The 72089-nt window shown below is 34.0% G+C and overlaps 6 protein-coding genes and 1 non-coding gene across 9 annotated transcripts in view; 2 read left to right on the plus strand and 5 right to left on the minus strand.

The window, feature by feature from the left end:
* Positions 1–1007: 1007 nt before the first annotated feature.
* LOC113769233 (SNAP25 homologous protein SNAP33) lies at positions 1008–4871 on the plus strand. The gene is made up of 5 exons (XM_027313697.1): positions 1008–1589; positions 3165–3258; positions 3434–3564; positions 4284–4381; positions 4495–4871. Exons 1-5 carry the CDS (start codon positions 1104–1106, stop codon positions 4592–4594), a joined length of 909 nt encoding a protein of 302 aa, XP_027169498.1. The 5' UTR covers positions 1008–1103; the 3' UTR covers positions 4595–4871.
* Positions 4872–6024: 1153 nt separating this feature from the next.
* Positions 6025–9952, minus strand: LOC113767902 (LYR motif-containing protein 4). Its single transcript, XM_027312105.1, has 2 exons — positions 9590–9952; positions 6025–6373 (listed from the first exon to the last, which is right to left on the minus strand). Coding segments are annotated over exons 1-2 (306 nt in total). The 5' UTR covers positions 9895–9952; the 3' UTR covers positions 6025–6372.
* Positions 9953–11538: 1586 nt separating this feature from the next.
* On the minus strand, positions 11539–15289 carry LOC113768304 (pentatricopeptide repeat-containing protein At3g56030, mitochondrial-like). 3 transcript variants are annotated; one of them, XM_027312598.1, is made up of 3 exons: positions 15178–15289; positions 13854–13954; positions 11539–12898 (listed from the first exon to the last, which is right to left on the minus strand). In XM_027312598.1, exon 3 carries the CDS (start codon positions 12834–12836, stop codon positions 11868–11870), a length of 969 nt encoding a protein of 322 aa, XP_027168399.1. In that variant the 5' UTR covers positions 12837–12898; positions 13854–13954; positions 15178–15289; the 3' UTR covers positions 11539–11867. The 3 variants fall into 3 exon arrangements, with proteins under 3 accessions (XP_027168399.1, XP_027168398.1, XP_027168397.1); XM_027312597.1 differs by having other exon boundaries at positions 13818–13954; XM_027312596.1 differs by lacking the exon at positions 13854–13954.
* Positions 15290–22314: 7025 nt separating this feature from the next.
* On the minus strand, positions 22315–25531 carry LOC113769286 (cation/H(+) antiporter 4-like). Its single transcript, XM_027313748.1, has 4 exons — positions 25449–25531; positions 24833–24854; positions 23748–24776; positions 22315–23421 (listed from the first exon to the last, which is right to left on the minus strand). The coding sequence occupies exons 1-4, from the start codon at positions 25529–25531 to the stop codon at positions 22315–22317; spliced, it is 2241 nt and encodes a 746-aa protein (XP_027169549.1).
* Positions 25532–26167: 636 nt separating this feature from the next.
* Positions 26168–26268, minus strand: LOC113769734. Its single transcript, XR_003468280.1, has one exon. It is a non-coding gene; the product is annotated as a small nucleolar RNA Z122 (small nucleolar RNA).
* A 3432-nt stretch (positions 26269–29700) lies between these two features.
* LOC113769455 (heparanase-like protein 2) lies at positions 29701–35513 on the minus strand. The gene is made up of 10 exons (XM_027313901.1): positions 35225–35513; positions 34093–34324; positions 33932–33968; positions 33316–33493; positions 33043–33191; positions 32698–32931; positions 31893–32082; positions 31624–31749; positions 31278–31374; positions 29701–30401 (listed from the first exon to the last, which is right to left on the minus strand). Exons 2-10 carry the CDS (start codon positions 34300–34302, stop codon positions 30015–30017), a joined length of 1608 nt encoding a protein of 535 aa, XP_027169702.1. The 5' UTR covers positions 34303–34324; positions 35225–35513; the 3' UTR covers positions 29701–30014.
* A 36131-nt stretch (positions 35514–71644) lies between these two features.
* Positions 71645–72089, plus strand: part of LOC113767863 — an 11973-nt gene continuing 11528 nt past the window's right edge. The window contains exon 1 of the mRNA XM_027312067.1: positions 71645–72089. This exon is cut by the window's right edge and continues 69 nt beyond it. The gene's annotated coding sequence lies outside the window, so the exon portion shown is untranslated.

A 72089-nucleotide genomic window follows, 5' to 3' on the forward strand; every position in this document is an offset into this window, starting at 1 on the left:
TTCTTGTTCTAGGTTTGCCTTTTTCCGTGATACCCTTAAACCTCTTTACTTGACTTTGTCTACATTTCTGATGTTTGTGTTGGTTTATTCAAGTCTGTTCTTGTTTTCGTAACTCTTTTTTTCATGGTTTTATTGGTTCATGTACTTGTATAGGTTGATTTCTGTGTAGCCCACGTGCTAAATTTTCTTGATTTCTTCTTCTTCATGAATTAGGAGTATAAATGTATATGGTGGTTCTACTTTGTTTGTTATTTTGTTTGGACGGGGGTACTTTTTTTTAAAAAATTTTTTGAAGTGCAGAGGGTAGTGGGGTTGGGGCGGAGAGGAGGTTAGGACGGTTTTTGTTGTTGGGGGGGGGGGGGGGGGGGGGCTGATTCAGTGGTTTAACTTCGTGTTTGATTGCTTTGACTTATGGAATGTGTGGTTGCTGCGAGAAACCGGAAAGAAAGTTGGGAAAGAGATCAAGGCTTATTTTTCATACCCTGCTGTTATAGAAGGAATGAATGGTTGAGAATGTTTTGAGAACTCTATAGACGGTGTTTTTCTTTTTATCTGTATGTAGAAATTTCATTGTCAAGATCCCATTATTCACTTAATTGACATACAAGCTTAAAGGATCAGGATTTATTTATTTTTCCAAATCATTAATTATCTCTGTAGACATGGCTCGCGCTGCTTTTTGATGAGTGATTTCTGCATATTTGATGTTTTTTTATTGGGTTTTGTTATGAAAGATTTTATAAAGGATGCTACTCTTGAGTGTTGCTGATAAAGGGAAGTAGTTCCTCGATTCAAGGAACTTTTCCGTCGTTTAAGTTAATTATCTGCTTAGCTTCTTCCTTGCTCTTTTCTGTTATCTATTCTTGATGCTTTTTCTATCATTTGTGTTTAGTTTCCATCTTGATGATTGAAATGTTTTTCTAAACTTTGTTGGTTTAATTTCTAGTTGCCCAGGTTAACTCCTACATTGGTGTTGCCAGCTCTAACAAGTTTATCTTCTTTTCACGCTCACTTTGCATTTTGCAAATATTGTTCAGTGATACTGCTTCAGAATCTAACTCTCTGTATTGCCGTATCTGAATTTGCATAGCTAGTTTTTCAAGATGTTTGGTCACAAGAAATCTCCACTGCATAGGAACGCTAGACATACCTCAGTTGACTCTAGAATTTCTGGCTCAAATCCTTTTGATTCTGATGGTGAGTCAGATAACAAGCAAGCCCTAACAACCTCCAGGAGGACTTCTTCAGAGCCTTCACTAGTTACCCAAAACACGAGTACCAACCCATTTGATGATGAAGAGGTCAAAGGGACTTCATCGTCATCATACACCTCCAATCATTCTGCTAGAAATAAATACAAAAATGATTTCCGTGACTCAGGAGGATTAGAGAACCAAACTGTTCAAGAGTTGGAGAACTATTCTGTTTATAGAGCTGAAGAGACAACAAAGGCAGTGAATGGTTGCCTGAAGATTGCTGAGGAAATGAGAGAGGATGCTACTAAAACACTGGTGACCTTGCATCAGCAGGGTGAACAAATAACAAGGACGCATCATGCTGCTGCAGACATTGACCATGATCTTAGTAGGGTATGGTTTACTGAATTAACAAATTTCTAACCCCAAGCTTCATGGTTTATTTGTCTGATTTTAGAAGAAAGTTTTGTTTATGCATCCTGTTGGCCACCTTCATGACTCTTCATGGCTGATTAATTTCAAATGTTCAAGCTCTGATTATGTATATGGAGATCAGAAATCTGAACCTTTCCCTCTTGCATTCCCTTTAGGAAATTGATGAGGATGCTAGATTAAAAAAGAAGTAGCTGACTTTATTGAAGAATGGTGTCAGTAGATTAGGACCACTGATTAGTAATTCATTGTTCATGAGCATTTTGTTACCGATGGTGCTTATCAGTGCAATGTCTTGAAGTTGATTAATTAGGGTTTACTTTTGACTTTGTTCAAAGTCTTGGTGTAGATAGGGCTTCCACTGCAGTACGTATAAGTTTTCCTTCTTTTTTCAGCTAATATTTTAGATTGGCCTTCTTTTTGTCTTCCTTGCCCCCTTTTAAGATTAGGTATATAGGAGAGACCAGTGGAAATTTTACAGTTTTTCTCATGATTGCAATAGTTAAATAAATATCATTACCTTTAACTACGAAGAATGGTCCGATAACATATAACTAGCGTTTCAAGAGCTAAGACTATTTCTATGCTTTGCTAATTGATGGATAGATTACAATGTTTGTCATTTGATCTTTCACTCACTACCATTTGATGTAATGAACTAGATGCAATGAGTGCTATTCTGAAGGACAATTTCTATTAGATGTTTAAAGTATGTAGAAGAACTGAGACTTATCATGGAATATTTATCACACTTTATTTAGGCACTGTTTCAAGATAGATTGTATTGTAACGTTGATTTAAACATAATTTATCAACATTTTTATTGTTCTTTTACCATGCCTTTTGCTTTACGGTGGGATGTTGCTCTCCTATTGCATTGAATTCCACTGAGTGTTTCACTATTTTTATTATTTATTTATTTATTATTATTGTTATTTTATTTTTTTGCTTGTTGCATAATACATATGAAGCTGCTATTTTCAATGGAAAGTTTCGGTCTTATGGACTTAAGTTGGAAGCATGCCTAAACTTTTTTTGACATATTACCATTTTTATCCACTTTAAGTTTGATACAATCTTGTTCAATGCCAAGTGACATTCCTTTTGTCTTGTAAATTATTCTTTCGAGTTCCAATTCTCAAGGAATGTAGGGGATTTTATGAACATCCTGTTTATTTTGTAGAAGGTTTCCAACTTAATCCATTATGTTAGATTGCCTTGTCTTTTTTTCACATAATGCTGCAAATCTTCCATTTCCAGTATTGCCCACAATACTCTTTTCCAATTGCAAATATGTGTGAGCAGGAATTTATCAGCTAAGAAAAAACTATAGAACACTGCAAGCATAGTTGAGATTTGTGTTGATCATTTGCTGTGGAATCCCTGTGTCCATTTTATTGGCCCCTAAGTCATGCTTATCTCCTCATTTGGTTTCCATTTTTTGTTTTTATTGCCTGTTTTTGTCTCGTGGTTCCATATCCTGGTGTATATGCATGATTATCCTAGAGGCTGAAGTTGTTTGATGTACAATCTCAGGGTGAAAAGCTTTTGGGAAGTCTAGGAGGCATGTTTTCAAAGACTTGGAAGCCTAAAAAGAATCGTCCGATAGCAGGGCCCATAATAACAAGAGGTTAATTATCCTATGTTTTCTTTTTCATCATTGTCTCATTTTCATTTTGCATGCTCAAAAACTTAATTGTTGAAGGGAAGATGATGGCTTTTGTAAGTACATTGATAAACAGAGTAGGAGGTGAGGTCAGGTGGTTGAACATGTCTGTTATATTAATTTTCTGTTTATTTTGCAGATGATGCAGTTTATAGAAAGGGTAGCCATCTAGAGCAGAGGGAGAAATTAGGATTGACTTCAGCACCGCAAGGAAGGTCAAATTCACGAGCTCCACCTGCTGAACCAACAACTACATTGCAGAAAGTTGAGGTATGCTACTACCTGATCGAGGATACCATTAAATGAGTGCCAAACTAGAGGTTGATTTTCAAAGAATCAGTGTTCAAGAAATGTTTGATTGAATGACCACAAATGCTGAGTCACAGGAAGTAGCAATAGTAGTTTGCACAGAAAATTCGTTATTGTTATTTGCGCCACATCTTTAGAGCTGTGATCTAAGTTAAAAAACTAGTTAGTTGTTTATGATAATGACAGGATTAAAAGATGGTCTTTTCTTCTTGTCAGTGACTGCAAGGTCTGGTATAGGTTACAGTGCTGCCATACTTGTTTGCTTATAAGGGTCTTTTCTTGGTAAATTTGCTTCTGCATTTATGATTTGATTCACACTGCCAGCACATATATAGTGTGATGAGAGATTTAGATAAAGTTTATGTTGTATGTGTTGATATTTATTACTCGAGCACTTTGATGGTTGATATTGTTTTTATTCAAACGCTTGCACTCTTGGATTCTCTCTCAAGTAATAAGTTCACAAGCATTCTCTGTTCACCGTCTTACTCCTTAAAGCACCTGTCTTTTGGTGGTTGTTTTGTATGATTTGATTTCAATTGCCCTGTGTTAATTCAATTGTATGATATAGATTGCTTGTTTCTTTTTTTTTTTCATTTATCTAATTGATGACTGCCATACATTTTGGAAAGGAGCTATGTTACCAATATTAAACTGATTTCGCATGTTATATATCTCAGGTAGAAAAGGTCAAGCAAGATGATGCGCTGTCAGACTTGAGTAATATCTTAGGGGAACTAAAGGAAATGGCTGTTGACATGGGATCAGAGATTGAAAGGTTACACACACACACACTCTCTCTCTCTCTCTTAGTTGCTAATATGCTGCCGACTTGCTAATGCAGTCTCTAATCATCTTTTGATTTGCCATTCTCTATATTGAACATTGCAGGCAGAACAAGGGCTTGGATAATCTTGAGACTGATGTGGAGGAGCTTAACTTCAGAGTCAAGGGTGCCGCTCAGCGCGGTCGCCGGTTGCTGGGAAAGTAGGAAACAGAGCCCACAGGACATGCAGTCAACATTGGCATGAAGCCTGAACTGTCCATTTTAATCGACACTTTTGGACCAATTGCAAATTATACCTGCACTTCTACTCATTCATTGAATTCTGTCTAATACCATGCATTTCCCTTTGCAACCTGTAACAGATATAGCAAAAAAAATTGATTGATCGTTCCTGAATCTCTTAACCTGCTGCGAATGAACCAGGACATGTTTCTTTTCTGTGCTGATCCAATATAAATTTCTCAGACCCGTTATATTTTGCTTGTTTGTTAACAATTTCTCTGAGGTTAAATTCCAAATTCAATGCGTAATGTTTACCTCCTAGCAAAGCACTTTTACTGTTCCAAAAAGGAAAAACAACACCAATAGTTCCTCGTATTTAATTAATGTTAAATTTTATCCCTTACAAACAAACAAAATGAAGCATTTTAGTCCTTTACCAATTCAAAAGTTGCATTTTTTGTGGGTCATTGAACACATTTACAACCATATTTTCAATAGAAAAAGTCACGGACGCATCACCTGTTCTAAATCTAAACGGAAATTTTGATAGGCTGTATAATTTTAATCCATGTTTGCGCAAGTAACTATGCAAATATCAATTTTCAGTTTGATAAAAAAAAAAAAAGAATACTAAAGGATCCTATAGAACTTCTTCCAATTCCCCCGATTCAGAAACCCGCAACCACCAATTCCACTTCCTCAACCAAGCCTACACTTCTCTCCGATCCCCTTTCTCCAACTTCCTCCACCATTGTACCCTCCATTTCCCCTCTCTACTGCCACCAACCCTTCCCCAAAACCTCTCCTCCTCCTCTTCCTTTTGAGATTTTGGGGAAGAAGATAAGAATAGAAGATTTTGGGTAGAAAATGAGAAAAGATGAAAAAGATTTGTAAATGTGGGGAGTTTTCCATTTCCCAAACTTGTCATTTCTATCCATTTTGAATTTTTGATCACTAAATTGTATCTCTCCAAAATGGGTTTGTTTAGGTTAAGAAAATTCATAGGCACATTATAAATTCCATGAGATTTTTTGGGATCAGGGTTAGTTTTTTTTTTTTTCCCATTAGGTTTTGTTTGGCAAATTTTTGAACCATACAGGTGTTTTTAAACTTCTCGAGTATTTCTGTCATTTTATGAAGAAAAAAAATAGTTGTAGAATAGTTGGAAGGAGTTGGAGACTAATATAGAGAAAGAGAAAAATCAATTTATAAATTTGCCCCTTAATTTCAGAAATTTTGTCTGGACGTGATTATTTCCAAAGAAAATATGGCTAAAATTACATTTACTGATAGAAAAAAGGTCCACTTTGAATTTGTGAGGAACTAAAATATTTTATTTTGTATATGAAGGATTAAAAGTTAACATCGATAAATGTCAAGTAATGTGAGGGACGATTAGTGTCGTTTTTTCCTTCCAAAAATTTGAAGCGTGTGATAATGATAAACTCATTAGTAACAGTGACGCCACAATTGAACTACAGAAAAAGTACGCAGTACCTGCCAAAGTACCAAAACAACCTTAACAGAGCTAAAAAGCCCGCACTACACCCGGGAAGACAATCGAAGGCATCTTTTGATGATACAACAGATGCTAAATGTCTTGCTCTGTTTATCTACTAGAGCGAACGAGCTCTTGTTCTTCTTCTAGGACCATAAAACAGAAGAAAAAATGGTGGAATACATCAAGTGTTTACTCAGATACACATATCTTCAATAATTTCCATTTTTCCTTCTTTCATTGGCTTCTTCGTCACAAGAATCCTGCAACATCATTTCAAAGGCAGGTTAATACAGTGTTCACCAAGCACAAATAATAAACAAAGGGAAAGAAACTACAAAATCCATCAAACAAGTAGGCCACTGGATCTTTCAGCCCCTTGCAGAACTACCATATCACACCCAATCCTCCCCCTCACTTGTAAATTTGGAGTTAAAGGAACCGTTACTTCTGTTAGAATTGAGGGTGAACATTAAAAACTCAAAAAACATAAATGAAAAACACACCCTTTGCGACATGATCTTCCTTCTTCATTTTCCCATTGTTCCTCTCTTCTTATTCATTGTTTTCTTTTACAAGAAGCAAGAATTAGGGCTGAAACCTCATTTAATACTAGGAAGAAGCCACTCTGAATATTACAAATTCAAAATCAATAAGTGAAAAATCCAGATGAAACAGGTGAAGTATCGGATCTGCATCAGTGAACAAAGATGAAGATCGTCGTTGGCATCAGTAAGTTCAACTAGCACTGTCATGGGGATAAACTATCGAAATCAGCTTGTTTCAACAATTTGATGGACGAGAGAATGTGAAACAGGATTAAAAGGAAGGATCATCAATGAACATTAAAAGATAGGAGTTCCTTACTCTTTTAATTATTGCAGCTCAATCTTTCAGCTGCATGCTTTTATATGATGAAACACCCAACCAAGCAATTGGATTACCCACAACCACTGCCTCCCCCTTCCCCTTTTCTAGATTAAATCAAGCACAGACACAAATAGAGGAACCAATTGCCACAATCACAACTAATTGGTGCACATAGCAGACTAATCTCAACAGGCGCATGAGGTCTAAGATTCTATTCACACTAAAACTTCTTGCAGCCACCGGCAAAGCGTATGTTGGGCTACCTAGAGATTGGGCCTTGCAGAGTGGTCCATGCACCCAATGGCCGTCAATCAACATAGGATCATGCCCCTCCATTAACAAAAAAGAAAAAGAACACATAACAGACTCAGAAATTTAACAAGCCAAAGAAATTTGAGATTCTCATTAAAATCTAGGCTTGAGGGGCTCACCAGCGTAGGAGGGCGAAGAGCGACGAAGTGACAGATGATTGGTTATAGGGATTGAAAAGAGATAGAGGCACATCTGTGCCTTTTTTTTTTTTGGTTTTTTTTTGGGGGAGGGGGAGGGGGTGGGCGTGGGGGAGAGAGAGAGGGAGAGCAGGCCATGTGATGTGTGGTCATTGCAACTATTATAAAGGGAGTTGTGTTTCTGCATGAAGAAAGGAGGAAGACGGAGAAGAAAAAGAAAAAAAAATTAAAAGTAACAGGTAAAGAGAGTGGTTCAGGTATCTTGATGGCCAAAGTTGCGATATGTTATTCCTAAAATTTATAAAACAATGACATCCAAATTCTGACTTCTAAAACTCAACCAAAAAGCTTTGAAACCTTTGCATCAAAATGGTTGAAAGTTACATGCCCTTGTCTAGACACCAACAACTAAAGCTGGATCTACTACTACCTCAAATGACCGGTTCAAATTTAGTTAGGTCAATTACTACTATATCTCAAGCTTAACAGCCTTTAGAGGTCTTCCTAAAGTAGCTCTGAAGTCATCAATCACCTCTATTATGTCCAATTAGCATTGCCACAAGACAACATAAAGATGTAACACTCAAGTGGATTAGGCAAAACTGCACTAACCATCAAATGTGTCTGTGATTTACTGTACAACACTAGCTCTTTGATCTGCATCTTCTTAAGACAAATTCCACCCTACTTTTCTAAAAGCTAACCTGAAGAACATTTCACAAATGACAGAACAGCATGCAATACAAACCCTGACCTCAAGCTCTTCTACTGCGCTCCCCTCTCCCTCGGTAGAGGTCCCTCTGTCAACCTAGCCATTTGACATCCCATTAGGATCAAGATCTTCCATACTGCAATTACCTAGACATTCGTCCTCTATTCTTCTTCAATAAGAAAGTTCTTAGATGCCACAATACAGATAGCAAAAGCATGCCACGAGCCAAATCTAACATGAAGAAAATCTAAAGGTCACCAATACATTAGCAAACAAAGATATTTGCCTTAAAAAATTAAAAGCAAAAAAGAAAATGAAGAGAACAGAATACCATTAACACATTCTAGCTCTTAGCAGCCGCTTTTTCTACAGCTAGCTCTATTCTTTCTTTTTAACTTTTCCTGCATCAAAGTCTTTGTACATCACTAGTTTGCAATTAGTGTTTTAACTGACCAAGTATGGTAGATAGTTGCAACAAATTCTTCATCATGAAGTACACTGTAAATTTGACTACTCTCAGGTGCTAGTTAATTCACTATACAACAAAACTCTAGTGAACAAAGATGGCCATTCTGTTCAAAAAAGAAAAGAAAAATGAACAATAAAGAAAGATAGACATTTCAGAAAAATGAGATTTGCCAAATCATGCAAGTTCTACAAGAGAACTTCCTTACACAGAATTCGTCCTGCTCTTCCTCAAGCAAGAGGTGGTAAAATATGTAAAGACTATGAATAGGTAATCTAGCCGCTACAAGTGAAAATCACTATTTCACATTTTACTAGGGTTTATAATCATCAAAAACTAGACAAAATGCAAAATCTTTACCTTTTTAGCAGATTGGTTGGAGAAATAGTGTAACAGCCCTTACTAAAATGGATAAATAATGAACTTAACACACTAGCCCACAATTCTATTAGTAAGCCAATGTACATCTATGTCGTAGGACAAAACCAGAATACTTTTCTCCAAATAATAACAGCTCATAACTAGCTAATATAGAACATAACAGAAGGAAACAATTTCCCCATTTTGTCGATCACTTAACATAAGAACACAGCAATGATTTTGCTCAAAACTAAATCTAAAAACAACTTTGATCGGCTTAATGCTTATTCAAAAACATGTATATTGCTGAACTAAATGCAAGCCGAAACAATAGATTGTCCCAACTCCCAAGGCGTATATCTGACTTGAAAAATACCTATCAAAACGTACTCAAATCCGCAATTCACCAGAAATTAATCCTTAATCAACAACTACAAAGCAAACTTAATCCCTAAACTATTATCAAGTTTTTTCATTTCCCCAACAAAAAAGGGGGAAAGGAAGAACACAAAATTCCGAATTAATGGAACACTAAACCGAAGACCCAATTCAAATTATTCAACGAAAACTTAAAACTGTCATAAAATAAAGAAAAGAAAAAGCTGAACAATTCTGGACTTACTATGACAAAATTTGAGGCAATTTTTCTGGTAAAGCAGAGTGGTTGAGTTCCATGATGCTTTTAAGTTTAGGGGCGTAGAGGGAATAGACTACGGCCTGTCTTTTGGCGACTTCTAGCTGGGACTTGCCGTCGGCGAAGGCCGCGCAGATTGACGATGGGTCGGAGATGTCCTTGTTGTGGCGAAAACCGTCGACGGTTCGGCGCTTGGTGTACTCTCGGATGTTGTAGTCGGAAAAGCCACGCGCCGTCCGAAACAGTGACCGGAAAAGCGAAAGCACCTCGCCTCTTGAAGGCGTCGCCGCCATTTTCTACGAACCGAAATTCCAAAAGATAGAGAGAAAGAGAGAGAGAGAGAGAGAGAGCTGTGATTAATGGTCTGGAAAATTTTTTTTATTATTATTTACTTAATTATATGTGTCTGGAATTTTTTTTTTTCTCTTTTTAATTTTCCAACTAAGAAAATCCGTTTTTTTTTTGGTTTTTTGTTTTGGACTTTGTTTTATCAAGGGGAAAAAAATGGGTGATTCAACTCTAGGCATAAGAATCATTTTTAAATTTGATTACAATCTTGACTTCCCAATTATTACTAAATGGTGTCAAAAAAAAGAAAAAAGATTTTGCACATCATCTCGTGTGGAGACACTCGAGAGACTTCAAATTTTTTTTGCGTAGAAGAATTAAAAGAAATTAATTGAATATTTACATTTATTTCATTTTATTCTATAAACATAATTTAAAAGTTTACTCCACCAAATGAATAGTTTAAAAGGTTTACCATTTTCCAAATCTTTTTTTTTGGGGTGAAGTAATGATTTGCATTAAATTAAACAGAGTTTGTTACAAACTATCTTTTGGTAAAGAGTTATTTTGTTTGAAGTTAAATAACTAATTTAAAGAGAGAGAGAGGGAGAGAGAATTGTTTAAAATGTTTCTTACATCTCGCTAAATAATTTTTTTCATTATTCACTTTTAAAATGTTAATTTTACGTCCTTTATAAATTCAAGTGAGTAAAATTTGATTCTAACGTAATTTTTTGACCACATTTTAACCTGAAATCACTATATAACTCACATATAGTCATTTTTTTATATACAAAAAGTTGCACTCAACTTGTTTAGCGCAAAATTAAATATAAATTGGGAAAGATCCCACTTTTTTAGGGAAAAAATGAATATGATGTCAATCAAATTCTATTTTTTTTAGGGATAAAAATGAATACATGTATCATGTCATTTATTTAACTATAAATGGAATCTAACTTTTTTGTCCCAAAAAATGATCATGTGTGGGTTATATGAGGGGTAAAAAAGTAGTTGAAAATTTAAATTGTGATCAAATTTTACCAACTTAATTTTGTAAGGGAAGTAAAATTACTATTTTAAAAGTGAAAGATACAAAAAATTCATTTGATGAAATGAAATATAAGGAATGTTTTAGTTGAAAATTTAAATTGTGATCAAATTTTACCAACTTAATTTTGTAAGGGAAGTAAAATTACTATTTTAAAAGTAAAAGATACAAAAAATTCATTTGATGAAATGAAATATAAGGAATGTTTTGAACGATTTTTCCTTAAAAAAAATGCTTCCAAACATAATTTGATTTTTTTTTTCGTACCCTATACCCGACACCAGGCACTTTGGAGGTTTATAGCAAGTTTTCTCATTCTTTGCTTTTTCAATGGTGGTTTCAGATTTACTTTGAATCTTATGATATTTTTTGTTTGTTTAACTGTCTAGCTAGAGTAATTGTACTTGTCAAATGCTCCAAGTAGGCAAAGATCATTGTTGAATTTAAGCAAATAAGCACTCCTGCACAATTCTCGAAATAAACGAAAGGTCAGCCATATGTATTTTGGAAATGAAATAATTACATGACCTTTTGCCTTTTTTTTTTAATTAAAAGGCCATAAATGTTGTTACCTATAATAGAAAAAGATTTGAACATCTACGAGGAAATTAATCTACCATGGTGTTAAAAATATGATTTCCACATTCGTGTACACAATTTTAGGGTATTGTGATACCCAACCTAATGCTCAAGACTGCTTCATTTTTCCCTATCCCTGAGATTGAGAATGAGCTCCTATGTCCACTTTATAAGCAGACTTTGAGTATGAGATCCTATGCTAGTCCTGTAATAACAATATTGCACTTCACAAGTAGTGCAAAACAGGCATAAAAAAAAAATTGTTGTGACTGTTTGAGGATCAAATGTGCCTTCATGATGCTCTATTTGATTTCCAGTGCAACTATAAAGGAACTTTGTATTGCTATTCTAGTTACAGCAAAGACAAAAATCCTTCAATTTCTCCCCCATATTTATACCCCTTCTCTTCATCTCCTTGAGAACAAACTTAGCCTCGTCCAATCTATCCAACTTAATCAAACGGCTAGCCAGAATTCCAAAATTCTCATAATCCAACCCCTGATCTTTGCCAGCATAGCTCATTACAAACTCCACTGTCTGTGCATAATAGCCATTCCTAAGCATTGCATTGATAACGTGAGCATGCGTGCTGTATAATGCTGGCACTCCATCATCCAGCATCCTCCTCAACACCATCAAAGCCCCATCTATTCTCCCAGCTCTACATGCTCCCAATACAAGTGCATCATAAGTTCTACTATCTGCTCCCATTTTATCCTCCTCCATTTTTGTCAGCAGGTAAGCAGCAGAAGTCAGATCCCCACCATAACAATGAGCAGTCAGCAAATAATTATAAGCAGTCAGATCAGGCTTAATTCCATACTCTCTCATCACCTGCATCACACGCCATGCTTCATCCATATTCTTTTTCTTGGTCAGTTCATTCAGTATGGGATGAAATGTACAGGCATTTGCACCATAGTTGTTCTGTACCATAATCTCTGCCACGTGCAGTGCTTCGGTTGTGCGATGCAACTTTGAGAGTTGGTTAACGAGGCAGTCATGTGCACTCTTCTTGGGGAACCCATGGCTAAGACCAGCCAGGATTTTTAACAGGTCATCAAGCACAGAGAGGTCTGTGGATATGAACTTGAAAGTGTTGTTGGTATAGAAGCAACCATCCCTGGTGCGCTTCATTAGGAGATGTTGCACAGTACCAAAGTCTCGGTCACGTCCTGCCTTGTTGATGAGGTAGTCATAGTTGGCAGAGCTGGGTGAATCTGTAACTAAGTTTTGGGTGCTGACATAACGAGTAGTGTTGCAAACAATTGGTGTTAATATAAGTGATTTCAGGCCGAGTTTGTGAACAACTTGCATGTTTTGGGGAGTAACAGAAGTTTTTCAAGTGCTAGAAGTGAAAGGGATCAGCCATTGGATTCCTGTGAGGAAGAGAACAAGCAAAAACCCCAAGACATGAAAAGGTTAGAAGTAAGTCATTATGCTAAACAATGTACACGATAACGACAGTAGAATATAACATAGAAGTACTAATGATCATCACAGAGCAAGAATTTAGAAATCAACTCATTCTGCAATTGTGTTAAAGCTTAAAAAAAAAAACTATATATATTTGAGACAGTTATGCTTCAACAGGGCTACCATGGCAACATACTAGGCCAAAAACAAAAACTAACAATGGATCCATGGTAAGAGGTATCAGTCAAGCAGCATAGACTAATAAAAGAAATTAATAATCTAACCCTTAATAGAGGCATAGCACATTGATGCGGTAATGCATATCCAGAAGCATAAATGAGGGTTACGTGAATACTTTCTAGAAGTGTGTACACCAAATAGAAGAACAAACAGCAAAAGAGGATCAATAGGTCCGAGCTCCCCCCCACCCCCCACCCCAAAAGAAAAGTGAAAAAAAAAGAGCAAATGGCGCCTCCAAGTGATAGCGATCACAGCCAAAACAGAAGATTGGAAAGGGAAGAAGAATACCAAATAAAGCAGGCACAAACAGTACCAAGTAAAAGGAACATTATAACCAATATTAAGACATTAATCAGTATGTAATATGCAAAAGTTGAAGTACTCACGAATCAACCAGATTACAACACATGTATATAACAAACAAGAAGAAAATAACACCATTAGAACTAATAACAAGAAACGACACAGCTTTCATGTCTTTGCATTGCCAAGCAATTTGACAGAAAACAAATTAATAAAGTATGATAACAATCAAACTAGACCATTCAACCAGAAAGGGTAAAAAAATATGTGTTGTCATGTCCCCTCTCTACACCTCAACCACAAACAATTCAAGAAACCTCTGAGAGAACCTCACTTAACTAAGTCAAAGATATGCGACGATAAAGAGGTTTCCACCAAGAATCACATTCACTGAACAAGTGTAGCCGTATCATATGTCCTCCTTTACACCCATTCTTTTAGCTGTCTTGTGTTCAAGATTACAAGATTAATTATGCCTACAACAAAGAGAACAACAGAATTGTCACCCTGAAAAATTTACAGAGGAATCAGCTACTGGAGGACTCCAAAAACACAGGGCAACTAACAAAACCAACATCAAGTTTAGGACAATATGCCTATCATGCAGAGAACCAAAACTGATAGCAATCACACCTAAAGCAGAATATGAAAAGAAGAAGTATGCCAAATGAAATATGCATAACCAGTATCAAGTGGAAAGAATATTATAGATCATCAGTGATCCTGAATCGCAAGACAAGACACATAATTCAAATCTTTGCATTCATCAGTAATCTGACTGAAACCTTAGAGTCGAACTACAGCATTCAACACGATCAAATCACATGTTCAGTCATCTCCTTGGTCTACATCTCAACCATATGGGATTCAAGAAAACCTCCATAGAACAAAACTTAAGTGAGTGAAGAGAGACACAAAAGACAAAAAAGATCTCAAGAATCAGATTCACTATACAAGTAAGTTTTCCAGTAATAGCTGGTGCGAAGTTTGAAAGTAAAATCAATTTGTGCCTAAAAAGTCACATGCTTATGTGGATGAGAAGTAGGGAATGCCTACAGCCCAGAGAACTATCTGCATTTCACCCAAAACATTTCGGATATCAATCAGCTAAAAACCACAAGAAAACTGAAAAAAATCCGAGTTCAAGTTTAGGACGAAATGTCTGTCACTAAGAGGAAGAAGTTCAAATTGATTTTCTCAACTCAAATATTTCATTCAACGAAATAACAACTGTGACATTTGAGGAAAAAAAAACATCCAAAAAAAAAAATCTTCCCAACCCAAAAACTACTTTCGATGAAATTGTTCGTCAGATAGATTAAAAAACAGGCCTTCCAGACTCAGAAAAGGCCTTTTGCCTATGCTCTGCAAATTAGCTTCTCCAAAACCTTTGTTATATATATATATATATATATATATTCTTTTGTTGCTAAATCTGATAAGTAATTCACGTGGCTTCAATAGTAACGATTCATCAGCATTTAAGACAATTGACAAGAATCGACCTTGAATTGTAGAAAATGCAACGAAATTTGAACCATAAATTCTCATAACTAAAACTCATACAAGCTGTTCTTAATTGACGATTAAAAAAAATCCCAAACAATAAAAACAAAGAAAATGCCTTAACACTGAATAATATGAAATGAAATTTAAACAGAACCCAAATACAAAAAGGATTCAACAGCATGGAACTTACCCTGCAAGGTTTTCCTATATTCTTTCCATTTTTTTCTTCTATTTTTGGCGAATAAAAATTGAAGGGATTTTTAGGGTTTTAGAAATTAGGACTTCGGGTTTGAAAAAATGAACCCAAATGCCCCATTTGATTTGGGGCTATAATTGAGGACTTGAGCTCCAATTCTAAGTCGGAGACTTAGGGTCTGTTTGATAACATAAAAAAATGCTGAATCTGAATTTTGTCAGACATTCAGATGTTTTGAGTGTTTGATAAATGAAAATCTATTTGCTGAACTTGTTAAGCAGTGCTGAACCTGTGTGTATTTTTTTCAGCACAAGAATCCTAACTGAATGCTTAATTCTGATAAGAATCAATAGAATTACTTCAACTACTTTATCTTATCTACCATTGTTTGTTAATTATGTTCAAAATTCTTATCTAATTAAAAAACATAATATTCTCTATCTAACGATTTTTAGTTTCTCTTTTCTCCCTTTTTAATGACTTTCACATCTTCTCCATACTCCTCATATAATATATTTCATCTTTTATATTAATTTGATTTAAAAATAAATATTGTCATTTTCATACCTAACAATTTTAAACTAATTAAATCGTAGATTCTATTTCTTTTTTGAATGAAAGGATATAAGGGCAAAATTGTCAAATTAAACTTATTAAGCATTCAGCTATAAATATTTATCAAACAACATAAATAGGTTTAGCATTAAAATTCAGACATTCATATATTTTTTTCAGTGCTTAAAATTCAGCAAATTAATTGTTTCAGTATTCAGATTTCAGAATTCAGACTTCAGAATTCAGATTCAGCTTTATCAAACGGAACCTTAGCAGCTGTTGCTTGAAGGCGTGGTATTGCTGCGCCTCCCAGTCAACGCCTTTAGTGTGGGGCCATTTACAGGCTACAGCAGTGCTCTTGTCTTAAAAAATTGCATGCGTCTCGGAGTTCTAACCGAGGCACTGAAGACGTGCTTTTTTAATGGGATAGTTTCAGCTATGTTTTCAGAATCGGATCGGGTATCGACTCGGTCAAGCTCAGGAATCAGGGATCAATGGATTTAATCGGGTTCGATGGAGGTTGAACCGGATGATGTCATAAATAAAAATTATTTAAAAATTAAAATATTATATGTAAAATACCTAATAACATGTTAATATTAATAAAGGTATATTCATTTTATATTTGATGTTTCAAATATATTTAACAAGAAAATAAAAGGAAATTAGAACAATCAAGTAGCAATTTATATTATTTAATGAGCATTAACAAGTTTAGAATTAAAATTATGGACTTAATTGAAAAATAACACCAAACTTTAAGACAACATTTATAAAGTATGAAATATTTGAGGTATATTTAACAATCTAGGGGTCAAAACATAATATTGAAAAAGTTTGAATTTTTTTTTAAATGGTTGATTGAATTGGAAAATCCGATTTTTTTCCGGTCAAACCTGATTTTTGACCGGATTTGACCGGGTTTCTACTTACCCGGTTTTTTAACATAATTCGGACCGAACACTTGGATGGTTCTCGGTTCAATCGATCGAACCGGCAGGTCCAGTCCGAGTTTTAAAACACAGATTTTCAAAAAGCCTCCTCTAACATTTACCATAATATCACTTAGCACCCCTCAAAATTTTAAAATCTTACCTACCTCCCCTGAATTGATATTTTTTGTAACATTTTAGCTCCTTTGGAGGAAAAGCAAGAGCGATAAACTTTTTGTTACAATACTACCTTTATGTTATCCTACTTATGAAGTTGAAAAAATAACAATTAAAAATAAAATAAGATTAAAAATTAAAAAGATGAAATATAAGCCATTATAAATGCAATAACGAGTAATTTTGCAAATATACAACAACTATTACCTAGGGTAACAAATGATTTTTTAACAAAAAAAAAAGAAAAAACATAGGATATTCCTAGATATAATGGATCATTAGATCATTTTTTGATTAATTTTCTAATTCTAACTTATTTATAAAAATTTTTCCAATAAAGTAGGATTTAAATTAAAAATCACACGTATGAAGAGATTATTTGAATTTTCAATATAATTAAAATTACATAATGTATTAAAAGATATTTCCTAAAAAAATTCCTTGACTTCTTTATATATGTTCAACAAAACTTTTCAAGATGTTAATTACTTGCTAAAATCTTTCGAAGCAATTGACTTTAACTAGATTTAATTTATTCACGTCCTTTGCTGTCTCACCACCACCTCGATACAAAGAAATATAGATCAGTATTAGATAACAACTTAGTTATTTTTAATCTACAATTTTTGGTTTAAAAAGTCTTTTTTTGTTTTGGCTTGGTTAAATAGCTATTAAAAGTGCAAGGATAATATTGTCATTTTGTGACCTTTGATAGGGGCATTTGGTCTTGTTAAGTTGAAAGGGAAGTAAGTGTAATTTTAAAATTTTAGAAGAGTTGAGTGACATTATGAGAAATCTCAAGTTAGGTCTCCGAAATTATCCCTTTTCAATGCCTCTAATTGACGCCTGCATTTCGGGCACTCTAAAGTTTTAAAATTACTGGTACTTTTTTTTGGATACTTACTGATACTATATTCATATCAACTAATCATACAGATTCATTTCTCTTTCACATTATAACGAACAAGATAAATTCTGTCTAATTTGACCAAAAAATTACTGTTCTTAGTTTAATGTTTGATATCCATGAAAGTTAATAATAAAGTGAGAGTTTAGAGGGAAAAAAAGAAAATGTTCATGACCCTTAATTAGTCAACCAATGTACATTTTTTGAAACAAAATAGTCATAACAAAAAATTAATTAAAACCACACTGTACTTTATCATATTTATGTTTTTGGTTCAAGAAGGTACTGTTCATTTTATTTAAAACATACTTATATATCCATGCATAATCATAAATACATCAATTTATTAGTCTGGTAAACCACAAGATTTGCAAGAAAGTTGACAAAAAAAAACAATTATTTCAACTAATATATCCTATAAATTACAAGGATTCTGGATGAATAAAGAAAGAGTACTCATCCTTATATATATTCAAGAAGCTTACTCCGATTGAATAGAAGGAAAGTTGTTTGGGAAAGTGAAGTGAAAGAAATTGAGGTAAAGGAAAATGAAAATGAGTGTTCCATATACATTTGGTTACTAAGGAAAATATTTAAAGAATGTAGGAAGTTAATGACAATTAATAGTAGTTATTAAAACTTTTGTGAGTAATCAATCTTTTTCTTCAAAATCTTACACATTCTGCAGGACACAAAATGCAAGAAAGTGCAGAAAATGCAAAAAAATAAAATAAAATTCTGCCAACCAAACATGCATGAAAGAAAAAATAACTAACTTTTCTTCATTTTCTCACACTTTTCCTTGCAAACTAACACAACCAAGTAGTAGCTTATATATCTGACTAGCAAGGCAAGATTAGGCAGTTTGCCAGCCTATTAAAGCAGCCTAAGAGAAACAAAGACATTTGTCAGGATTTTGTTGCAATCAAGGAAACAAATCTCGTGCAATTTAGATGAGACTAAACTAGGCCGAATTTGAATTGAGGCTTGGTGAAAGATTGAGGAATCTGTAGGCATGAGATAGTGGCAATGGAGGCGTATTGTAATACTCAGACTTTTGCAGCAAAAATAATAAAAAAAAAGGCAACTATTACTCTTGTCCTCCTGGGTAATGCTATCTCAATAAGTTCTTATTGAAGCAACTATTATACTTATTGAAGTGCTTATCCTCTTTTTGTAACTATATATTTCAATAAGTAAGTTAGGTTGAGGTCCAGGAATAAGAGATCTTGGTTCTAATCCTCCTGCCCTTTTTTTGCTTTTTAAATTTCACTCATTTCTTGTTAGAAAAAAATAATAAAAAATTAGTAGGAAAACATCATATACTCGAGGCAAAAAGAGGGACTCACCATTGCAGCACCTTGGTCCATAATCAAGTAAGATCCTAAGTTATATTTGAAACAATGTCTCTTTTCCCCAGCTTAAAGTATACGAATACCCTTGGATTATGTCTGCACTATTCGTAGTTCAAAACAAAAATTTTTTTTTTTGCAGTGACTTCATTGGTTTTGATTGATGTTCTTGTCATGTTCATGGCTCAAAATTATTTGGCAAGGAAACTGTTGTTTGTACTCTTCATAAGTTGGTGAAAATTGAGGGCTTTATGCTAACCATTGAACTTACATGATATAGAGCATATTTGGTGTGAATTCGGGTAAGTTTGCAAGCCTAGAAATTCATGAACCTAAGGGCTAAGATTTTCAAAACTTGTGAGATATAAGCTTGCAGGCTACTTGCGCAGATATCAGAAGAACAACATGTAGAAAAATCCGATTTTGCTTAGTTTGAAACTAGACAACAAGGCCTTTTCTTTGTCATATAAATAACTGATTGAATTGATGTTTATTCGAGATTTTAGAAGCCCTAAAGTTGGCTAAAATATTTTTAATACTCGAGTTTACTGAATTTTTTGAGCATAATCTAATCAGAACTTTTTATTTGATACATTTATAAAGATTATAGCCATCTTTGAATAGTTTTTTTTTAGTATAAAATGGAAGATATTATTAACACTCTTTAAAAAGTCTCTAGCACTCCATCCTCCCTTTATGTTTTTAAAGGGAGGATGGAGTGTTAGAAATTTTTTAAGGAGTGCTAATATAATTTTCCACGTAAAACTCATTGTCTATGATCTCTATAACTCTAGATATAACATTTTCGTGGAACCAGTGAAATGTGGAAAGTTGCTCCGTCATGATGTGCTCTACATGTTTAGTCAAAACATTAATATATTGAGTAAAGTACCATTTATTCTCTTGTGGTTTGGTGTTTTATCGTATAACTTCCTATAGTTTAAAAACTTATTTATAATCCCCTCATTATTTGAGTTAAAATACCACTGCTAGTTTTTTTTTATTAAAATTAATAATCAATATGAAAAAGTCAAAATCAAATATAATTGACAAATTTACCTTTTGATCACTTTACACTGAGTACTACTAAGTGATGATGAAAGATTGTGCTAGTAATTTTCTATTTCAATGAATGAAAGATGAAGAAATGAAGCAGAGGGTGTTTAATTATGCGCTCGTGTTTGAATTCACGGGCATGCCAATTGAATTCACCAAGGCATTAGAAAGCGAGTTTAGAAATTTTAAGCGAGTTTGAAGACATCATTCTCGATTTTGTGCCGATTTTAATTTTCTATTTCAATGAATAGAAGATGAAGAAATGAAGCAGAGGGTGTTTAATTATGTGTAGAGGTTGTTGCGCTGGCATTCGAATATGTACAGAGCTTGTATGTTGTTCCTTATAAATAGCGTAGGTTTCTTGTTCATCTTCATCATTATCTTATCTGGTTTAGCAATTTCACATCCTCTTTGTTTGTTTGTTTATTTATTTATTTTTTTGCCTCTTGAGTTCTTTGCATGTTAGCCAACCATGTTTAGAATTGTGACAAAAACTTTAAGTGATGATGAAAGATATGTGCTAGTTTAAGAACTGTTGATATCATATGGAATTTATAAGTTTTATTATGGCATGAATGACGCAATCTGTTTGATAACATAAAAAAGTGCTGAAATTGAACATTTTCAGACATTCAGATATTTTGAGTGTTTGATAAATGAAAATCCATCTGCTGAATTTGTTAAGCAGTGCTGAACTTGTGTGTATTTTTTTCAGTACAAAAATTCTAACTGAATGCTTAATTCTGATAAGAATTAATAGAATTACTTCAACTACCTTATCTTATCTACCAAATCTACCCTTGTTTGTTAATTATGGTCAAAATTCTTATCTAATTAAATAACCTGATATTCTCTATCTAACGGTTTTCTGTTTCTCTTTTACCCATTTTTAATGACTTTCACATTTTCTCCATACTCCTCATATAATATATTTCATCTTTTATATTAATTTGATTTAAAAATAAATATTGTCATTTTTATACCTAACAATTTTAAGCTAATCAAATTATAGGTTCTATTTCTTTTTTGAATGAAAAGATATAAGGGTAAAATTGTCAAATTAAACTTATTAAGCATTCAGTTATAAATATTTATCAAACAGTATAAATAAATTTAGTATTAAAATTCAGACATTCATATATTTCTTTTCAGTACTTAAAATTCAGCAAATTAATTATTTCAGTATTCAGATTTCAGAATTTAGACTTCAGAATTCAGATTCAGTTTTATCAAACGGAACCTAAGACTATAAATAATAATGTCAAATGATATGCTACCGCCATATCATAGTCAATTAAAATATTGACTTCTCTAATGTGTAAACAGTAACTTCTTAGAAAGATGAGAGAAATGCAGTTTTGGTTTTCAATGTTCGGTAGTTCTTTCAGAAAAAAAAAAAAAAAATTCGGTAGTTGTGCAATATTAGTTTTTTTTGATAGAGAAACAAATTTGGTTCACAGTGCTCGACAGCTGTGAACATTTTAATTATTTTAATATCATGCATCAACATACAAAGAGCTCATAATCAATCAAATTCCATAGAAAAACAATCAAATACATATTATGTTACACTAATGCTAGGGAAATTAAATTAAGCAAATAAAGGAATTCATTCACGTATTCAAAGGAGAGTAAAAGTGCAAAAAACATATAGTTGCATTGGAAAAAAAAAATAGTAGCATCAATAGTAAAGAAGAAAAAGAAATGGAAATTGAGAACGAAATAACAAAAAAGAGAAATTGTACAATGAATTCAAACAAATTGGTGCTGACAGAGGATATTGTTTGAAGGCAATAATGAATAATCTAATCGCAAATGCATGATATCTTTGGTAATCTTATGCGAGACATAGGAAAGAATCAGAAAATCTCAAAAATCTATTAAAATTCATGTTTAATAAACTTTTCAGAAACATTCACAAATTTATCTTTGTATGATATTAAAATGAATAAATTTTATATACACTGATGATCAGGTGTATATATTATTAAGGTAAATTCATGCTCAATTAAATTTTTAGAAACATTCACAAATTTATCTCTGTATGATACTATCACCTTCCCATCTCAACCCCCCCATTATTTCACCTCACAGGAAAAACAAGAAACAATTATCCCAGAAACATAAAGCGAAGAAATCAGAAACATCTGCTCTAATATGTTGTCAATTGCTGTTGCACAACAAGAACAGAAGCCCTGCGTCTGACATCACTTGAAGCTAGCAAGTCACCAATGACTCCTATCTCTGGAACTTCACTCCATTCCTCAAGTCCTCTTGTCAATGTAGACTCTTTATTATACCTTCTTCCTACTAGAATAAGATCATATTGATCAGCCATGGATCGGACTAGCTGTACCAATTCAGGGCAATCATTTACTACCTTTTCAATGTAAGTAACATTGCCTTGACCAACTCTGTTTTGCTTAAAATCATACAGCACCTTCATGTCATTCATGTCATCCTCCATGTCGGAACCGTCACGACCCTTAGAGATGTATCTCATGACGGTGAGGTTAACATTCTCATTCCTGGTCATACGCTTTGCCAGTGTCAGTGCTTCCTGATCATCCTTTCCTCCAAGAAAGATCACAGCGACAAAGTGTGCTTTCACGGATAATGTCATTGAGCCAGAACGTCCAAGATGTCCTCTGTCAACGAGAATTCCTACTGAGCAAGGAGCCCTGTCGAGAACATTGCGATTTACCATCCTTAAACATTGATCTTCAGATTCAACTGATCCATCAATGCCCCATTTTCGGTGGAAAGGGACTATAATCAGGGAAGCAAGGACATCAAGGGCAAGCGTGCATATATCCTCGTGCATTAGGTTGCGTGGAGAGATTGCCGTGAAGGCTTGGACAGCCACGGATCCCCAGTTGTTTCTCTCAAATTGCTTAAAAGCATGTATAACATTTTCAGAGTAAGAAATATCTGTTCTCTTGTGAACTTGGTGGGATATGAAGATTGGCGAGGCTCGACCACGTAGCTCAATTAAGTGAAGGGCATGGACCACAATGGGGTTTTCTACCGTGGGAGTAGAGGCATCAAGTAGCTTTATGGTAGCCACAATGTTGTCTGATGAGTGAATGCATGCAAGTATTGGTAGCTTACCTCCATGTCTTGAGTGCATGATGTTCCTTTTCTGGTAGCTTGCATATTTTCTGCTAGGATCATAAAGCAATTGTACCATAGAAGGAACAAACATGGCTATGGCTGCTGTTGAAATAACCAACAAAGCAAAGGTCGTTTGATCGATAATCTGCATGACATAATTTATACAGGAAAAATCATCAGTGACTGTAATCGTTACAAGCACAAGGTGGAATTAGATTTGATATTTGTACTTTCAAGCTGCCTTCTGATAACTTGTTTTTCTAAATTTCAAGTGTTAATTTGTGGCGTTGTAACATCTGTCATACTTTTGTTTGTGTTGTGACAGGTGTGCAACACAAGTCCCTTACGAGGTACTATCAAAAACAGGATTGGATGCTGGATTTGAAGCCAACATTACCTTTCTAAGTCTCCTATTCTGATATCCTACACCCTGCCTGTTCATTTGATAAAGAAGAAAAGGAACCAACTTACCCCTTGGTCCCTTATGAAGCTGTACGTAGCCAAATCCACAACCCCTTTTATGCTCATGATTAGACCGAGTGCTATTGAATCATTCAAGGGCATTTTGCAATATCTTGCAACCAGGGAGCATACTATAATCTTTGATGCGAAAGGGACGACCATGAGTACGATGGACACCATGATACTGGATTTGTTTATTGCCAGTGCAGATAGACTTGTTCTCAGGGTTACCAGAGTGATGAATGTAGGCAAAAGCACACCTGAAGAAAAGGTATCAAGCTTGTCGACCAAAGCAGATCCTAAAGGCGGCCCCTCAGGTATAGCCAATCCAACAATGAAGGGCCCAAACAGCACTCCTACATCCAGATAATAAGAGAAAACACCAGAGACAAAGCAAAGAAGGATAACGAAGAAGATGTACAAATCATTTACAGGCCTGCCTTTAGGTGTCTGTTGGACTACCCACAGAAGGGCTGGCCGGATGATAAAGATAATCAAGATGACAAGAGCCATGCAAAGGAATGAATCTAGAGTTTGATTGTAGTCCTGCTTATTTTTAAGATTGGAAAACCATATTGTGTTGACTGATGTAATTGCCACTTGAAGTAAGTGAGTGATGAGACCAGAAGACATTGCTAATCGGCCAAGCTCTGTGTTGAGGATTTTGAGATCCTTAAGAAGGAGAGCAATAACTGGAAATGCTGTCATGGACTGAGCTACCAAGATTCCATAGCGGTTACGTTGTCTTCTAATCTGATCTCCTATGTAAGCATTATTAGGATTATAGCTTCTGTTCGCTAACATAGCGATTCCACCAGCTACCAAGGGCACGACTAAATTTAGAACCCCAATTGCTAGCGCTTTTGGTCCTGTTTTTCTAATCATGCCAGTGTCCATTTTCACTCCGCTCATAAACTGGAAAAGTAAGTAACCGAACGACGTAAATGCACCCAAAGTTCCTTGGCTTTTGGCGGGAAACAAAAACTTCTGGAATCTTTCATCTCTCCCCAGAAATGTACTTCCAAGGATTAGGCCAGCCTATGCCACAAAAATAACAGATCATGTTCAGTTAGTGTATGGTTTTCCCCACAAACAGAATCTAATGTCATCTCATATCTGCTTCCATAACATGTCAGTTAAAAGATCTATGAGAAAAGGTTGCCTAAACAAAATGAGCCCAAAGTCCCAAACAAAAATCTCAACCACAACAATGCATTCATAGCAATATTAGTCCAAGAAATTTAGAGAATGAACACAAGAAAATCCCACGATCAAACAGCAATAATTTGGCAGGAGACCTGGAAAATGATGCAACTCGGGAAATCTGAAAAAATGATGTTAAAGGCAATGCACATACTCCAATTTCAGAGACAATCTTGGGAATTCCAAGACGCTTGAGGGCATAATGCAAGAGGTGAGTTAGCATAAATATGAGAAGAATTTGCAGCTCCAAAATGGGCAAGGAATACATGAAAGGGTTGCTGCGTTTGTAGTGGTAAAAGAAGCCATTCGAATTGACCTTTGGAGGGTCCCTTACACACACAAAAAGAGGCCAGGTATAATTTGTAGTTTTGGGGATAACGATAGACATTTTTGTGTGGTATTGCTGCCGATTGGCACCACCACCTCCACCTCCGCCTTTGAAAAGGGACGGTGGTGCTACGGAGGAGAGAAGGGGAGGAGAGGGGAGAGGTGGAGAATGCTGATCACCTATGAGAAGGAGGGTGGAGCTGCAACATGGATATGCAGCAAAGGACGGAGGTCCCAGCAATTTGAAATGGGAATTTCGCCATTTTCGTCCCTAAATTTTTACACTAAAACCAATTTCGTCCTTTATGATATTTTTTAGCCAATTTAGTCCTTCGACTATTTTGAAGTCTCCAATGTAGGACTTTTGCAGCGGCGACACCATATTTTACATATTCTGTACAATCGATGATGGGTATAACTGTCATTTTAAATTAAATTCTTTAATTTAAATGCACCTTTGACTATAGTTCTTCTTCTCCAATGGGAATCTCATCCCATTCACGAAATTCGCACAAACTCTCACTTCACACACACATATTATATATTCTTCAGTCCACGCTGAGAAAATTGAAGACTTTCTGCTTTACGTCAAATTGATAGTTAACATCAAAATGAGGCTGAATACTTCTCACCCCTGTATGACTACCAATTACAGAATCTACTCCAACCCAATCATTTTCACGTGTAGTGAACTGGCAAAAGGTACTATCAAAAAAACTGGGAAACTAAAAGAAACAAAACGGGTAACTACTAAAACATGCACGCCCAGATGGCAAATTTTCTGCTGAAATTGGAGAAAGAGAAAAAAATAAGATAAAACCCCTATTTAAAAAAAAAACAAATGGAAGTTAAAGTAATTGATTTGTTTTCCCTTAATAGTAGTCAAAATATTAAAGGTGTTCAGAATCAGACTGATGTGCAAAAGATTGTTCAGCACAACCCAGATAATCTAATAGAGCCTCTGAACAAAAATGGTTTAACAGTCTCATCATTTCCCAAACCGCCCCATTATTTCAATGCAACATTAATATGAAGTTAAAGAGAAAACAAACACAATAAAACTTAAATCCCAGATTAGCCGCTCAAGCAGAAGCGAGAAGCGCACCCCCCCTACCCACCAAAAACGGGGGGCGGAAAGAGAAAATGCGTGGAAATCCGATCTCCATGAGTTTGTCTTGTTTCTAAAAACTTGGCCGCTAACACTCTGGTTCTTCAGTGCCCTTCCCCCTGCAAACCCAATTGTCAGTGGCACTAATAAGTAGATGTACGATATTACTCAGCTTTTGATTTTTTGTTTTTTTCTTGTGAATTTTGTTTCATGATTGAGTGTGTGTGAGAGAGAGTTTGTGTGAATTTCTGGTGAATGGGATGAGATTTCCATGGAGAAGAAGTAGTCCATTTAAATTAAAGAATTTAATTTAAATGACAAATATACCCCTCGTCGGTTGTACAGAATATGTAAAATGTGGTGTTGCCGCCGCAAAAGTCCTACATTGGAGACTTCAAAATAGTCAAAGGACTAAATTGGCTAAAAAAAATCATAAAGGACGAAATTGATTTTAGTGTAAAAGTTTAGGGACGAAAATGGCGAAATTCCCATTTGAAATTGTTGGCTCTTATATAGACCAGTAGGAGAATGCTGACAGCTCTCTTTTTAGCTACAGCAAATCCACCACTCCAATTCGTTTAATTTTTTTTTTGGGATAATTTCAAAAACCTCTCCTGAGGTTTCTGAAAGTTTTACTGCCCTCTCCTAAAGTTTTAAAAATATCATTAAACTCCCTTAAAACTAATTTTATTGTAACAAATTAGCTCAATTCAAAACAATTAATAATAAAAAAATGATTTCAAGAGTGAGAAGAATATTTCATACCAAAAGTGCCCTTAACTTATTACTAGTTGGTTGACTTAGAATCAAAAGGGAATATTAGTTAAGAATAGAAAATAAAAACTATAGTTAGAAAGTGTAAGTGAGGCAAATTACAACACTAGCATGAACCTAGTAGAATTCAGTAACAATGGCTCGCAAAATCAAAGAATTGGAGAGGAAATTTTATTAATTTTGAATCAGTATTTACACATAGAATTCCTAAATTCTTACTAGTGGAATTTAGAAGATTTTGAACAAGAATTGGATAAGACAAAGTATGGTCTCTTCAAGAAAAAATGCCACGATAAATAAAAAATATATATAAACTATGCTAAAATATTTTTTGTGAATTATTTCTTTCACTTACAAGGTCCAATATTTCACATGATTACTAAGAAATTTTTAATATTTATAACAAAAAAATAACAACTCTCAAGCAATGTTTGCATGAATAGAAAAGAAATGGCTTTAATGGAAAAATAAGTAAATCAAAGTGGAGAAAATCATTTTAACAATCTTGTTGGGATCACATATACAAAGAAAAGAAAAAAACAAATATTTTGAAAAAGAAGGAAAGAATAGACTATGTGTAGTTACACTTTATCCATTACTTAATAAAACCTAATTGTAAACATATATTAACAATTTATCCTTTTTTATGTATTTTTGTATTCATCTTGTTATTCTTATGAAAAATTTATGAAATAATAATATCTCAATAAGAATTTTAATCTTTTTTAAGGGGACGAAATTACAAGAACTACTAAAATTTAGAAAAAAATATTAAATGTTAACGGTTATCATTATGAAATTTAGTATTCAAGATTTTCAAGTTTTTTACATTCCAAATTATGGCAATACAAGTGGCTCAATTGTTTCTCCATATAACTATGTAAAATTTCCAAAGTTGCAAGGGTAATAAAGTCATTTGACCATCAATGAGGTAAGCATTGGACCCCAATTGACTAGGCCTGTCAATGGGGCGGGTCCGGGTCAGAATTCATTATTCCAGACCCAGACCCGGCATAACATACCGGACCCGAATCCGACCCGTTTACCCGACGGGTCTTTTACTCTATGTTCCGGATTCGGATCCGACGGGTCTACCCGAAAAAATTTATCAAAACTTACAATTTCTAATAAAAATGAGAAAAAAAATATATTTGTAAACTAATTTCTAACTAATACAAAAAAAAAAATAAGAAAAGAAATCAAATTGACTTTACTCAAACACATCACCCTAATCAAATTATATTGATAAATATATAGATTTTAAATTATTAATCCATTTATATCCGGATCCGGGTCTAATACGGGCCGGAATACTATATTCCGTATCCGACCCCTTTTTTTTGTTTGACAAAACGGATTCGGATCCAGGTCTGGGTAACGGAATTAAATCCCTACCCGTACCCGCAATAATTTCACGGATCTGGTCCTAGTCCGGGTCTGGGTCTAGACTTGGACCGTTGACAGGCCTACAATTGACTGATAAATGAGGTAAGTGATATTTTAAAAACTTTGGGGGAGGGTAGTGAAATTGTCAGGAACCTTAGGGGAGGTTCCTGAAAGTATCCCTTTTTTTTTCTGTCCTTCCTTATGATAACCTTAAATACAAAAAATCTTTTTTTGGGATACTATATATAGGGGTTTTAGCTTAAATTTAAAACTCTAGAGCTAAATCCAATGTATGTAAAATAATCTCATAATCCCCTTTTATTTAATTGTTAATTATGAAAAACTTTAACATGCTTCAAATGGTGTATTCAAATCGATCCAAGTTTGAGTAGTGCACTACTCGATCTTGACTCAAGTTAAAATAACTGGGATCAAGTTCGGCAACCTTTTAGAAGTCAAGTTCAAACTTGACTCGAGTTTGAGTTTGTAAAGCTTTTAGAAGAGTTCAACTTCAATTTATCTTACTCGAATTCGAGTTAAATCAAGCTTAATCAAGTTTAATTGAACTTATTCTAGTCTAATCGAGCTCACCTAATAAAATTAATATTTTACATATAATTTAAACAAAGGATACAATTGACATTTCACAATAAAAAAATATAAAATATATAAAATATGCATATATATACACACACGCACTATTAGGCTCACCTAGGTTATGAATTTAAAAATATATTTTCGAACTCGACTTGTAAGAATTTTTAAGTAGTTTAAACTCGATTCAAATTTGGTCAACACCGAGCTTGAATCAAGTAAATCAAGCTGCTCACGAGATTGAGTCAAATAGATCAAGCTATTTGTGAGCTTTGGTCGAGTAGTTCGGTTAACTTACATTCCTATTATAATCATTTGTAGGAAGCTTTTTATACTATTTTAGTTTATGTTGCGCGTTACTCTCTGCAAACAATGTATACATCCATGCAATTAAGGGGGGCTCTTGAGTCCATTGCCTACAAGTTGAAAGTTCGGGTACTAAATTGTATCGACATTTTCAATGTCAACTGAGGATTCACTTTTCAGTTATCATAGAGTTTCTTGAAACTTGTTCTAGACTTGTTTATGCAAAATATTATCACTGGTAGAATGTACCAAACAAATCTCAAATAAGATGTCCCCTCAACCTATTAGTGAGAAACACAAGGAATAGAAATCAGCATCAGGCTATGTCCAATTCTCTAGCATATTAACACAGCACTAGATATGGATTCATTCGATTACAAGGGTAAATTCACAGAGGTAGTCGCCTTTTTTCTCGCAAACATTTGCATTACTTTCACTAGCGATCACCTGATATACATTTGCAGGTTTATTCACTACAACTGCTTCAAGAACACATATACACTATAAACCAAAATGATTCTCCTAGCATAAAAATACAGCAAGACTTACACCAACAGATGCTGGGGAGTAAAGAAGCTTCACCTACAGCCTGGAGCACCAAAATTGGGCAATACGATGAACTTGATGGACAAAGGGTCAATGAATACAGGAGAATTTAGATCCACAAATTCTGGAGCAAGAGTTGGAATGCCTCCTCCATCAGTAAGTTTTAATGGTTTTCCATTTAGCAGCATGGTTTTGCTTTGAATATCTCCATCTTTGGGAGTTAAGTGGTATTCTTCTCGGAACAGATCTTCATCTGCTGCTTTACTTCCAACCCAGGAAACAGTCTTCTTAAGATTATGCAGAAAAGACTTTTTCTTGTTTTTTTCTTCTACGGGCAAGTCTGTATGTGTGACAGATTCAACATCGACACTGAATGCAGTTTCATTGCTTAAATTGATCAGGAGTAAAGTTACTCCTTTCTGCAACAAAAGAAAAGCATTGCTAGTTAGGAGAACAAGTTCAATTAATTTTCAAAATGATGTCACCAGAAGTAATACCCCAAATGAATAGGACCAATGTTGTTAGTACATAATTTGTAGAGGCAACCAGTGTCTTTAGGATTCAGAAATACAAATTGGTTGACCATAGCTCTTGAAGTTCACGGGGTACTATCCAGGGGGGATTGCAGAATCAGGTACACAAATGAAGCAGCTCAAAACAAGCACGCACATTTGTGTAAGGATTTTATAGCAATCCAGGAAAGAACTTTCTTTCTGCTAGTAGAAACTTAATGAGAATGACTTTGAAGCAAATCTTTCTGATAATTTGTAGGCAGAGAGGGAAGGAGATAACAACAGTGGATGCCTACATCGGACGCCAAGCATTGACTCCATCTACAGCTAGAATGGTACGCATGCCAACAAGATACTATAGCTGAAACTAGATTTCCCCAACCAAACCACTAGCTTAATTGAAGAAAAGTTTCTCCAAGGAATACAGCAACTTCATATGAAAGAACTTTTCAACCTATTGCATTGTAGCAGCTTATTTTTCACGCATAACTGATAGCATGCTCATCAAACACCATACAGAGGCCCACACACAGACATGTAATTTGGTTGAAGCTCATTAAGCAAGGCAAAACAAAGATATAAAATTTCCGTAAAATCGGATAAAAGGTATGATTTCTACTTAACAAAAATAAGGAAAAGCAACCTTTGAGAATGCAGAAGGTCAACTACATCTCAAAAACAACAATCAGAAATATGGACAGCTTAACTTTATCAGTGATCTAGATCCACTTTAAGACGTAAGAATGCTTCCACCTATCAAGTTCATGAATAATCATAACTTACTTTTTGTTTTGAACAGTGAGCATAAGAGCGCAAGTATGGTTCATTGCTGTCAATAGAAAGAACTCCACTTCCCATAAGCTGATGCCAGAGCAATGCACTGCAAAGACCCAACCACATACAGCAAAAGAAGTCTTAGCAGAAAAGAAATTAAAGGGCAACGAGAAAAAATTGAAAAATTAGTCCGGTCCTTATAGAAGCCCACAACATATGCAATAGGCGGACAAAACAATCAACACGAAATGGATCCATCTTACGTTAGCAATTCAAATACCAAAAGTATCAGTTGCATTAAAGTTATTCAGTTCTTAACTAAGTTGTTGGCTTTTGAAAAAGTAATTGTCCTTGCCTGTAATAATCTGGATTTGGAACATATGTAGTTGTGTCGAGGAGAGCATAGTTTCCACCAATTAAGGTTTGCCTACAATACACTTTAGTGTCAAACTTAGCAGCCAAACCGAGCTGATCCAAATACCTGCATAAAAAAGGTAGGCAAAAATGTTGATGGAAATCCATACGCTTCAGAATCATACTACATTTACTGGAAGCATCTTAAATGTAAGAAAAAAATTTACTAGCCTCTGTCACAGAACAAGGATGTGGCAAAAGAAAGAATACCAGAAGCTGTTAACGAAAGTATCAGAAACATGACGACCACCATTGTTAAAAGCTCCCCCAGCTTCACCAACCCAAGCAGAAGCCCAAGGACCATCGGTCTGGATGATTCTGCTAAGATTGCCAAAAGTGGCCTCTATCTTACTCAAGTAGTGCGGGTTCAGGATTTTATTAATAAGATTGTGGTCAACTCCTGAAACAGAAAAGAAGTTTAAGGCCCACAGTATCATGGAACCGTTAAATAATGATGCAATCATAAAGTAACACTTGAGAGTTAGTTGATCTTTTTTCAGTAGTTAAAGCACAGAAAACAAACACTTCTAATTAGAAAGCCAAAGGCTTCAATGTACTCTATGTATTTCAATTATGCCACTCAACTTTTTCATCACCATTTGAAAAGGGATCTCTATAAACATTTCTTTCTAAGTTTCTTCCATAATTGGAAACTAAGAAGCTAAACAAAATAGAAAAAATGACTTGCGTGCATTGAAATCTTTGTTTCACTGGAAAGTTTTTAGGATATTCCACACTTTGAAATCTGGAAAAATCCAAACTTATGAAAATAATGATCATAATGTTTATATTATTTCTTAGTCTTTCTCCTTTTCCTCAATTCCAGTGAAACAAACTTAAACTTGTCAGAGCATGAGCACCCTGCTCGTTATCATGGTCATCGCAATTGTTACAACAAAAAAAATTAGCAAATATGTCTTAAGCTTTTTGTGCCACAAAACAGAGAAAGCTAACACAAAGATCATATCAGTCAAATCATCATCATTTCTACACTATGTTCATGATGCTTGCCTACCTGCACCCAGGTTATAGATGTGATGGGTCAGGACATCAACAACTTGAGGACCTGAAACTAGAAGGAGCCTAGAATACCAGTCCTTATCAAAGAAACCCCCTGGTGCTAAGACAAAAGGTCTAGGATGGAAACTCTTGTACTCTTCAATGATGATAGAATTCAGATTAGAAACATCTTTCCCATACTGTTCAGCATCAACACTGGCGCCAACTCCCTTCCCACTCAACTCATTACCTGCGACAACAAAACATAAGGAAACAATAAGGTTTATTATTTGTTTAGAATATAATAAACACAATTAAGTATACAATTAGATGAAGAAAAGGTAGTCATCGAAATGAATACCAAATTCCCATGAATCTATATGGTATCCCTTAGAGATTGTGTATTTAATAAAATCATGGGCATTGCTAGAATCCCATTCCCCTTGCCAAACACCCCTTCTATTCTTGTGCCTCCCATATAGTGCATTGACGCCAAAGGTCACAAGTGCTCTGTAACAACATAATGCCAATAGGAACTTGATGAATTTCTGAAATAGTTGGATACATTTATAATGAGAATGAAATTCAGTAATTTCCGCCATACACTCAAATGTAGTTGTAGATGAGATCTTACCCTGTCTTTTTGAAAAAGCTATTCAACTCATCCCACCTTTTCATATGTAAGCAACCCTTTGAAAATCCAAACAACCCATCCTTCTGTTTCACAAATGGTGTGCAAGAAATGTTTCCAACATCATAATGAACTTGGTCTTGCAAAGAACCTCCAAGTCTTAATCTTAAATTCTTGAAAGCTGTTAAAACACCAATCGATAATTTAGCAATCACCAAATGCTTTTGAAGTATCATGGAAAAAATCAAAAGACAGCCAATCTAGCAAACTATCCTCAATGTGAAGTTTGTCACTTGACAATTTGAAGTATAAAATAGCACATCAGACATCTATTGGTACAATTCTGATACATCTACGAACTTTTGAAACTAATTTTCCAACAGAAATCAAATGGAAGGCATTTGACAGTATCTTCGCCAACCAATGCTCAAAATGTACAGGGCTTAAAGTTCATGCTCATTTGATGGGCTATTTTGGGACTGACTAATTAAAGTCCAAATCTTGATAAAAGAAGAGATTAGTGGTCTATTTTGCTTTCTGATCAAAATTTGATAAACTACTATCAATATAACAAGAACAAAAAATGGAGATGACCAAGCTTATAGCAGAGAAAGACAACCTTGAATGGCGTTGGAGAGAAAAGGATGAGACAAGTCCTGAAAAGACAAAAACACTTTCAGTAAACAGACACAAACTGTCTTTTGTAAATAGTAATTACACCCGATTTGTGTGCTGCGGAGGTTAAAGATATCAATAATCTGTAGAAGTTGAAATCGTTACCAGATTTAGAAGAGATGAAGATCCCCATGGGCACTGGTTATAGTTGCATTTCTCTTTAGGCCACCAATCAATGGTGGCACATATGTAATTAGTATCTGTCTCAGCAAATTTTGCTGTTGAATCAATGAGCAGTACTGCATTTCCTATATTTTGTGCCAAAATTGAGGGGAGAAATACCAGAAAGATTACACCAGATGTCCTCCAACCCATTAGTACACTAAAATAGCTTCACCTGAGAAAAATTGATTGTAAGAAAAACACAATCACGTAATTGAATAGATGATATTATCAAACATGTTATCTCAATAATACTTTTAGAAATTAATATGAGAAAAGAAACTTGGTAGCCCTTCAAAGTTCTTAGTCATAAATAGACTATCATTTTGTCTATAACATAGTTCAGCACAAGATGTGTGCAATGCTACAGTATCTAATCCGGAATTTGATTAAAGCTTGCAGAACATTAACATGTCATAGAAAAAGTTACCAATTAAATAGATCTAACAAAGATACAGCTTTAATTAAATAGATCTAACAAAGATACAGCTTTAACATAAGAAAGTAACAGAAATGCTTTTCACTTCTATCATGGTAAGTTGCATCCAAGAAAAGATAAAAAATTTCTATGTAAAACCGACTCAAAATAACCAATTTCAGGAAAGATAAGAACAGGTCCCTTCCAATAACGGTAAACCTTCAAGAACATAACTTGTTGATTACAGAAGAACATTAAGGCCTAGTTACCATATATAAACACGAATCAAAAAGCTGAAATGAGGTATAAATTTTAGAGACACAGAGCATGTATCACAGAATATGCTTAAACAGAGGAGCGGTTAACTGTGTCTGCATATCTAACACAAGTTTGTGATGTTTGCCATTCAGTTGCTAGTTTTTCAGACTTTTACCCTAAGCCAAGATTATAAGCAAAGCTAGTAGATCACAAGAAACCGAAATAAACCAATAAAGACAATACAATTCTTTAGTTCTTGCAATAAATAAGGCCAACTTAAATCCAAGAAACAACAAAAATTCTGGACTTTCCTCACTGTATTAAATCAAAAGATCCAAGACCCAAACATGCCCCACTTGAAATTTAAGCAAATTAAGCAGAACCCAGATGAGAACTCACCCCAAGAAGCACAAATCCACCATCAACAGGAAAGCTGAAGCTTAACTCCTAGACAGAGTAAATCAAGAAGTTGCAATGTACTTTTTCACCAGTAAAGACCAGAACTTTTCTGGCATTATTCATGTGGTTTGGATGCTAATGTCCCACTTAATCACAAGAGAAATGTGTGAGCTGAAATGGGTCGGAAACGTATTCAATTTTCTCTACTTATTTTTCGATAATCAGAAAAACTCAGCTATATCTGGCTCTTATGAGTTATGAGGTGTCAGCATCAGAGGTCAAAATCTATCATTTCTTTCTTAAGAGGTGTTTCTTGGTATTTCTATTTTCAAATCTTTATCATTTCTTTCTGGCCAGTTCTACTTCCAGGGGTTTGGTAGAATAAATTTCTTCTGTAAGCAATATTGTGTGGTGGCCTTACAGAGGTCAAAATCTCGTGGCTATCTTAGGTTGAAAGTTATGCTTTGGAAAAAAGGTAATGCAAATCAACATAAATTAATAGAAAAAATAAATGAAAAGAAAGGAATTGGGAAGGGAAGCGGACCGACAGTTATGTTATGTTTGCACAAGATATATTTGGACTAATTAAAGAAAATATACAAAATAATGCGACCACAATAAGGGATTTAGTAGGAAAAGGACAGATGTCTTTGGTCTAAGTTTTTAATTCATGTTCTCTAGTGTTTTTGACAATTATAGCTAATACTTTGGTTTGACGGCTGGAGCAAGTAATAACTTCAGTTGAGGCTGACCATTGGACTTGTGGATCCATCAAATTAGGTAAAGTTTTAAATTGGAAAAATTGCTCTTTTTTTTTTTTTAAGTATAAGTGAGAGGACTCGAATTCGAACCTCTCACTTACACTCCTACATCTGTACCACTCAATCTAACTCTTGCCTGAAAAAATTGCTCTTGAATATACGTCTCACTGCAGTATATGTAATTTTCACCTATTTTATTGTTAAAAAAATGAGAATAATAATTTGTTAATTTATAGACATATAGTCATGTATTTTCACTGTTCACAAAATGACAATAATAATTTGTTAATTTATAGCCACATGGTAATGTATTTTCCCTGTCTGCCTTTAGATAAATGTGGGACCAATAGGACCAATTTAATTTATGAATCAGGGACCACGTGAACCCCTTTTATCAACCAATAAATCAGTACTAGCCCCACCAAATTTGATTGGATTCTACCATTACAGTGTAACAATACAGGTGCGACAAATCAACACTAGCCATTATTACATTAATTAAACAATAGAATATTCAGCATTTAAGAACTTGAACTTACTAGATCTGCCTGCTTCTCATTCTTCAAACTTACAATTGACTTGCATGCATTTTGCTGTCCGATTCCTCCATCCTCGAAGTTCCAACGCCTCGCGCTTCCTTATCCACACGAGCAGGTCTCAATTTTGCTCAGAATTTGCACACTTCGCACTTGGCTAAATTCCTATAAATTTTTTGAATTGGGTCTCACGTTTTGACTGGATTTTCCTAGATTTATTACTGCTTGAAAGGGAACTTTCAAAAATACACCTTTATGGACGTTAAATTAGAAGTCCACTGGCTTTTGGGCGAAGGCACAGCAATAGAGGTCCTTAATTGGCCCCGTTATTTAAGTAGGAGTATTATATGGGTGTAGAATAAAGGTCAAGGATGAAATTGGCTTTAGTAAAAAGGGTTAGGGGCTAAATTTTTCCTTTTCAATTAAAGCCTCTCAAAGAAGTCAAGGTAGCCCTCTTTTCCATACATCTCAACAAATCTCCACATTTGGATGGTTTGACTCCTAAAGATTTTAGAATTTGGTTAAAAAAGATGTGATGGAGATTATTCAAGGTTTTTTGCATTCTAGTTTTTGGCCTAAGGCCATTAATGAAACTTTGGTAATTCTCATTCCAAAAATTGACACTCCACTAAATCTAACTCATTTCAAATATATTAGTTTATGTACTATTTTGTATAAAATCATTTCAAAGGTTTTGATTAATAGGCTTAAGCCTCTTTTGAACTCATGCATTAGCATCTCACAAGATGCTTTTATTCTAAAAGGCAAATCTTAGACAGTAGACAAAGCTGCAGATATATTGTTGGGGCAATATTCACCACTTATGAATCGACAGCCAAGAAATTATCATCAAGAAGGACTGATCAATTGTCGGCAGGTAAGAATTTATTGGTATACCAATTGAAGATTGACGGAGAGTGCTCTTATTTAGTGTAATACGATATTTAGATAGGTTGATATTGATGCCATAATCGGCAGATAGGAACTTATCAATAGCATCGATTTGAGGCCGATCAATAATCGACATGATATCCAATATTTATACACCTATTAGTAAGCATGAACATATGCTAATATGTGCAGATATGAAAGGGAGAAAGGAAGCTGATTATGCTAGCTTGTGTATTAGAAGACATGCATCATATCAAGGTCCTAAAAATTAGGGACGTGTGAGTTATGAATTTTTAGAAGTAAGGAAGTGGGTAATTCCTACTCCCCCCATTTCAACTGATATGGCTAAAGTGGCAAGTGGTTATCTTGGAGGTGGACCATTAAATCAGCAATGAACTTATGAAATAAAGGAGTGGACCATCAAATTAGCCATAAAGCCACAAGTTGGAGACCAAGCAGTTTTTGTTAGCAAACAACTACCCTAACTTGGAGGGAAATTTTTATCTATAAATAGGAGAAAGATGTTAGAAGAAAAAATGGAAGAGTCTTCACAGAAAAGGCTCCCACTTAGAATAGCTCTCTTCTTACTTTCATAGATAACTTTAGGATAGTTTTAGGATTTCTTTGTATAGCAACTATTCCCCTTTCATTTCTATTTTGCTTTGAATCATTCAACTTCGTGTTCCTAGTTAATTTCATGTTAGATTCTTTAAATTGTTTAGTTGTTATGAACTTATTTCCCATCTCAAGCAAACTTCTTAATTTTCAGCAATCTTTATGGTCATGATGAAGTACTTTTATCAGTTTTCCTCTAGAAATCAGTTCTCTTTCCCAATGTTTTCTTTACCAACTACTTTGGCATGAATGTTAAGTTCTTGAGGTTACTTAAGGTTGATGAACAGCAATCGCCTAGGAGTCAAGTTTCATCAACGTATTCTCTATTTGGCTCTATTTGTTTCTTTTCTTCACACAAGCACACTCGGAATCTACAACCACTAAGGTGAACGTATTCGCTATTAGCATCGAGTTCGTTGGCTACCAAAATTAGCACGAACACGTATGTCATCAATCGTCGTGGTCAAACCAAAGGCATAGTTGAGGGTTTTGAACCAGATAAAGAGACACACAAGGACATAACAAAAACAATTCTATCAAAAAATATTTTAAAATTAGAAAAAAATAATTTTAAGTCAAGTAAAATTCAAATGCAAAAGCTTCTTAGTCAAACAATTTCATATCCAAACTGGAGAAAAAGCGAAAAAAGGGTTAGTAGATCAGACAAACAAAAAAAATCAAGGCAACAAATAAGCTCCTCGGTGTGTGTGTATTGGATATAAGCTCCTCGGTCCAACCCATAAGTCAGCAATTGCCTTTTGGGTTGGGCCGTGGGTTTAGTTTATATCTGGTGTGTGTGTGTTTCTTAACTAAGGTATGAGGGGGGATCAGACAAACAAAAAAAATCAAGGCAACAAATTTAAAAAGAAAAACATGAAAATAAAATTACCATAAAAAAATTCACTTTTACCTTCGATATCTCTCGGAAACATAATTGGTAGCCCTAGAAAAAGATGGGGAGGCGGTTTTCATGAGAAACTTAGGTGGTTGCAGTAATTTGAAGAACTAAAAAACTAATGATTACCTACTGTGGTCAAGCAAATCAAGAAGAATACAAAATAAAAAAAAAAAAAAAAAATTCCTTGGACAGAAAAAAATAGAACAAGGAACAAGAGAAGAAAGCTTTGTTATGGATATGTAGCGTAGGCTGTCAATGGACAGATAACGGCAAAGGTGCCAAATTGTAGCATAACCGCCTTAAACAGCAATAGCGTTTCCCTGAGTTAACTTATTGGTCACTGAGAAATCTAGAAGAGCTGGAGGAGAGAATCCCCCATTTTTTCCCATTCCATGACTACGCAGCAAAACGAACCTCTTCAACAATGCTCTCCTATTATAACAGATGCATACATAGGTTTCCCTTGAAACAAGGGCTCATTTCAACATTGCCATAACTTGTGAACTATAATTGCCAATGTTAACTTCCATAAAACGTTGGCAATTATGGAAGTCACCGTTGGAAATTACAGTTTACAAGTTGTGGCAATGTCAAAATCAGACATTTTTTCAAGGAAAACCTGTGTATACATCCACTATAGTAGGAAGGGAAACCTGTGTATAGTAGAAGGCATTGTTGAATAGGTTCATTTTGTTGGGCAGTGATGGCATAGGATCAGGGGAACTAAGAGTTGTCTTAATAATTTGGAATCCAAAATCTTCAAAGTCACGAATGTGTGTGTATATATATAGGTGTAAGCAGGAGGTTTTGAATCAAATACATCTCACTTACACTCCCTCTCCATATATCAATATATTTATATTTATAACTACATCAATTTAAGGAATAATACCAATTACTGGTAAAAACATTAGCACCAAATAAGATTAATTAAATTATTTACTTAAGGAAGAGAGTATCGCCTTTCAAAGAATTCATATCTAGTACTAAAGGCATCATCAATTCAAAAGAGCTCCCAAAATCTAGTCATCATCAATAAGTCAACCATCCAAAGGGAACTAGACATTTTGGGCCCTTTAGTTTAAGTGATTTCTCAGGAATGTATTATATATTCAAAGCCATCATTTTTTATCCTCTTTGGGAAAAAAATGCACTTTTAGTACTGAAAATTTGGGGATTGGAACCAATTGAACCTCAATGTTTCGGCCAGAGCAAATAAAATATCCCCAATATTCAATTTTGAGGACTGCGAAGATGAAGAATATCCTACACTATGTTGATTTTGTTTTTGTTCTAAATTTCTCTAGTTTACAGGGTATCTAATACTTCTTTTCTTCATCTTTTATTCCATGCTTTGGTTAAGGGTAGGGTTGAAACTACAATTGTACTCTTGTAGTTGAAGATGTCTAGCATATGTTGATTTTTTAATTCTAAATTTCTCTAGTTTATAGGATATCTAATACTTTGATCTTTTATTCCAGGCTTGGGTTAAGAGTGGGGTTCAAACTACAATTGCACTCTTTTATGTCCAGCTTATGTTGATTTTTTTATTCTAAATTTCTCTAGTTTACAGGGTATCTAATACTTCTTTCCTTGATCTTTTATTCCAGGCTTGGGTTAAGGCCTTAAGGGTGGGGTTGAAACTACAATTGCACTCTTTTAGTTGAAGATGTCCGGCTCTTGGAATTTCATGTTGATTCTGATTGGTAAGCACCCATCTTAGATTTAATCGAATTCAAGAATCAATTGTTGAAACATCTACAGGAGTTTACTTATTTAAAGCCATTCAATTACATATACCTAACCTATCCGAACCAACCCATTTTATGAATTCTGTTTTTTGTAAGCTCTTTTCCCCCCTCTCCCTTCTTTATCATTATTCCACTAGATCCAATCTAAATGGACAAACAAATTGGTTAGTCCAAATCAAATTGTTGCATATAAATATCATTATTAGATTGATCTAAGTTCATGCAGTTTGTTGTTTATTATATTACTATTTTCATTTGGTCAATCATGAATAAAATCAACTGAAACGGGAATCTGTTCGCGATTTTTTTAATTTTAATTTGAATATTGAATAATGCGATAGAAATCTAATAGATTTTTTTTTTAATTATTATAACGTGACAAGAGTTCATATTATAACTGATTTGGCATAAATGTTGATTCTGATTTGATGCTAAGTTTATATTTTAATTGTGAGCTTTAAAGTTTATATCTATTAAGAGTCGAGGAGATCTTGATAGGGTGAGCAAATTCGGTACGTACCGAATTCATACCCGAATTCAAATTCAATTTGGTAATTTGAAATAAGGTATTTGGTAATTTGGTACAAAAGCGGTATTTACCAAATTCTAATATGGTATGAAATAGGTAATGAGATTATGAATTTGTTAATAACCGATTTCGAATTCGTTTATAAAGAATTGGTTTAGTATTAGTATATACTACTAATATATTATTATATTATATAGGTAAATGCTATTAATAATAGTTAGTATATGGTATTATCATGTACTTATGATAATAATAATATATAATAATGTACAATATATTATTTTAATGTTTGTTAATTGTTATATGACTATAATAATACAAATATACAACAATACATAACATAATTATAATACTTATTATTTTATACATGACTAGAATTAGATAATAATTAATAAGTATAGGTATAATATATAACTATATTTAGTATAACTATAATACTTATTATTTTAATTAGGCCGGAAACTGCAATTAAAGGATTCAACAATTTTTTTTAAATGAATTCGGTTAACCCGAATTCATTACCGTTTCCGAATTCAAATTCGAAATTGAATGAATTTGGGTATCTTCAATTCAAATTTGAAAGCGGTTTAGATTTCTATAAGTCTAATAACCGAATTTACCGAATTCATATAACCGAATTACCGAATATGCACCGTTTGCTCAGCCCTAGACTAAAGTGATGTTCCAAACCTTAGAGTTTTGGTGTTGAATGACCCTTCATGCCTTTATTTAATAGTGAAAAAAGTAAAATTTATAATCTATTGAAGAGTAGTTTTAGCTAATTTTGATCATTTTCTATTTTAAAACTTACAAGAACAAAACTTTCTAAAAGTTTTTAGATTTCTTTAATAAGTTCTACCATTTTGTTTATTTTTTTTTAATTTCCTAGCATTTGTTAGTGGTCTTTCTGGAAGATTTTGGGAAGTAAAACTACTATGGAGGGATAATTTAGGAAGAGGAGAAGAGATACCTTATAACAATGTTATCTTGTTAGCTTTTTTTTTTTTCTTTTTTGGTTAGCATATTCCCAACTATCAAAATACATTATCATATATATATAAGAAATACCATTAGATGTGCGTATTTTTTGCTATCTTCATGAACATAATATTATAAAAATTTCTTTTTTCACTTTATTTTCTTCTATAACTTATCATCGTTTCCTCAAAACTTCTTTGGAACTCAAACTTTTGTTCATATGTGTTATTACTAGGAATTAGTAGTTGTACCCCTTTATTTTATGGGATATGAGCACCTAAACACCTTGTGATTTCCTTACAACATATAAGTTATTAACAATTTGCTATAGCAAAAAAATTATAATACCAATTTTCCTCAAAAAATAACAAACAAACAAGAAATTACAATTTGAATCATACCTACATATTAATTGGAAACGACAAAGCAAAAAGAGTGCATTGAAAAGAAAAAAATGCTTAAAATTTAAAAGAGATTAAGTTAGCATATCGCCATCATGTTTCCAACCGACTTTGACATTAACGCATTCACAAAATGACTTCAAGACATTTGAGTGACTTACCTAAAGTCAAATTTTCTGATGATATCCTTCTCCAGATAGGATATGAAAAAGATCCCAGCATATGGAAGTCAACAACATCGTAATTTATGTAGTGTTTTTGAGGATAATGAGGTATATCATTGTCTGTTACCAATTCCATTTAGCAAAAAGTGCTATGGTTGCTCTTACGGTTGGTGAGCTTTTGCTAAAAAAGATTTAGCCATCACATTGATCAATCCCTTCTCTGGGAAGACCATACAACTTCCTCCTGTAATGGAAATCCCTCATTTTGATCCTCCTTATGAGGAGAATGAGGAGTGTTCCGTTGATGGAGAAATCCCTCAGTTTGATGGTTATGACAATGACCAGGTTGAGGAGGGTCCAGCTGAGGCTTCAGTTTGCCTCAAACACTTGATTCATAAGGCACTCTTGTGCTGTGATCCTTGTTTGGATCCAGACGATTATGTCATTGCTACAATCCATGGAATAGCACCCATGGTTGAGTCCATAAGGTCGAGAAAACAATCCTGAAATTATCCTTACTAGTAGTTTGTACCTATTACTGATGTTCAGTTTCACAAGGGGAGGTTATATGTTGTAAATAGTCACAAGAGACTTGTTGCGGTCGACTACTTTTCTAGTAATGATTCATCAAGCAATGGGAATTGCTGTGGTGATTCATCAGATGACCGAGATGATTGAGATGTTACTACTGAGGATAAAGATGGTAGTGAAGATAGCTATGATGGTGATGATACCTATCAAGGTGATGCTCTAATGGAGTACTTGATAACAGAGCATCCTACACATTGGTCTTAATGTTCTAAAATGTCATATCTAGTTGAATCATTGGACAAAGAGCTATCATTATTCGCAAAGATTTACCTTTGGATGGAGGAACATCAAAACTATGAGTAGCAAGTGTCAAAGAAATTTTCAATTATTGACAATTTCAAAGGTTTCATCTAGAAGCTTTTTGCAATTTTGCTTGCAACTTTTCGAGTTTCAAATGATTCAACTGCCATTTGAAGGGATGAATTTCCAAACAAGTTTCTACCATTCAATAACTGTTTAAGGAATATGAAATTTTATATATGGATCAATTTGTGGTCTTTTGGCTGCAGACAAAAAATACTTACAAATTCTACAAAAATTTCTGCACTTCTTTTCTTTGTTCTTTGGGGTGGTAATAATTTAGTGTAGAGTTTTGTAATCAAACTTCATCTTATCTTAGAAGATATTTGTCCTTAATTTTTTGCACAATATAGTGGGCGAATAAAGCCTTAAAGAAAGTGATTTGCAATCACGATTTGAATCCTTTTTCTTGTTAGTTTTGTAGCCATTCCATAGTATTCTTATTGTTGTTGTCCAACAACCTTAAGGCTTCATTCCTCCCTTGAAATGGCAAGCACTATAATAGATTTGGCTTCCGATATTTTTAAACTTGACCGTTTTGATGGAGGAAATTTTATTCAGTGGAAAAAGCGAGTGCATTTCCTTCTTGTGGCCCTCAAAATGGTGTATGTTCTAACTACTCTAAGGCCTACAACAAATGATGAAGAAGAGACATTGGATATATGGCATCCGCACACGGATGATGGGATTTGTAAGGGACATATTCTCTGTGAGGACCCGAAAATTTTCTTATTTATCGAATATTACTAATTTACTTAAATATTTATTTATTCATTTTCTCCGAATTATTTATTTCGACTATTTAAAATTTATTAATATGGAACGATGCCTCTTTTATATTTTTAAAGTGTTCTGTTGAAAAAAAATTCACTTTTCAAAAATTCATTTAGTTCGGAACAACGAGTAAACGTTTTTTGAGGCTATACTTGAATCGGGAGTGTATTAATATTGGAGAGTTAAGAATGATCAATAGTAGATTAAGGTAGGTCAATTGAGAAATTAATACTCGACTCATGTGAGGACTCACAAATTTTCTTATTTAATTTCCTATTTCTAGTTCATTTAATTATTTACTTGGCCATTTGCTCCGATTATTATTTTCTAACCTCTTGAGACCTAATTAGAGGGATCTATAGCTTAGTTATATTTTTAAAGTGACTCGTTTCAAAATTTAATTTTTGAAGGCTCGTTAAGTGAAAATAGTGTATACGCGATTGGAGTAAATGATTGAATCGAGGATACAATAAATTTGGAAAATTGGAGACGTGTACATTAGTCTCAAAATAGGTATTTTTATGTTTAAGTGCTCAATTATTAGTTAGTAATATTATCGTTATAAGAATTTATTAGAGATTTTGCTTCATCGCGCACAAATTGGAAGTATGCGTTTTTATGCGCGCGATTAATTGAAGGACCTTAGACCTTATTTTGGGACTACTAAGAGTGAATAATGATGATATGAATGTAAGTGCATTAGAGGTTTAGTGCACTAGTGTAACAAACTCAAGAGGAACCGAGCACAAAACGCGCGCGTACGCGCACTATTTGCGGTTGAATTTTGTGCACCCAATACTTAACTATTAAACTTCCTTTAAGAAGCAAGTTCCATCAATTTTTTGCCCTCTCTCTCCTCTCTCCATCAGCCGAGCAACAAAGAAGAGAAAACAACTCCAAGCTCTTCAATTTTCTTCTCCTTTCCTTCACCAAATCTTCTCCATTTCACACCAAAATTTAACCACACTTCACTAAATACTTGGTGATCATTTTAAGCTACAAAAGGGGGCTGCTTTCCACGGTTTTCTTGGGCTAAGGAGGGACCGAAAATTTCTGTCTTGATCATCTAGCAAAGTAAGTGACGATCAACCTTGATAATCTTGATTTATGGAAGTTCTATGGCACATCTAAGCTTATGCATGCATATGGGTAGCTTGTTTATGTTGAAAAAATTGTTGTGTGGGCTCTATGAACTCCCACTTGGATTGGATGGACTGATTTGATGAATGATGATGCTATTAATGTTGGTTTAGTGCTTAAATTAGTGGAATAATGTTGGGTTGTTGGTAGAAATTCAAGGAAGGTGCAATGACAAAAGTGACCATTTTACCCCTGCCATGTTCGTGCACTTTGGTGCGAAATTTTGAGGCTCTAATGACTTGTTTGTGATGTATACATGTTATATGAATGGTGTAGAAAGTTTTATTTTAAAAATAACATGATTTGCTTAGTCAATTGTAGTGATTTCAAAGGTTTAGCAAAACTGGAAAATTTTCCCAGATTGCTCAGGCAATCTTTTTCTTTCCTCCATAACTTTTTATCCCGATGTCGAAATCAAGTGCCGTTTGTGGTACTGGAAACTAGACATTCCCAGATTTCCAAAAGTATAAAATGCATGTCCTGATTCCACATGAGCAATCTGTACCAACCGTTTGAACTTGACTGCCCTGTTTCGTTAGTTCCCTGGAAGGCAGAACATGAACTACAACTTTAGGCTCCAATGTGGACTAGTTGTGGACAGATTTTGAAAATGATTTCTTCTGAGAAATTGTAGATTTATGAATGTGTTTTCCAATGCCACAAACTACGTCTAATTCCGAGTTGAATCGAGTGATTTATATCCGTATTTCGAAACTGACTTCTTGAAGAAAAACCCTCCTTTTGGGCAGAATTATTACTAAACTTGATTGAGACTTGTTAATTCGAAGTTCTTGGTGTTAATTACCTACCAAACCTATCTTGAAATGTTTATTAGACCTTGTCTACACCAATGAACCATGTTGAGGGAATTTCCTTGGCCAAATGCTTGAAAACGGAAAAACGGAAGTCCAAGGCAGATTTGCCTTGGAACTTCTTGGGATTTTAGCGGTTTTATTAACCGACTTCCCATGCGTATTTTTCTATGAAATTTTACAGTGGAATAGCCCTTATATGGTAGTGTAATACTACTAATTTTGGTACCATTCCGAGTCCATTTCGATATTCAAACAAAGTCCCAAAGTTTGTAACTTAAATCTGGAAATTGCCCAACCGTCTCAATTTTTCAGCAACTTTGAGCTACTATAACTTGGTGCTCAAAACTCCAATTCTTGTTCCGCTTGTTTTGTTTTAAACTTTGAATACAACTCTAATTGAGTTTGAAATTTGAAAAGCTAGTTCAAATTTTTTGAATTTCACCGAATTTCCAAAGTTGGTGAAAAACCAACCTCGAAACTGTCTAGCAAGCTTAAAACAGCGATTTTGAGCCAATTTTTGAATACCTTCCATTTGGAATCATGGAAAAATGTATTCTAGGAACTTTTAGTACTTTGGAAGAGGATTCCAACGGTACCAATTTTTGGACTTGTAAAGAGCGAGATACGATTTTTCAAAAATCTCGTATCAAAACTGAAATTTCCGAATCTTAAGGAAATGGAGTTTTTCGAATTCTCCTTATTCCTTCGATATTACTTGAACGTTCTATACTTGATTTCGAAGATGAAAACCCAATTTCTCTTGTACTTTAAAACCCCACTTTTGAGCCTTAATTCGCGAGTAATTTAGGCTCATTTTAGTGAAATTTTCTAGGATTGTACAAGCGTGCGATCTTTCTTGATAATTGGGTTTTATAAGTGATTGCTCACTATTAATTGCTCAGGCTCGCACGAGGACCTTCAAGAGGATCCTACAATAGACGCTTGAACTTCAAGTAACATTTCTCCTTGGTTGACTTGGTGAGTGTCAAGTGCATGACTACTTGAACTCCTGTGAATTTGATATATGCTTACTTGGTATCCATGACTTGAGATTTTGAAAATGGAAACGAGTGTGTACTTTGTCCCACTCGTTCTCATTTGAAACCAATGATTCATGATTAACTTGCTTGACATGAAATGAATGACCTGTTGGACATGACATGAATGCTTGAATATATCACATGCTTGCTTGACCTGAAATAGTATGCTATGGCTGCATACGTCGCTGGAGTGAATCTCCTCGACACTCAAATGTACATGGGGGACGCCTAAATCTCACTGGCTAACCTTGGACTCGAGCCGGTATGGGCTTGGTCGGGCTCCTTGGCGAACCATGAGAAAACAAAAGCTTGATCTATTAAGAGATCTTGCTTGGCATACTCGAGCAGTATCGCCTCAAACAAATGACAGGCGGGCCCGATACAGGGGTATGTAAAGTGAAAAGGGGACATGATAAGTGAAATTGTACGGACTAAACCTACCCGATTAATGGAATGTCAACTCGTGGAGGTTCGTGATTGTGCAAGGGAAAAATAGCTCCTGAGAGCTCCTATATCCTTGAATTGTTTCTGTTTACTTTTCTCGCTCGAATTGTTATTTATTACAATATTATTGCTCTACTTGTTAAATTGGGACTGTTACTTGAACAACGTGCCTGCATGTGTGTTCTTGGTCTCATGAGCGTTTTGCTCACCCTGTAGATTTATTTTTCTTAACAGGATTTGGCATGGAATGAGACTTGGAGGAACCCTTTTGATGCACTTTTGGCTTAGGGTTTCTAATATATTTTGGGTTAGACCTCTTATTGGTTGTACTTTTGGGAACCTAATGTATGATTTGGATATTTGATGTACCTGGATGTTGTATATTTTGGGTATTGATGTAACTTTTGGGAATTTGATGTAAGAATTAGATAATCGTTATATATCTTGTTAAGTTTGGATGTTTTTCGCACTTTCTTACTTATTTAGTGTTGTTGAATGATATTGTGCTAAGTTTGAACGGATATTGCCATGAGTCCTGGCGAGAGCTAGGCAGGCGTTCCGCGGATACCCTTTGGTTCGCCTTAGGGAGAAGTGGGAGCGTCACATTCTCAATGCAATGAGTGACGGATTTTTTGATGTCTATAATTCAGTGACAACAGCCAATAAACTTGGGACAAGTTAGAAGCAAGGTACATGAGGGAGGATACAACAAGTAAGAAATTTCTTGTCTCTAGTTTCTTTAACTATAAAATGGTAGACAAGAGACATATTATGAATCAATTTGCTGAACTTGAAAATATGCATAATCATTTTTCTCAACACAATATGTTTATGGATGAAACAATTATTGTTAGTTCCATAATTGATAAACTACTACCCTCTTAGAAGGATTTCAAGAGAGATCTCAAACACAAAAAGGGAGAGATCACTCTTGAATATCTTGCTAACTCTTTTCATGTTGAGAAAAGTTTATAATGCAAGAGAACAAAGGAAGTGATGATTAAAACATCTAAAGGGATGTGATTGAAATCCAATCCAAGAATCACTAATAATGGAATCTCAATTCAACACTAGTTATAACAACTAGTCTTAAATTCAATGAATAAAAATACATTGATATAGTGGTTTGAACTAGAGGTGGCAATATGGATAAATGGTTCATAATTGGTTTTGACTTAATGGATGGTGGATGAAATTTATCCAATCCATTTAGATCCATTTAATAAATGGATCTAAATGGATTGGTCTAAATGGATTAAATAAAAACCAATTATCCATTTATAATCCATTTAAATATTTTGGTAACTTTTTTTTTTGTTAGATCCCTCGGTATGCAGTAGCCACTTTGGGCCCTGACTAATCCGAAGTTGAGCCAGGTTGCACCCTATAAGAGGCGCAAGCTCTCTCAGCACCTGTCTCTCCATTCACAAGACTTGAACTCGAGACTTTGCTTAAGGGGAGCCAAGTGCCTTGCCAGTCAGACCAGATACCGCACTTGGCCTAACAACAAGGGTGGTCCCTCTCGTTTCTCAACATTAGATGAAACTTTCATCATGAAAGCATTTCCTTAAATGCATGCCATAATAGCACAAGACAGAAACATGGTTTTTAAGTAAATGGATATATATGAATTTTGTAGATAATCCATATAAATCCATTTAATTTAATGATTCTACTTTGATCAACCATTTAAAATCAATACTATAAATGGATAATCCAAATCCATTTAATTATGGATTATATGGATGGATAAATGGATCTCAATCCAAATTGCCACTTCTAGTTTGAACACTACAAAATATCCCAAAAGTTGTAGTGTAATTTTTCCTGCTTGAAATTGGAAGGTTGAATTTAGAGTTCTTAACAAGTCTTGTAAAATGCTACAAATGGCGGGGGCATTAAGAGCTTACTTATATGAATGTTGGATTGATGGCATCCACAAAGTTTTAAACTTAACTTTGAACACGTTCATGAAAGGATAGGGATACAAAAATCTATTGTATCACTTGTATAAACAAATTAAAGAGAAGTAAATCTGTGTGTGTTAATTTATGTTGCTTGTTGCATATACTCTTGGTTCAAAACTTGCCTACCAGGTAGTATTAACAAGTTATAATCAATTAACACCAAGATGATGGTTTAATCGAAAAATACTATTGTTTATGCATAGATTATCAGAATTTTTCAATGATCCATAAAGAAATTTTCAATATATTGAAAATGGCGGGGGATTGTTGAAGAAATTTTAAATTACTGAAAATTTCAAAGGTCACACCTAGCAACTTTCTATAATTTTGCTTGCAACTTTTTGAGTTTCAAATGATTCAACCGCCAATTGAAGGGACGCATCTCTAAACAAGTTTCTACTATTCAATAACCGTCTAAGAGATATGAAATTCTATATATAAATCAATTTGTGGTCTTTTGGCTGCAAACAAAAAAGACCTACAAACTCTAGAAAAATTTTTGCTCTTCTCTTCTTTGTTCTTTGGGGGATTGTAATAATTTAGTATAGAGTTTTGCAACCAAATTTCATCTTATCTTAGAGGATATTCGTTCTTGATCTTTTGCACAATATAGTGGATGAATAAAATTTTAAGAAAAGTGATTTGCAGTCACGATTTGAAGCCTTTTCCTTGTTAGTTTTGCAGCCATTTCATTAAAATGATTGATAGGAGAGGGTATATGTAGGAGGTATAAGAACAATCAGAATAAAAATTTAGAGTAAAGAATGAACCATACTTTGATCCCAACAATTTTGGCCTGCTTTCTTAATATAAGTCACCAAAAAATTATTTTCAATCTTTTGTCTCCATATCTTTATCTCCTGCTCCATTTCCTTTAAAAAAAATGGCACGGTATTTTGTTATCCATCAATAGCATGTGGCTTAACTAGTGTTGGGATATGGCTCTCTCGCACTTATAGTAGGATTAGTTAATGTGAGAAAGCAAAGTAATTGTTGCTTTGGCTTTTATTTTTACGTTCATATTTATTTCTTTGGTCCATGACTCATATTGCTATTCTTCAGTATTCAGGTTGTTTCCAACATCACAAATTAAGGGATAATCTAGGACTGGTGGTTGAGTATGATTTTCAAGAGGGAATTGATACAGATTCAAATGCAACATTGATGCTAGTTTCATTGTGCAATCAGGATGTTTTATGGCTGTATGGTAGTTAACATATTAAATACAGTTCCATCACATATTGACAAAAGAAAATTGAAATCAATTTAAATATCTAAAATGATGATAATAGATTCCCTTTCTTTAAATTTTTTACCATGAGCATCCTTCTACAATATTTTTTTCTCATGTATGCCAACAAAATGGAGCTTTTCTAACATGATTTCGAATAAATATATTTGATGACTACTAATTCCTTTGAAGCTGGAGAAGCGATTATGTTCAATTCGGAAATCAAACAAACAAGAATATGTTATCTTGTGAATTACTAATAATTGTTCAAGTACTGTGTTAACTCAACATATAAAATAGATCTTCATTACTAGCATTTGTTAGCAGACACGTTACCAATTGAATAGTGGGTGATGATACTGGCAATGTTTCCACTGAACCTTTAACTATAGGTGGAGCAAGAGGGCTTGGGTGTGTCGGTGGTGCTGGTTCTAGTGTGTATGCATGATGTCTCCTGCACCTCTTCCTATTGTGCTTATGTGGAGCTAGTGCAGGCGAAGGCACTAGTCCTATTACGCTGGGGCCAGTGGTTTAATAGGTTGACTTGCACTGGTGTTGATGGGATCATGGGTGTTAGACATGGTACAGGTTAATGTTATTGTTGGGGTTGGTGGTGCTCTTACTAATGTTAGGCCTGTGGAGGTTGGACTGGAGGAGATACTTGTGGTGGAGGTACTGTAGGTGGAAAATGCTAGTGCTGAAATATTGTTGATGGCAGTGGCAATGGTGGTGATAATGTTGGCCTTGGATAGGTAAACCTTGTGGAGGTTGTGATAATAGGATTTGAGGTGGTGGTGTGATAGGGCACAAGGGTGGAGACAGTTTAGGTGATAATGATGTTGTAGGAGAATACCGAGTTGCTAGACTCGCCGGTGCCTACGTTGTTGTTGTGGTTGGGTTAGAACTTAAAAGGTGGAACTGCTATTATTGAAACAATAGAAGGAGAAGTTGCAGGTATTTGTAACATTGTACATTGACAAATACTAACAAAATAGCAAAGCAAGTTGAGAGGGAAAGCCAAAAAGATGTTGCCATTTAGTATTGTTTCTTATAGACAATAAGGTCTTATACATGCAATTGTATAGTTCCAGAAACTCTTGGAGTGAAGGTTTGGTGATCTTTTGGATGAAGAAATGTAGTTTTCCAGCAAGTGCTATAGCCCGTCTATTCAGTTTGCCAAATTAGATCAGTTGGGGAAACTTATGCCAAAGTAGCATTTAATGTGTGCATAATAACACAATGCTGATTCTTTCTTTTCTTGCTCATGATTGAATATGAGGGATATAAAGGGTATGAGGTACTTTCAATTTTATAAGGAACAGTGTGTATAGATGGTGAAACAATAATGTCATTTGATCTACGAAAATTGCAATATTTCCTGCTTCGTCCTTTAGATTCTCTAAAATTATGATTTGACCCCTCGCCAAAAAAAACTTCACATTACATTACTAAATATTCTAATAGATGGCATAGGCTGGTTTGGGTAGTTTCTGCCTATTTGGGTGCATAAATACTCAATCATCTCGTCTTTCCATTTGGCCAGAGCATAATCTCATTTGCTACTAGAATTATGATAAATGTTTTAAAAGTATCAAAATATGTAACAAAAATTATAGTTGGGTAGCTAAATCAATTATGAGCGTGTATTTTGACGTGTAATCGAAATTTGCACGCATGTGAATTAAGAGCATGTGAAACAATATGTTGACGAAACAAAAATAGAAGGTTTATGTGAGAGATAAAATTTATGTTTTCACCAAATAAAAATAGAAAGTTTATGTGAAGAGCAAAAATTACGTGACTATTTTCTCTCAAGTTTGATCTTGACTTTTAATTGCTTTAATAGTTAATAACAACATTAGATGTTGACCCAATGATAAGCACCAAAAAAATAATTTTTATTTTTAAAATTTGTACAAGAAAAGATGCTGATCTTTAGATACTTATTAACTTTTTTGGAACTACAATTACTTTTATATAATAAATTAAAATATTAAAAAAATTGTTGTATATCAAATTCATGTTAAAATTTCTTTGTTCAGTCACTATATGATGTTAATTTCAATTTTGGACACTTTGCATTCTAAACTCTCAATTTTGAATACTTTGCATTCTAAACTCTTGAATTTGTCCAATTTAAATCTAATCAATGATAATTTTAGAAAAATTAATAGTATAGATGACCCAACAATGAATAACAATACGCCGAAAATAGTAAAAACGTGCCAAGGTATTGTAACAAAATTAAAACAATATATAGTTATTAATTTGAGTCATTTTTTATCTTGTTAATTTTGCTAACATTATTAGCAATTATATCAAATAAATCAATGATAATATATTGAAAGTAGTAAAAAAACAAGGAAATCATAAATAGAAAAAAATGATGCATTGTCATTAATTTTTACCATTCTTTATCTCGTTAATTTTTTGAACGTAATTATTGATTAGATTTAAATGGGACAAAATTGAGAATAGAAGATGTAAAGTGTCCAAAATTAAGAGTTTAAGGTATAAAATATGCAAATTGAAACTTAAAGTGTAAAGTAAGAAAGTGGTGCAAGTTTAGGAGTGTAAAGTGAAATTAAACCCAACCGGCTGGGGGTTTGGGCAAGATATGGGCGCCCTTCAGCCGCCGGCTGGGGGGCAACCTCCCTCGTCATCGACAAAATCCGTCGCATCCCTCTTCTCTAGCGCTGCTCCCTCTCCAATTGACATCAAGCAATCGACAGCACACAAGGGGGAGCCAGCGATTTTCTTCACAAGACAACATTGAAAAACTGGCAAGCTCGTACAAACTTACACTGGTGGGGAAGTTTTAACATGGTAGGCCAAAATTGGAGGAAATCCCAAGTTTTTCTTGACTTTGGACCTGAAGAACTCTGTCACAGTAGGTCATCTAGATGCACGACATGTTCTTTTACGTATTGCGAACGAAGCAGATTTCTTGAACTCCTGGACAAGGGGTTTATGGCAACTTGGGAGGTTCTCTATGAGGGTATTTCACTGGTTTGCAGATTTCCATGTTCATAGAGAATTTTCGCTTGTTCCTGTCTGGATCTCACTGCCTTCCTTACCTATTCATTTTTTTTGACAAGCATAGCTTGCAATCGATAGTGAGTGTTATGGCTCGCCCATTGTATGTTGATGCGGCAACCACATCCTTAATCAGGCCAAGTGTGGCCCGGGTGTGTGTGGAAATCGATCTCCTTTGGCCTTCCCTCATCGGGTATGAGTGGATATGGCTGGGGAATCATTGGGTTTTTGGTAGCAGATTGTTGATAAGTGACTAATTTACGTAATAATTGTATGATATTTTATATTATTTTTAGTCACTTTAGTTATATTATTGGAAGAAAATGAATCATTTTGGCTATAATTGGTGAATAAATGTTTTTAAGTGATTAAATGAGCTTTTTATCACTTTTTACTTGGATTTTGTGTATTTTGACAGTTTTGACATATTTTCGTATTTCGGCTATAACTTGAGCTACAATGATCGGATTGGGATGATTCTTGAACCCATTTGAATATAAGAGATAGATCTACAACTTTGGTGAAGACATCTGAATCCAGTTTGAAGGTTTTCCAGGTCAAAAGGCCGAAGTACAGAGTCAATTGCTATTGGTCGAAACTGGAACAAGGCATGGAGCAGGCAAGGGTATTTCAGTCATATCTCAGCCTACACAGATCCAAATGAGGTGATTCTTTATGCATTAGAAAGATAACTCAAAAGGCTACAACTTTTGTGTTTTAGACATGAGCTGGTTCAGCCTCTAACATCAAGAAAAGATCGGTTGAAATTGGGCAAAAAAACAGAGCAAGTGATCCACACTCGGATCCACTATTCATCCGAACCCTCGGTTGTTTCTGGGTAAGTGGATCCGAGGTACTGTAGTAGCTCGGATCACTGTAGCAGCCCAGATTTACTGTAGCAATCCGGCCTGAATTTGGCCGGATTTGTGGCCGGATTCCTGGCCGGATTGTGGTCAGAAAAGGCTGCTCTGTACGCGTAAAACTCAATTTCACTCCCACCAACTCACATGCGATGCTATACATGTGAGAAACATTCCCAACTGTAAAAGGGAGATGTAATCCTCATTTCTTGACCACCTTTCATCATAAAAGAGCCAAATTCATTGAAGAAGGGGGATTGGAGTCCATAGCAGAAAAATAGAGAGTGAGCTACGGGAGAAAGCTTGAAGCTGCAAAAATGTAACTCTTTCATCTCCCTAGTGTTAGTTTAGCTTAGTATAGAGTAGTGTAGCTTTTCCATTCTTGTTTATTATCTAGATTAGGATGAAGATGGAGGATGAAGAAGGCAAGGAAGAAAGCTCATGTGACAAGGGTTGTATTTCTTCCAAACTCTTTATCTTTTGTATTTGATTCCAAGTTTAGTTAATATACAAGTTCTGGATTTTGTGTTCAATATGTGTGTTTAAAGTTTAAGCCTTGGGTTTGGTTGAACTTTCTATGATTGTTAGTGTTTATTGTTTGGTTATTTGATTGCTATGATTTGAGCAAGTTATTTAGCACTTTGACTCTTTAAATCATGATTAATCTGGTACCATTAATTGTGATTATCTGAGGTGTTGTTTCTGCAATGAAAATTGAGATTTGACACTAGTTCAAGAAGTGCTAAACATAGGGAGTACACTCACGAAAGTAGAGGTGCATCTATGTGGTTTTTAGTGATTCATTTCATGTAATTTCATTGAAGAAATGAACTTGTAGCTAATTTCATAACCATGAGAATAGGTATGGATTAGTTATAAGTATAATTGATTCACTACGAAAGTAGGATTCAAATGCATAAGGAAATTACACCATAATTAGCCTAGATGTAGTATTCAATGATCCAATTATAGCACTTGCATGAGTAGTTAGGGATACCACAACCTAAGGAGCTTTCATTTGCTATTTTCTTGCATAATTTCAGTAGGTTTTAATTTGTTATAATTCATTGATAGTCTAAATAATAGAGAAGCTTTAGTAGTACCGGTAATTACAATTTTCCTTGTGGGATCGACCCGATATATACCCTTAACTACTAGTTGATCTGTATACTTGCAGTGAACGGGTGTAATTCGGTATTTTTTAGCTTGCACGTATGTAAAATACCCGTCAAGTTTTTGGCGCCGTTGCCGGGGAAGATTTGGTAATATCGGTGTGAAAAGCAACTTTATTAATTTAGACAATTTCACTTGTTTTTGTTGGTTAAGTGTCTTGTTTGTTTTGAGTCTTGTTGAGTCTTTTATGTTTAATGTCTTGTTTTTGTATGTTTAAAGTCATCTATTCTTCTTGACTAAACTTGTTTTTGAGCTACTTTGAGAGCATGTTTAGGGGATCAAGGAGAGTAGAAAACAGGGGAGGACAATGCTTGAGAAATGGAGGTTTGACAATGGATGGTTACCAAGTGCAAAGCTCCTTCAACAGAGGTAATCAAGAATTTACTGAATGTATGTCTTTTGAAGATGGTTTAAGGTGCTTAAAGGCAAAATTTGATGTAATTAAGTTACAAGTTCAAATGGACACCATGATGCATGAAATTGAGCAGAGAAGGAATGTTAATGCTTTTAATTCTTATCATGTAATTTGTGACTTGTGTGGAGATTATCATGCTACTAATACATGTATGCAAGCACAAAATGTGGATTATTATGATGAATTAGAGCATTACAATCCTTGTTTTGATCAATATAGTGCTAATTGGAGCAATTCTCCTGCTTATGGTTGGAATAATCAATGTACTTATAGTGATAATTCATATTTTTATGATCACCAACCTGAAAGTGTCCAATATGAATCAAAACCATCTTGGGAGTTGGCAATAGAGAAGTTAGCTAATACACCTCTACCTTGGGAGTTAGAAAGTGAACCATTAGCTAATGATTCTAATGCATCTTGGGAGCTAGCTGTAGAAAATTATTCTAATCAATTTGATTTAGCCATAGAAAAGCTAGCAAATGCAACCTCTGACCGTTTTGATAGGATTGAGGAAAGGTTAGATGAATTAGCTTCTCACTTTGGTGATATACATGAGCAATTGAATGCATTGTGTGAAGTTATTTCTTCTAATAATTTGCAAAATGATCCTAGCATGAATGGTGGAAATGTTGTATGTGAAAATGGATTGCATTTGGATGAAAATGATGAATCTCAATTATATTTCAATGAGCAAATATCCATTTCACATGATAATACTTTTGAAACTAACTTTGAGCCTCAAGAGGTGAGTTTTAATGACTCATTTTTCACCTCTCTTGAGGAGTGCAGTGAAAGTATAGGTTCTAAAGGTATTCCTGCCCAAGATACTCTCATGACATTTCCTTTGGTAAGTTCTCAAGTGGTGCATATTCATGGTAATATCTATGAAACACTTGGGATAGGTAAGTCACTTTCATTTCTCACATCATTAGATCATGTGGCTTTGGCTATAAAGTCACCATTTAATGATCCACCACGGCCTAAAATGGTGGATTATTCGTTAACTAAACCTCCTTGAAAAATGAGGTGAAATAGTCAAGCTATTGACTTTAAAGAAGCGCTTATTGGGAGGCAACCCAATGCTTGTTTAAGTTAGTGTTACTTTGGAGTGATTTTATGTTTAAAGCATAAGTTTGAGTAATTTTGTTGTTTTTCATTTGTAGGTTTTGGAAAAGTGACCAAAAGAGGTGAAAAGGCGAAGTTTGATCAAAGATCTCAATACCTCAAATTCAGTAATTATGGTTTTTGATGCATTAAAAAGGTTTAGAATGCATGTTTAGATCATTTTACATGTGCGTGAATGGTTTATTTTGACATAGAAATGATCTAGGGTGTATTTTGAATAATTGGGGTCAAACTGAAAATTGCAAAAATTCTGCAATAAGTGCAGATTCAATGGATCCGAGCTCGGATCCACTTCTGCAATCAGAGAAAAACTTCGAGCTTCTTGATCCGAGCTCAATCATCATGATCCGACCTCGGATCCTTTTAAAAACGAAGGCTTTGATCACTTTTCAACTCCACTTTTCAACTCCACTTTTTTTCATGTTGGCTTGTTTTTAGTAAGTTTTAGTTGTTCGATTAATGTTTTTGTGTGTTTTGTAGGTGGCAATGGCAAGAGTTCATGCAAATGATCTCAATTGCAAAGGTGTTTATATTAAGGCAAAAAGGGAGTTTTCATGTTCAATTGTTGCATTTCATGCATTTAAATTGTTTCATGTTTAAGTTATATTCATGCATGATCATGTTAAATTTGAATTTTATTCAAAGAACATGAAGTAGGTTGAATGTGGAAGGTTGGCCAAGCAAATTTGGAGGAAAAACTGCAGAAAACAGCTTTTTCTGCAGCAAATCCGGCCATAAATCCAGCCAAATGTTGGCCGGATTGAAGGCCGGATAGTCAGGGGAGAAAAGAAAATTTTTTCGAGCATTCTGGACAGAATCCGACCAAGAATCCGGCTGGAAATCCGGCCAGAAACTGGCAGGATATGCAACAGTAAAAAAAAGAAAAAAAAAATTTCTGCCCAGAATCCCTCCACGAATCCCTCCAATTTCTGGCCGGATTGTGAACAGTAACCAGCGTAAGATGAATCCGTTTCACGGATTCCTCACAATTTTTCTCCCTTCTTCTTCAACCCAATTCACACACTAACACCTCAAACACACACCACTCACTAAAACACCAGTTTTCACCATTTAATCTTCAAATAACCTTCACCAAATCACTTTCTCCTATCCTCTAGAGTGAATTTCATAGTTCATATTTTTTCAAAAACAACTCTAAAGTGGTTTCAAGCTTACCATTAGTTAGGGTTCTACCTTCTTGAAATCACTCAATTGAGGTCAAATTGGAGTAAGTTTTTTGAGGGTTTTCACATCATATTGATCTCTAAACATCACCAAACCACCTTGAGGTAACAATTCTTCACCTAACTTTGTTATTTGAATTTTGCCATGATTGAATATTTTCTATTTTTAGGCAATTTTTAATATGTGAAATTAGGTGCATTTATTTCAGCTTATTGATGCTATTGGTGATTGTTAGTGATAACTATATTTTGTGATTTACATTTATTGTACTTATTTGGTGAATTCTTGCTAGTTTTATGCTTAATTTGGCTTGATGACGAAGTTGCATATTAAGTAGCCAAATGTAGCATTTTAATTAGCTTAGTGGGAGTTTTTTATATTTATGTGAGTAATTTAGATTATCTAATGAATGAAAAGGTGCTTGATTGAATGATTTTGTGAATTCTTAGGTAATTCTAAAAGAAGAGGTGAATTGAAGATGACCTTAATTGATGAAATTCATAAATGCACTTACAATTTTTGTGGTTCAATAGTTTTTAGTATTTCATGAATTCTCACGAAGGTCATTTATATTTTGGTTTGGTGTGTTTGCCTCCATTTTGAGATTACTTTTGTACTTGCGGGGATTTGATCATTGAGGACAAAATGTATAAATGGAACTTATTTTGTTCATGATTGTGGATTTTTTGTGTGAAATTAGCTTCCCTTTGCTTTGGATACTAATGTATATATTTGATTAGCAAAGATTAGTTCATTTCATGTTTTTATCCCATGAACATTGTATGGTTCCACATGCTTGATCATCTTTCCTTTTTCCTTGACTTGCATGTTTTCTTTTTGTTGATTGCAACCTTTTATTTTTAAGAAATTTATTTGTTTTGATTTTGTCTTTTTCAGGGTGCAATAAGTGAACTCTCCATTCTTTCTCAAATACGGTTGGAAATTCATCACTTGGACATGGATTCGGATTGCGCAAGTCATAAGGGGAGTATTTTCTTTTACTCTTTCTTTATTTTCCTTTTCTCACATTGAGGACAATGTGAAGTTTAAGTGTGGGGGAGGAAATATGTGAACTTGCATTCTAATGCTATGTGATGATATTTTGTGGATTTAAATGCTTAGAAATATTGGAATTGTGTTTGAATTATTTGCCATGTGGATAATTTGCTTGAAATTGGGTTTGTTGGCAGGGAGTTTTCATCCATTTATAAGGAGAAACTCTGTAAAAATTTTTCTAAAATCTTTTCCAATATTTCACTATGGCCCAAAAGTTCTTCAAATTTTTGCATTTTCATTCAAAAAGGGCAAAGTATTCCAACCTTAAGTGTTTTATTCTTCCAATTGTTGAAATTTTATGTGTATTTTGGAAGGTTTAGTCCTCATTTAACTTGGAAATAGTTATTATGCAATTAGAATTTTTACATTTTAGAAAGTATATTTGGTAAAGTGAGGAAAATTATGCCTATAATTTTACATGTTTAATGAGATTTCTTCTCTTTATTTAATTTTGCAAGTAAGTGATTGATATAGTCGATAAAGGTTATACTCCTCCTTTGATTATTTTTATATATTTTTCTATGAGGGAAAAATAAATAAATAAATAAATAAAAAAAGAAAAAAAGAAAAGAAAAGAAAGTAAATAAAAATTGTTCTACTCCAATGATTCTCGTACCCAGAAACCGGGGGTTGGCATCTAAAAATGTCGATTTTCGCGTAAAAAGGTATTTGAATTAAGAGTATGCATAGCAACTTGAATAAGTGAAATGTTGAGTAACCGGGGATCTTCACCTAAAAGTGTCGATTTTCGCGTCAAAAGGCTTTCTCACTATTTAAGTAAAATTAGTGTGAATAAATCCCTCTTAGTTGTAGAATGTTGAAAAAAGGATAATTATAGGAGGAGGAAGGCTATAAATTGACTATGTGAATTGCTTATTTGTAAAATTAAGTTAGGGTAAGAGATTAAGTTTAACTTGTTGAATTAGGGTATAATTATCTTTCCTTTACTTGATATTATGAGTATTTAATGTAATTTGAACAATTGTATAATGATTAATTTCCAAGTCTTGAGGAATTAAAGTTGACAAAAGTGCATATATTGTTTCACCTCTTGAATCATTGTAGTTGCTTATGTGTGGATTGCTTGAGGACAAGCAATGATTTAAGTGTGGGGGAGTTTGATAAGTGACTAATTTACGTAATAATTGTATGATATTTTATATTATTTTTAGTCACTTTAGTTATATTATTGGAAGAAAATGAATCATTTTGGCTATAATTGGTGAATAAATGTTTTTAAGTGATTAAATGAGCTTTTTATCACTTTTTACTTGGATTTTGTGTATTTTGACAGTTTTGACGCATTTTCGTATTTCGGCTATAACTTGAGCTACAATGATCGGATTGGGATGATTCTTGAACCCATTTGAAGATAAGAGATAGATCTACAACTTTGGTGAAGACATCTGAATCCAGTTTGAAGGTTTTCCAGGTCAAAAGGCCGAAGTACAGAGTCAATTGCTATTGGTCGAAACTGGAACAAGGCATGGAGCAGGCAAGGGTATTTCAGTCATATCTTAGCCTACACAGATCCAAATGAGGTGATTCTTGATGCATTAGAAAGATAACTCAAAAGGCTACAACTTTTGTGTTTAAGACATGAGCTGGTTCAGCCTCTAACATCAAGAAAAGATCGGTTGAAATTGGGAAAAAAAACAGAGCAAGTGATCCACACTCGGATCCACTATTCATCCGAACCCTCGGTTGTTTCTGGGTAAGTGGAACCGAGCTCGGATCCATACGGATCCGAGGTACTGTAGTAGCTCGGATCACTGTAGCAGCCCGGATTTACTGTAGCAATCCGGCCTGAATTTGGCCGGATTTGTGGCCGGATTCCTGGCCAGATTGTGGTCAGAAAAGGCTGCTCTGTACGCGTAAAACTCAATTTCACTCCCACCAACTCACATGCGATGCTATACATGTGAGAAACATTCCCAACTGTAAAAGGGATATGTAATTCTCATTTCTTGACCACCTTTCATCATAAAAGAGCCAAATTCATTGAAGAAGGGGGATTGGAGTCCATAGCAGAAAAATAGAGAGTGAGCTACGGGAGAAAGCTTGAAGCTGTAGAAATGTAGCTCTTTCATCTCCCTAGTGTTAGTTTAGCTTAGTATAGAGTAGTGTAGCTTTTCCATTCTTGTTTATTATCTAGATTAGGATGAAGATGGAGGATGAAGAAGGCAAGGAAGAAAGCTCATGTGACAAGGGTTGTATTTCTTCCAAACTCTTTATCTTTTGTATTTGATTCCAAGTTTAGTTAATATACAAGTTCTGGATTTTGTGTTCAATATGTGTGTTTAAAGTTTAAGCCTTGGGTTTGGTTGAACTTTCTATGATTGTTAGTGTTTATTGTTTGGTTATTTGATTGCTATGATTTGAGCAAGTTATTTAGCACTTTGACTCTTTAAATCATGATTAATCTGGTACCATTAATTGTGATTATCTGAGGTGTTGTTTCTGCAATGAAAATTGAGATTTGACACTAGTTCAAGAAGTGCTAAACATAGGGAGTACACTCACGAAAGTAGAGGTGCATCTATGTGGTTTTTAGTGATTCATTTCATGTAATTTCATTGAAGAAATGAACTTGTAGCTAATTTCATAACCATGAGAATAGGTATGGATTAGTTATAAGTATAATTGATTCACTACGAAAGTAGGATTCAAATGCATAAGGAAATTACACCATAATTAGCCTAGATGTAGTATTCAATGATCCAATTATAGCACTTGCATGAGTAGTTAGGGATACCACAACCTAAGGAGCTTTCATTTGCTATTTTCTTGCATAATTTCAGTAGGTTTTAATTTGTTATAATTCATTGATAGTCTAAATAATAGAGAAGCTTTAGTAGTACCGGTAATTGCAATCTTCCTTGTGGGATCGACCCGATATATACCCTTAACTACTAGTTGATCTGTATACTTGCAGTGAACGGGTGTAATTCGGTATTTTTTAGCTTGCACGTATGTAAAATACCCGTCAATTGTCCCAAAAAATCTGCCAAAGTACTACACGTGTTGCTAGCACTTGAGCCATTTCCCAAGAGGAGTGTCGTTTGGATGGAGATGCCCATCGTCCAGGGAAAGAGAGGGGGATAGACCAGGCTGGGTCTGAAGGGGTGAAGGAGAATGGCGGAATAAGGGGTATTTCGGGCGCAAGGCTGGTTTTTCAGTCTGTCCATCAAGATCCCATAGATTAGGGCGTGGTGGCCAGTCAAGAGAACCAGCACATCAGGAAAAATCAAGATCTATGTAGACACCTTGAGGGGACATTAGAGGGTGGGGAAGATGCCTTGGTTATTCCAGAAAGTAGAATGCAGCTGGCTGATCAGCAGCAAGAGGTGCGCGAGGGTGCTGCATCTGCGAGTATTGCAGCAATGCTTGAGGTTCATGAGGGCAAGGATCTATAGCCAGGGACAAGTCCAAATATTGATCTTTATGGCATATTGGTGTCACAAGGCAATGTATTGCAAATTGTGTTTGTTTTGTTTGAAAATGCCTCTGTATCCTACATCTGATGCATCAGTTTCAACTATCATGAATGCATGGGGATAAAAAATTCCTAAAAATGGATGATGCATAACAAATTTGCTTAACTTTTTGGACTGCTTTAGTATGATCTTTGGTTCAAGTTGAAGGATTTTTCTTAAATCCTTTATATGGTGGTTCACAAATTTGTCTTAAATTCTTAATAAAATCAGAAACATAATTAAGACATCCCAAAAATCTTTGTGATTGATTTTTGTCTTTAATTTCATCTAAAAATTTATTAGCAACTTCTCGAGATCTACCAATTGGCTTGTAATTTCCTTGATAAATATCATGTCCTAAAAATCTTATTTTTGCTTGGAATAATTTCATTTTTTATTCTGAAACAACTAATCTATTTTCCTTAATGGTGTTAAAAAATATTTTCAAGTGTTTAAAATTTTTTCTATTGAATCTGAGAATATTAGTACATCATCTATGTAGACAATAGCAAAAGTAGAATAAGGATTAAAAATATCATTCGTAAGTTTTTGGAATTCATATAGTGTAGTTTTTAGTTCAAGTAGCACGGTTTTCATTGATATTGTCCAAAACGAACATTAAAAGTGGTTCTATACCTATGTTCTATAGCAATTTGTATTTGCCATATCAAATTTTGAATAGATCATAGAACTATATTTTTTTTAATAAATCTCTTTTATTTGTAATTGGGTACCTAATCCATAATAAAACTTTATTTAATGGTTTATAATTAATAACAAGTTTTGGAGCACCTCGTTCAATTTTTGCACTATTATTTACATAAAAAGCTATATAACTCCAGGGAGATTTGGAGGGTTCTATTATATCTTTTTCTAATAATATTTGTATTTCTTTTTTGCAATATTCTAATAATTCCAGATTCATTTGAATTGGCCTGGTTTTAGTTCGAATATCATTTTTCCATTAAATTCTAGGATATATATGGCAAATGAACAATATGTTTTTACCTTTCCTAAAAATCATTTGGTAAGTTTGAACAAATTTCTTTTAAAAATTTTTCTTATATGTCTATTATTTTTCTTGCATTATTTTGGTTTGTAATCTCTCTTCTATTTGATTAGCTTTTATTTCTTCTTTTAAATAATTTATTTGTTTTGTAATATTATTTATTGCCTTTTGTACTAGTTTCTTAGTAGTTTGAATAAAATTTACTCCTTTAACTAATGGAGAAGTCATAAAAGGAAAATAAATTTCTTGATCTAAGACTTTTGTAGTAATTCTTTTATCACTTACATAACATGGAAAATTTTGGGATAATAATGAAGTTCATGAAATTATGTCTTGATGTAAATATTTTACTAAAACAAAAGTATTTTGAAAGCAAAACCCTTGTCTACAAACATGTACATTTGAACATTTATAATTAACTTATAATCTTTTCCCACTTGCTCCACATAATTTTTCTTTAGTTTTTTCATAATATTGAGTAGGAACTAATCCTTCTAAAATACAATTATGATCTACTCCAGAATCTAATAATGCTATTATATCTAAATATATTTCTTTATTTATAACAATTTTAACTGTAATATACCATCTTTAAAACTTTATTTCTGAAATAAAGGCAATCAAATATCCTTTTCTATTTTTCTCAACTTGTATATTATTATTTGTTTTTGAAAAATGTAATTGTTCTTCTTTTTGTTTAGATTCTTTTATGATTTGAATTTTTGTTTGTAACGCCAAGAGTTGACACTTTATATCATAATTTTTAGTTTTTAACAATTTTAATTCTCCCTTATATATCTTGAGTACTAATACTGACTTGCGGTTTTTTAAATCTATTGAAAACTTCCTTTAAATTAAAAGGTTCTATATTTTTAAAATTTTCTTCTTGAATTACTATGTCTTTTAATTTTAGTAGATAATCTTGTTTTACGTTGTTATCATTTAGTTTATCAATTAATTTTAGAAAGAATTGGTTTTGACTTCTGGAAATAACATTTATATTTGAATACCCACATTCACAAATTCCTATACATTCACAACTATTTGTTGAAAGCTTATATTCTTCGTCAGAATTTTCTTGTATATGAAAAATTACATCTTGTTTAGATTCTGATTTAGAAATTTGGTCAATACTATTTAATATTTGAGTTTTAACATCTTCTTCTAATTCTAAAATTGAAATTTTATCTCTAACTTTACAATGTCTAGCAATGTGTCCTGGTTTACAACATTTAAAACGGACATCCGAAGAAGCTTGAGAAGATGCTTGGGACTCAGACTTGGTTTTAGTTCCAGTTTTGCTATTTTTAGATGTTTTAGAGAAACTTACCCTTTTATTTGCTGAATAAGACCTAGATGAAGTAGAAGTTCTTATCCTAATTTTATTAGATTTTGGATAAGATTTGGGTTTAGAGGATTTTGAAGACTTTATTCTTTTTGTAGAAGGGGCTTTTATTTTTTCATAACCATATTGCTAACAAAATGATCCTAATTCTCTTCTTGTTTCTAGTCCTTTGCTTTTGATTTTTTACTTTAATTTTAAATCGGTACACAAACTTAATCCTTCAGAATTAATAAAGTTTATCAAATCACCATAAGTTAAATTTGAATAAGGTATTTCTCCATTATGTAACCCTCTAATTCTTTTCCTTACCTTTTCAACAAATAATTTTGGTAATCCTACTAAAAATCTTTCTTTTCAATAAGAATGATTACAATCTGTTCTCAGGAATACTTTGTTTGAAAACATATCTTTCTACCATCGGAAATCATGTAAGTTTGGGCAAGTTAATTAATTAATATTTATGAACTTCTTTCTTGTAATTTATTAGGATCTCCTATAAAACGTTTACAAACGGCATAAATTAGAGTTGCAATAGAGTCTAGTTCACTAGTAGTCATAACTACGTCTTGACCAGTTACTTGAGTAGTACTACTGCTTGCAGAATCAGTTGTTGCTTGTTTAGTGACGGTTAAAATATAATTTCTATCATCTTGACTTAGATAATTATCTCATCAATTTTTTAACATTCCTGAGAATCCAAATATTAATAATTGAGCACCCCCATGACCTTTTTCCTTTGAAAGAACTTACTGCCATACTTATATTTTGAATAATTTGTAAAATTTGATGTTCAATTAATCCATCCATGTTCCACTCGTATATTGATTCCCCTGAATAATAATAACTTTGATGTAGATGAGTTTCTTTAAATTGCATGTTTGGAAAAGAAGGTCTTGGATAAAAATTCTACCATGATACGCCCTGAATGGAAAAAAATTAGGTCAGGAATATCTAATTTATTAATTTGAGTATTATTTTGAAATTGGGAAAAGTTCATTAGAATTAGAATCTTCGGGTTGAGATATAACAAAATTTGTTTTGAATTATTTGATCCATTTATTTCTAAATTAGCTAATTTATCTAAAATTTGTTTTATTTAATTAGAATCATTATTCAATTTGATAGTATTGGGTAACCCAAAAGGTTTGAAAAATGGTTTAGAAGGATCTACCTATGGGGGCTTACTCATTAGTATTATAGGTTTTATATTATTTAATTTTTCTAATTGATTAACTATAGTATCTAGAGCTTGATTATTATAATTATTTTGTTGAATTATTTTATTTATATCTTTATTTGTTGGCATAGTTTTTCTTTAGAAGTATTTTTAAATGGAGAAGCTATAATAGTTTGATTTCTATGTTGTATTTTTATTTCTTCTAAAAGAGAGTGAACCTATGTGACGGAACTTCCAAAACTAGTTTGCCAACTTTTATATAAATACTGGATATATAATATATTCTGAAAATTGTGAGGACTCAAAATTTATTTTCATATTGCCTTTTATTTTTAACTTACTTGTCCTAACTTCTTGGTTGATTTAATGGTTGAGTCATGCTTTTTATAGTGCATGTTGAGTCATGATTTTATCCTTTTGCCTTAATTAACTTGGTGCAAGTTGAGTTTTGTAGAGCATTATACTAGTGTGACCAACTAGTGAGGTGTGTGCTATAAATTTGATAGATTAGAGAGAGTTTTGTGTAAAAGGGAATTGTTGGAATAGAGGTGTTAAAAGGTAATTGGATGAAGAGAGATATTTAGGAATATAAATAGACATTAGTTGTTTGGTTGCCATTTGTCAATCATCTTTCAAACTTTGACCAAAATCAAGACAACTTTATTTCACTATTAAGCTTCCATTTCACTAAAATTTCTCTTCATTCTTGCTTAGCCTTGGCTGAAATATTGAGAGAGAAAGGGAGAAGAAAAAAACCAACTTCTAACCTTGAGTTCTTGTCTACTTAGTGAGCAAACAAGATAGAAATCCTAATCCACTCCATAAATCCTTGAGGCAAATTTGGAAGGAAGCTCTTGGAGAAGTTCTTGGAGGATGGAAGTTTTGCAACTTTCTTGATTTGCTTTTCATACTAGGTTTTGGAGGTAAAGAGGTAAAATTTGCTAGAAAATCTATTGTTCTTCCCTTATCTTTGAATTTAGTTGATGTATAATGTTATAGAAGTTTAAGGAAGGACTTTTATGGAGGCTTTCATGTTTATCAAGTTATGTTGTGAATTTTCCAGTTGTGGTGTATACTAGATTTAGCTTAGGTTATAGTTTTATATATGTGAAATTTTGATGGATTTCTTGCCAAAAGTAGGTACCATACACCTCATGACATATTAGCTTGATTGATAGTGTATTTGCCATGGAAATAAGGTTAAAAGTTGAAGGGTTAACTAGAGGAACTTGGGGACAAGTTGCTGCAAAATATTTCCTTGTTGGCCAAGTGAGAGAGGGAGAGTTTAAGGTGTAAATTTAGGGTGATTTTGACATACTTTTCCTCAGGACACTTGATAAAACCATGATCTTCTCATATATGTTGGATTTGAGCTAAAACAAAGGGGTTTAAGAGGAAGAAAATGAATTTTCTCCAAACCATTTCATTGTTTGGTAATTTTTAGCTTTGAAATCTGAGAATCTTGTCGCTTTTCTTCAAAAATTTGTGCCTATACTTAACATAGTTTTCCTCCATACTATGCTTGAATCATTGAGCTACCATTTACGTGATTTTTCCTTTGATTTTCACAAGTACAAGATGTAATTGTTTTGAAAAGCTATGTTGGAAGTTTGATGGTTTCTTGCTATACTATATCTAATTGTAGACTTCAAGAGTGACCAAGAAACAGAGTCTGAGTTTCACATTAATAAACCTTGATCAGTTGGTGAGTGTTCTAACTGCATGGTAGGACTTGATACTTGATTGACGTGTGATTTGACGAGATTGTGCATACTTGACATGCTATCTTGAATTGATTGACTGGTTGACTTGTTAAGTTTGCTTTACTTGTTATTGGTTGAGTGAGTGTGTACTTTATCACACTCACCCGAACTTGATACTGTTTACAAGTGAAATGATATTGATGTGCTTGATTTGAAAGTCAGTTGGGTATGTTATCCCACCTTTCTATATGAAGTGTTTGGGATCCCAAACCCCATCAGTTAGTCAGTCGAATCGAGCCAGTAAGAGCTTAGTCGAGGGGATTGACGAACCATGGATAGTGTTTATTATTTATTCTGCTAGATTCGATCCACTAGATTCAGTATACTTGAGTATTACCCTTATTATTATATTTGGAGTTCGGATCCAGTAAGAATGATGATCGGTGGATGAAAACTGGAGTTAAATGATAATCTACAGACATTGTTTATTACTGTATTTTCAAGGTTGATGGAGTGTCAACGGATTTGAGACAAAATACCAGTGAATTGATGCATGTAAGCAAAATTGTATCCTTTTACTTGAAAGTGTTACTTGTTATTTTCTTGTCTTGCTAATGACGTGCCTTGTTGGCGTTTACTTTCTTCATGTTGAGGATCTCTTGCCACTTTTGCTTGCATGTTTTCTTAGAACCTCATTGGGTAATAGTTTATTCCATTAGTTTGTTTTTCTTACAGGGGGTGAGAACGTGGGCATGTGAGTTGGAAAAGACTGGAGTTTTGTCTAGATCTTTTGTCAATTGTTCTAGTGTACTTCTTAATTTTGTTGATTTCGACTTGAACTTGAATCTTTTATTACCTTCTGGGTTTGTATGGATATTCGTGTCAATGAATATATATATGTATATATATATATATATATAATTAAGTTTGGATATTGCTACTGCTTTTGTTATTGAGGTCGTTGTTCTTACTTTTGGAGTTTATGAGTGAGTCCTGACGAGAGTTAGGCAAGTAGTCCGCCAAACCTCGGGGTACACTCTAGGGAAGGTGCGGTCATCACAAAAATGGATTTTCAATTTTATTTCTTTGGCAATAAAATTCAAACCATTTAAACAAAATCTAAATGAGTTTCAAGTTTGATTAATTCTTGAAAGTAGTCTTTTTTACACTGCTTTGTTTTTTCTTTAGAAAACATTTTAAAATACTATTCTCTTTTCTCTTTATTTTTATCCGAGGAGTATAATCTTTGTAAGTATTGTTTATCTAATTCAAACTCTTTTGAAATAACATTGAGTTGACTATCAACATGCATTTGAGATTGTACAAGAGAATACTCAGATTCTTCATCTTCTTGTTTATATTTTGTTTTTGAAATATTTTATCTAAAATCAACTTCTTCTAAATTTAATTTAGTATTAATAGAGGAAGTAGAAGGTCTTGAAATAGAAAACATTTTTTTCTTTGAAAACTCTACTGTTTAGTCAGGTAACTCTATAATATTACCAACACTACTGTTTTCTCTTTCTACCTATTTAGCAGTGATTATATTTTCTAAATTCCATTTAGAACTATTTGTAATAGATTCCAAAGATAATCTCTTTGGAATAAAAGTATTAGAATGTTCTAGATTTGCTTCTAATAACATAGTTTCTACTTGAACTTGCATATTTAGAGCTTTTGGATTAATGGTTGTTTTCATGACTTTGTAATCAATTTTGTAAATAATAGCTAACGATCTTCAATCTTCTAAAAATTCTATATTTTTAGTTTGAACATTTAAAGTTAAGGAAGCTAAAATGTTTGGATCTAATAAATCTACTGTAAAATTTGAATAACAATTGAAATAAACAGGACTAGTTTCTAAGTTTGATTCAACTAACCCTAATAACGAATTTTGGAAAGAAATATGTCTTGCATCATTTAAACAAAATAAAATTGGAGAATCTAATCCTAATTGATGTAAAGGTTTAACTGCAACTTGAACCATTCCTATATGTAAAAATCTATATTTGGTAGAATGATTAACAATTGTTTCTTTATTTAATAATCTAATAACTTCAAGATTTCTTTTAAGAGAAATAGTTTGTTCAGTTAATTTTATTGAATAATCTTTGAAAAATTCTAAAGTTCATTTTTGATATACTTGTGTATTTTTAAATCTGGAATAGTGCAATTATTAAGCTTTTGCTCAATTTTTTCTATATTACTGATTATATTTGATTTTCTTCCATTTCCCTAAGGTTTAATTACTGATTTCATTACCCGATCTTCCTAATTCTTGTTAATAGACTAGCCATGAAATTCTATTTAAGTTGACTTAAATTTATATTACCGAGACCACCATCGGAACCATTGTTATATAATCCTATTACCGCTAACTAACGACTATCGGACTAACCAACTCTAACACAAACTTAGCTCTAGACAAGACACAGATTAATCAACCACCGAGCTCAGCTGAGTGGCTATCGAGGTGAGTCTTAAAACCCTTCTTGGACTATAGGTGGGGATTCAAATTCCATCTGCAGCAAAAAAAAATTCAAAAGTTGTGCCATAACACTCTCTCGATCTAGTAAGGTCTGGCTACCTACTAGCCCCTAACACAAATCCTCTTTAGACTCCCTCTCCCTAATAGTTTAGGATAAATAGGTTATATAATAATTAATTTTTTCTAAAATAAAAACAAGACACAGATTAATCAAAGCTAGAATATTAATTTTGAAGAAAACAATAAGACGGCATCTGGCTCTGATACCAGAACCGGAACCCATGATGAAATTGAAAGATAATCCAAATTAATTTGTGGAAATAATATGACAGATATGTGCGTGTGCGTGTATACATATCTTTTGTTTTTGTTGTTTTTCAGCTCTAGGTGCATGATGGGCTCAATCAGCATCACAAATCTGATGCACATTTGGACACCAAATGTTATTAATTCTGAAAGGTGAGGACATATCTGTCAGATAAAATCATTCTCTACTTTTCTCCCTCCCACTACTCCTTTCCTCAGTCTCCCATCATTGGAAATTTTGCACTTATCATTCTCATCACGTTCTCTTTTTCTTTCACCCTTTTGCCTCACTTATTCTTACCTCTACATAGCCCAGAAAATGTTTCGGTTATACCCTTTTAAAAAGTTTCTGCAAATTTATTCACAAAATCCAATTAAAAGTCCCACCCTTTAAAACATGTAATCCCAAGATTTTTCTGGGAAAAACCTCCCATGTGTTCAAATTCACAGCTTGTTCTTTAAAACCCATTTGTCCGATCATCATTTTATTGTAATTGTGATCATCGAATTGTTGTAAACTGTGTAAAATGCCACCAGATTGATTTCTTTAATTTTAATTTTTTGGATTGCTTTAGGAAGGAATAATTTGACTTCCATGTAATGTACTGTACTTTTTATGATGTTTTGGTGAGAGGGAAAATTTTTTTTTCTCCGTTTTGGGTTTTCTGTTGTTGCTGTAATT

Source organism: Coffea eugenioides, chromosome 4 (genome assembly GCF_003713205.1).
Source record: "Coffea eugenioides isolate CCC68of chromosome 4, Ceug_1.0, whole genome shotgun sequence".
NCBI classification, from domain to species: Eukaryota; Viridiplantae; Streptophyta; class Magnoliopsida; order Gentianales; family Rubiaceae; genus Coffea; species Coffea eugenioides.

Coding starts and splice junctions, on each gene's coding strand:
- LOC113769233 (XM_027313697.1), top strand. CDS start 1,104: ATGTTTGGTCACAAGAAATCTCCACTGCATAGGAACGCTAGACATACC. Junction 3,259..3,433: donor AGGGCCCATAATAACAAGAG/GTTAATTATCCT, acceptor TTTATTTTGCAG/ATGATGCAGTTTATAGAAAG. Junction 3,565..4,283: donor CTACATTGCAGAAAGTTGAG/GTATGCTACTAC, acceptor TATATATCTCAG/GTAGAAAAGGTCAAGCAAGA.
- LOC113767902 (XM_027312105.1), bottom strand. CDS start 9,894: ATGGCGGCGACGCCTTCAAGAGGCGAGGTGCTTTCGCTTTTCCGGTCA.
- LOC113768304 (XM_027312596.1), bottom strand. CDS start 12,836: ATGCAAGTTGTTCACAAACTCGGCCTGAAATCACTTATATTAACACCA.
- LOC113769286 (XM_027313748.1), bottom strand. CDS start 25,531: ATGGCGAAATTCCCATTTCAAATTGCTGGGACCTCCGTCCTTTGCTGC. Junction 24,855..25,448: donor CTCCACCCTCCTTCTCATAG/GTGATCAGCATT, acceptor TTATGGAAGCAG/ATATGAGATGACATTAGATT. Junction 24,777..24,832: donor ATGAGATGACATTAGATTCT/GTTTGTGGGGAA, acceptor TTTGTGGCATAG/GCTGGCCTAATCCTTGGAAG.
- LOC113769455 (XM_027313901.1), bottom strand. CDS start 34,302: ATGGGTTGGAGGACATCTGGTGTAATCTTTCTGGTATTTCTCCCCTCA. Junction 32,932..33,042: donor TATAGATTCATGGGAATTTG/GTATTCATTTCG, acceptor TTGTTGTCGCAG/GTAATGAGTTGAGTGGGAAG. Junction 32,083..32,697: donor CATCTATAACCTGGGTGCAG/GTAGGCAAGCAT, acceptor TTTCTGTTTCAG/GAGTTGACCACAATCTTATT.